General features: G+C 34.4%; 6 protein-coding genes across 6 annotated transcripts; all 6 read left to right on the top strand.

Annotated features, from left to right (window-relative positions):
- The first annotated feature begins 3,414 nt into the window (after positions 1-3,414).
- LOC136812733 (MMS19 nucleotide excision repair protein homolog) lies at positions 3,415-17,583 on the top strand. The gene is made up of 4 exons (XM_067069256.1): positions 3,415-3,692; positions 10,201-12,101; positions 13,576-13,979; positions 16,119-17,583. Exons 1-4 carry the CDS (start codon positions 3,469-3,471, stop codon positions 16,461-16,463), a joined length of 2,874 nt encoding a protein of 957 aa, XP_066925357.1. The 5' UTR covers positions 3,415-3,468; the 3' UTR covers positions 16,464-17,583.
- Positions 17,584-22,561: 4,978 nt separating this feature from the next.
- On the top strand, positions 22,562-32,999 carry LOC136812734 (ephrin-B1-like). Its single transcript, XM_067069257.1, has 7 exons — positions 22,562-22,625; positions 25,323-25,481; positions 27,445-27,773; positions 28,871-29,143; positions 31,305-31,425; positions 31,745-31,914; positions 32,480-32,999. Exons 2-7 carry the CDS (start codon positions 25,378-25,380, stop codon positions 32,518-32,520), a joined length of 1,038 nt encoding a protein of 345 aa, XP_066925358.1. The 5' UTR covers positions 22,562-22,625; positions 25,323-25,377; the 3' UTR covers positions 32,521-32,999.
- Positions 33,000-41,347: 8,348 nt separating this feature from the next.
- Positions 41,348-43,073, top strand: LOC136812736 (zinc finger imprinted 3-like). The gene has a single exon (XM_067069260.1). The coding sequence runs from the start codon at positions 42,155-42,157 to the stop codon at positions 42,710-42,712; it is 558 nt and encodes a 185-aa protein (XP_066925361.1). The 5' UTR covers positions 41,348-42,154; the 3' UTR covers positions 42,713-43,073.
- An 89-nt stretch (positions 43,074-43,162) lies between these two features.
- Positions 43,163-49,028, top strand: LOC136812701 (zinc finger protein 420-like). The gene is made up of 4 exons (XM_067069225.1): positions 43,163-44,202; positions 45,000-46,157; positions 47,246-47,605; positions 47,728-49,028. Exons 1-4 carry the CDS (start codon positions 43,174-43,176, stop codon positions 48,541-48,543), a joined length of 3,363 nt encoding a protein of 1,120 aa, XP_066925326.1. The 5' UTR covers positions 43,163-43,173; the 3' UTR covers positions 48,544-49,028.
- Positions 49,029-52,849: 3,821 nt separating this feature from the next.
- LOC136812735 (zinc finger protein 134-like) lies at positions 52,850-54,833 on the top strand. The gene has a single exon (XM_067069259.1). It carries the CDS (start codon positions 53,033-53,035, stop codon positions 54,290-54,292), a length of 1,260 nt encoding a protein of 419 aa, XP_066925360.1. The 5' UTR covers positions 52,850-53,032; the 3' UTR covers positions 54,293-54,833.
- Positions 54,834-62,140: 7,307 nt separating this feature from the next.
- LOC136812737 (uncharacterized) lies at positions 62,141-65,851 on the top strand. The gene is made up of 3 exons (XM_067069261.1): positions 62,141-62,939; positions 63,697-63,858; positions 64,458-65,851. The coding sequence occupies exons 1-3, from the start codon at positions 62,279-62,281 to the stop codon at positions 64,613-64,615; spliced, it is 981 nt and encodes a 326-aa protein (XP_066925362.1). The 5' UTR covers positions 62,141-62,278; the 3' UTR covers positions 64,616-65,851.
- Positions 65,852-71,840: the final 5,989 nt, after the last annotated feature.

Raw genomic sequence — 71,840 nt, forward strand, 5'->3', positions numbered from 1 at the left:
TATCCTATTATTATTCATCGGGGTTGTTATTACTTGAGAGGGATATAGGGTTGTTTGTTATTTTGGTGCCCTAGGCAGGCAGGTGTAAGAAAGGTCAAACAGCTTAAAACTTAAAAGATCTTCTAAAAAGGAGAAAGTTATTCATCATAAGACTACAAAAACCACAGTGAGCATCATCAAGTTTCGATCTTTTTGGTAATCTCTCATTTTGGGGGTGAGCACCCTCTTTTCTTTAACCCCTGGTGAATACACAACACTTCTCTTGTTTTGACTTTTTGCGATTCAATGTTGATAGTAAACTAGTCATAGCTTTCACTAAATGCCCACGCAGAAGATCATGTCATACACTTATAAAGCTTTTAATGCCTTAAAGATTAAAGCATTAAAAATAATCAGGAATAGTTGATTGATTTAATTATTGAATGATTGATTACTGCATATGCTTGAAAAAAAAATTATATTCCATTAACACAATACTTAAAGAATTCATGCAGCTTGATAATTTGATAAAATTTAAGGAAAAGCTTCTCAAAAATTTATTTCGAAAATTATGGTATCATTAGTTTACTGGTTTTCACATCTCCTGTTTGTTTTTTTCTCCCAGTTTCTTTCTTACAACAATATATGTCATGATTATTATTCACAATAGACCTTTTCTGATAATGCCGCAGACATCTTAGATTGTAGGCAAAATATATAGCGGTGAATAGACCTTTTTTTAACAAGAGGCAGCCATTTTGAATAATTATGTACTCCAGCATAAAAACAATGATACAGCCATGCATAATTTTTAAAATATTATATACAGTAATTATGCATGGCTGTGTCACTGTTTTTATGCTGGAATACATAATTATTCAACATGGCTGCCTCTTTAAAAAAAGGTCTATAAATCAACAAGGCAACCAATCAGAAATAGCTTGCTTTTTTCATTGGCTGCTATATTTCAACAATTCTCTATTGCTACTTTGCCTAATAAACAATAGTCAAGAAAATACTATATATAAAATTTAGCAAAAAGTTCTGCGCCATCTTAAATTGGGTGAAATAGAAACCAATCCTAGTTAAGGCCCGGGCTCCTCTTGTGTACGCTGTGATTGCACTTCTCAAGCAAAATCTTCTATGTTGTTGGTCAAAAGAAAAATAAAGGAATGCCATTGTGGTCTATTCAGACTTACAGTCGAGAAAAGTTGAAATGCGCTTTAATTTTTTTTCAAGTGCATAGTACTTTTTCATGATGTGATGCAATCTTTTCTCCAAGCTGAAAGGATCGAAGCCATTAAGATGATCGCAGCGCAGACAATGAAGAGACGTGTCTCCGGGAAGCTAGACTTTTTGAGTTTATAGCTATATACTTTCACTTTATTGTGTTTCCGTATGACTGTCTGTGTATCTAGTCTAACCACCGTTAAATGCCTTCGGGAAGGTCCCTCCTAACTTGGAAAGCCAGAATTGGAGCTATTTCACCAAACCACACTGGAGCATAGGCCAGTCTGGAAATTGCACGTGTGCGCCGGATATGTCCGGCGTAGATTTGAGATTTGAGATCTGTTGCCTTTGGCTTTTCCAAGTTAAGTTGGCGCAGCTCTGGCGTAACATTTCCCTCCTTTCCAGACTGGAGCATAGGTTATATATTTAGAAAAAGTTGAATATGCGCATGTAAAGTTGAACGAATGTTAAAACAGTGAATACACTCTAAGTGAGGTGAATCCAAAAGAAATTCAACATTCAACATTCATTCAACCACTTTTGGATTCAACCTTTTACATATGGCCATATGCATACATTCAACATTTTTGAACTTTGCCGGTATCTTTGATCTTGTTTTACTAAGTTAAGAAGGACTTTCTCGAGTTACGACCATATTATGGTATTTAAAGCTCAAGAAGCTCTATAAACAATAAAGCTAGTTATTAATATAATAACAGACAAAGATAAATTACAGTTTGAACAAAAAATATCAAATATCAAATGTACGTACATTAAAAAACTTGAGCAAATTTCTTTAAAGATTCCAGAAAAAGAATTGAAATCATTGCTGAAATGAACTTCTGACTAAATTACAGTATTTAGTATTCAATTTCAAAGACAAGAAACAAAACTTGACATACAAAACACTTTTTCCAGTCAATCAGCTCATCATCATAACCAGTCTGCCATTTTGTTTGTTTTGATTTGCACAAGTAATATTGTAATTCGTGTTATATCATACACTGTTATAAATAATTTGCATTTATAACACTCGCTTCAGCTTTTCAAAACTAATAAATTGTAATACGTAATAATGGTAATAGCATATAACGTAATATGAAAATACGCATACTACTAAAAACCGAACATTTACGGAAGAGACTAACTACGGGGATGCTTGCGCGACAAAACAAAAAAACAACAAAATTTCGAGATTCCAGTCCAATATCTATGCGTGAAACTATGAGTGCCTCCTCGTCGCTGCGCTCCTGCGGGGGCAAAAAAATTAACATTGCATTTATTGAAGGGGCGCTATAGTATAAACGTGTCGAATGGCGCCAAATCGCCCAATTAAACATCAAAAAAATTCTGGTGCCCCCTTGAAGATAGGCTGTGCGCATCCCCGAAATTGATTTTGATATAAGGGGTGCATTCGCGTATCAGAGAGGAGAGGGGATGCGTGGCAGTAGCTAACGATTCAGACTATACATCAACTACCTTCGTGTTTTGTATAAGATTCTCTTCCCACACTAAGATTCCCCTGACTTTTACGGGATTTTTCCTGGGAGATAGCTACCCTGAGTATCAGAGGTCAAGTTTTCAAGGAGAAAATATAAATATTATTCGCGCTGTGATAACTCACGGTAGGAGATAGCCGGTATGTGGTTGTAAAGGCTTTTCTTTTAAAGTTAGGTACGGAAAATCTTGTGCTTATCTACGAAACAAAGGCGTAACTTTCCGAAGCTCACTTTTCAACTACCTGAAGTTCTGTTCTTTTTTCCGGTGACAGTAGAATCTTAGTGCAAGAAAGGGAATCTTTAAGCTTCTGCTCATCCTCTACGCTCTAGCAAAAAAAGTTTCTTGTAGGAAGTATATCTATAGAGGTCTCCCTGCGATTCAGACTACACTAGGAAATCTTATGCAAACAAAACACGACGGTGCGGTACCGCACCGCAGCGGAACCTTCCGCCCCATAGCCGCCTCTTCGAAAAGCCTTCCTAGTGTACCGCCCTCATTTACTATCCACATGGCAGGAATTCTTTACGTGCAAGGTGGAGCTCCTAGTACGAAGTAGCATGTAGCATATCCGGGACTTATTTTATTGCTCTTTTTTCTACAGTTTCTTGGGAAAAGCTACGGTACTTCAATACATGGTGTAGATCTCCAGTACAAAACGTGACATGATGTTTTGATTTCATAACTCATTTACATTTATGAAATTTTTAGCAGCAGACGTACGTCAAGCATAAAAAAAGAGAAAGAGGGGCTTTAAAAGAAATGGCTAAGGAAGATTTAAAGCAATCAATAGATACTGCTTTCAAGGAAGATGAAGTGGATCTTGCTGATCTTGCCAAGAAAATTCACAACCAGTTCAGTAAACAAAAAAATGAGGACGATTTTTCCATGTTGGTTTTGGTTGAATCATTGTCAAGTTTTTTGACAAGCCAAGATGTTGAAACAAGATTGAAAGGAACAGTATTGCTTTGTCATTATCTCCATGAGTAAGTTTGAATTTTATCCCGCATCAGTAAGATTCTCGCGATTCCATTGGTCGAAAGACATCACGTGGAGGTGGGATATAAACCGTATCTGTCTTCCTCGCATTCGATTGAGAAAAAAAAGAAGACATTGCATATTGACGAATGCGCTTTCGAATGTTTTGGTCAAAATTCGAATGTTTTGTTTTGAAAAGACAGAAAAATAAAATAAGAGGAAAAACAGTGATTGAGAATGTTTGTGTCAATAGTATGCAGAAAATCTTTAAGTTATTCTGATTTTTACTTTTCTTCGGTTGATATGGATTGAGCAAGACTTTCAATTGCGATGCTATGAAATGTCACTTTCACATATCCCGCTTTTACAGTTTGCTCTTTATTGTAAGTATCTGCTTGGAGAGTTCTGAAAATTTTTCGTGCTTTTGGAACACATGCAAAAGGACTTCAACGGGATAAATCCGTTGCACGGTCGTCTCGAGGTGGGATACGGGATATACAGGGATCAGTAAAAACCGTATTGGGACTCGGCAAGCCTCACCACCAATACGGTTTTTACTGACCCTGTATATCCCGTATCCCACCTCGAGAAGACCGTGTAACTAATATTATTCTTTTGATGAAATATTTTCAGGCACATACAGCAGATCTGTCATTCGTTAGGTTTTTTTAAGCTTGCTTAAAAAAGGAGACAAAAAAACAGCATAGTGTCATCAGCCCCCTTGCCTTTTCACTGGGGGCTAGATCTAGAGATTTTTTGAAAATTTTGAAAAGAGGGGCTTAACAGTTTGGAATATTTTGGATGGCGGGCTGAGGGCAGGGAAAAGCAGAGGTGCCAAATCTCACGCATTGGGCATGGAGCATGAGACTCACAGCATTTGGTGGTCATCGAGAAATTGTTCTATTCGCGTCACCCGCATGCATCAAATTTTCCGCTGATTTTCCGGTGCGGAGATGCGGAAAAAAATCTGGGAAAAGCAATTTGTTCTTTTAAAGTATAGCTTTTTTCTCTGAGTTACTGGCGTGATTAAAAAAAACCTGGGAATGTTTTTGACCGCCCGTTCGCCCACATGCATTTTTAACACCCGTTGCGACGCGAACGAACAGAGCATTTTTTCGACGACCGCCTTTCCCAGATAGTCTCGCGCAATTTTTGAAAAGTTTCATTTCTCCCAATTACTGTACTGTAATCAAACAATTCGATAATCAAACTAATTGAACTTTGTCAAACGACAAAAGTTGGATTAAATTTGTTAATCCAACTTTTCAAAAGTTGCTAAAATAGACCTTTTTTCAAAGAGAACGTCCTGTTGAATAATTATGTAGTCCAGCCATAAAAACAATGATAGAGCCATGCATAATTACTGTATCATGCATATTGTAATAATTATGCATGGTTTTATCATTGTTTTTCTGCTGGACTACATAATTATTCAACAGGGTGGCCTCTTTGAAAAAAGGTCTATTGTAAGTACCATGAGTGACGTCCTAAATCTGACAGCCCTGCCTAAATCCGATGGGGTCTTTCAACGATACAAACTAAAATAAAAACAAACCTTTCGCTCTGTGACGCAATGAAGATATCAAAGTGTCAACTAAACTGGGGTTGGTGTAATTTAAGATGCACGATCTAACGATTTACGATTCACGATGCGCGATCCATGCATAAAGTATGCTGATTATTCATAATAATTGTCATATAACTTAAATTATATTGTATAATTCTAAAACAATGGCATAATCTTTTCTCGCTTTTGTTTACCACGGTAAATTCAAGTAAATTTATGCAACAAAAACGAAATAAGTAAGCAATGAAAGTACGAATAATTACGACCTTAAAATTATGAAAAAACTTACGTAATATTGATAATGAAAACATAATCTTACAATAGACAGAGAGTAAAAGTAAACAATGCACAAGAAATATTTTTGCTCTCAGTTTTAACAATCATAATCGAATATAGGAATTTCTTTCTTAAAGCAAATAAAAGAATATATTGGCGAACAATATGTTTTGCGGACCGTAATGTACGAAGCAAAAAACGGGTGCTCTATTATGAGAAAGAATTTTCTTTTGGTAATCAATTCCCCTATATTGATTCAAGTTATGAAAAAGAGAGAGAGGAGAGTACAGAAGGTGAATACACGTGGCTTTCACTTTCTTTTAATCTATGACTGAATTGAAATTGAAAAGAGAAAAGGATCATGGTATAATCAGGAAAACGCACTGAAAGCTTCTTTAAATATAATTTGTATAATTTTACATAAATGATGTTTTTAAAAATAATTGAGTTTCAGCGAATGAAAGTTTGTAAATGGCCTAAATATTTTATCATGATTAGCATAATTACGCATGAATTAACATATTTTATGCACGGATTGTGAATCGTGCATCGTAAATCGTTAGATTTGAGAGATTTGTAACACATTGATTTGAACCAAATTCCAATAATTGTGCTTCTTATACAAAACATAATTTTTGGACCTACCCCGGTGGAGGTCCTATAAATTAACCGATGTATGTTAGCCCTTCGTTCGTTAGTTACTAGCTTTTTTCGATATTGGCTCATTAGTTTTTGCTGATTTTTTGTTCAAAGATGCATAACTATCAACCCTCGAATGTGACAGAGCTTGATTTTTGAAGAAAAAAAAATTTGTTGTTTGCTGCAAACAAAAAATTCTCAAAATTTTTAGTCAATATAAAAAAGACTTTAATTCTAAGGGCAAAACATTAATTTTTGCACTTAGTGAAAAATGTGTCACAGAAATAATCATTTTTTAGCTTTTTTTGTAAAAAATCAGTCCGAAAATCAATAAAAAAATAGGAGGTCTCCATGACAAATTGTCCCAAAAACTTTTACTACCAGGGTAGTGAAATATACCTCCAAGAGTCTGTGTGGTGGTATGTAAAAATTCGTAAAAATCCTTTTACTAATTATACATGTTTGAGATTTTACTACCGACCCCCCCCCCCTCCCTGACGCAGCCCTATTTTCGAAAAAAAAGTTGGGGCAAATTTGGGCCAAAAAAAAGCCAAAAAGCGGGTTTTTTGGATTTGTGAAAAATTTGATCATTAATTTTTTCTAATTTTTTGCATGAAAGTAGGGTACCATAATAGGTAAAAGATGACTCAAGCAGAATTTTGCAAAGAAATTTTGTTGGCTAAAAAAACACATGTTTATCTATAAAAATCACTATTAATAAAAGCATACATCAGTGTTCTTAGTCAAACTATTCAATTTTTTATGAGATGGATGTTTTTTTTCTCATGAGGGCTTACTTTTAAAGAATATGTGTGTTTGGACATGAAATTTTGGTTGCTTGGCGTGTTTTTATAGAAAAACTGGCCAAATTCGATATTTTTTTATAAGCACATTATCAATTACTTAGGTATTAGCTTTTCTCGAGATTGGCTCTTTCATTCTTTATTATTTTTTGCACAAAGATGCATAGCTATGAACCCTCAAATGTGACAGAGCTCAATTTTTGGAGAAAAAAATCTTGGGGTAAATTTCAGGTAGAAAACAGCTAAAAAAGGGTTTTTTGGACTTTTGTGAAATATTGGATCTTTTTTTTTCTGACTTTTTGCATGAAAGTAGTTAAAAGATGGCTCAAGCAGATTTTTGTTTAAAAAAGAATTTTTCAGCTCAAAAAAAGCATCTTTATCTATAAGAATCACTATTAATAAACATACATCAATGTTCTTAAAATTACTGAATTTTTTGAAGACATATGTTTTTTTTGCTCACGAAGTCTTGAATATGAAAGAGTATTTCAAGAGCATGAGATTTTGGTTTCTAAACGTTTTTTTATAAGAAACAAACAACTAATTCTAATAGATCGTCACTATTTGTGTTCTGAATAATTGTTTAATGGTCACGCTCACGTAGATATCAATTATATATATATATATGTGTTAAATGCATAAGTTGACGTCAAATACAAAACTGGACGCTTGTCGTCTGAAAAATGCACAAAGATGGCGGAAAAAATTCAAGAATAATAAAAAATCACCATCAATAAACGACTTTTGCAGCCCGTCAAAGTGCATCATAAATGAAGAAAACGCACTAAAAGATACCCTACAATGCAGGAAGTGCCACTGTTTAGTCCATTATCTTTGTACAGAACTGCCACTTTACCAGATCCAGATATGCTTGTCATACAAATCAAGAAGTTTCCAGTGTCAAAACTGTACCAAAATCGCACCACAGGTAATGGAAAGGTATAATTCAAATGAAACATCAAAAATTGAAGGATTCAAAAACGAAATCAAAGCTTGTGAGAATATAATGAAAAGGCAGGACGAAGAAATAAACCATTTGAAAGCACAAGACAATGTCAATGTTATGGTCAACGAAATGAAATAAACTATCGACACCAGAATAACCACGCTTGAAAAGAAGATTGAAAGCATCATCGAAAAGAAAGAAGAGAAAAGACCACCAATGAGCTACGCTAAAATCACATCCAAACACATCGAGAAAAACATTGGAGATGCGATTCGAAAAGACAAAAAACAGGAGGAGCAGCTGATTCGATCTACAGCACGCAACCTAATTTTTCATGGGATTGATGAATCGACAGATGAAACTGAAGAAGAAACAAAAATCGAGGACGAAGAATTTATCCATGACAAAATTATTGGTCAGCGGCTCCATCTGAGGAATATAAAGATTACCGAGACGCAGCGGATCGGGAAATTTACGAAAGAAAGAGAAGATAAAGCGAGATACCGACCAATTAAAGTCACATTTACGAACGAAGAGGACAAGAACACAGTGTTGCAAGCAATAACAAAAGAAAAAGGCTTTCCTTACCGAGTGACAGAGGATTTGACCAAAAATGAAAGACAGATATAATTAAAGAATGGTGTAAGGAAGCCGAAAAAATGAATGCTAAAATCAAGGAAGACAACACAAAATGGAAAGTCTGGGGGAGCCCGCGAAAAATACTCTATTTAAAAAAGATCATTGTAAAAAGTACGAGCGGTTTATAGAGGCCCATGTGTCTTCACGGTGGCCTGCAAACCTGTAAAGCTTTATTATTATTATTATTATTATAACCAGGTAGGTCCATAAAAGTATCTCTTGTTTATTACATAAATTGTTAAGGTTTTAAACATGAGCAACAGATTCAGAATAATAGAGGTAATTATTTTCACAACTAACACTTTTTTTATCACATTAATTGACATCTTGACATTATAGCCATCTTGTAAGATGTTTTGTTTCGAGAGTTTTTGCAATAGTTTATTGTTCAACTTGGAGAGGAAACATAGAATTTTTTTCATAACATTTATTTGGGGTGTCGGAATTAGTCAGGGCTGTCGGATTTAGGACCACTCACGGTATTTGATTAAGTTCCACAAAACATTTTAAGTTCAACAAAGCTCGACAACAAGAAATTTTCAAAAAATTTGACAAGAAAATACGTTCGCAAAAGTTAGAAAATAAGAAAAGTTCGACAAATTCAGAAAATACCGTCAACTGCTCTAACTTGGGACTCTGACAAAACAGGGGACAGCAATTCGGCCACCATTTCACCAAACCTCCAAAGTCATTTGATATGAGTTAATGAGCGGAGTATTTAAAAATACACGATTTCTCGTTTGTCTGAAACGAAGAAGACCAAATTAGTGGCAAAACGATGGAGCGTTTGACGTCTTGGGTGGCAAGTTACAAACACGTTATTTGTTAATCCCATCGGGCGACAGGCGGTTAGGCGGCGGGCATTTAATTCTCCAATCGGCATCCAGTCATTTTGAATGAAAACAAAAAAGTTAAAAAGGGCGAGCTATCAGTGAAAGTTATTATGACATGTTATGACAGAAAGTATGACTGGTAAACTTGGTGGAGTTATCAAAACAAATTTGTTGTCAAAGAGATTTAACAGTAAGTGAAAATACAGGCCAGATATCAATCAGTCCCATCTTTCGACCAATCGTCCCAAGTTAAAGCAGTTGACGGCAATTCTTGATTTCTTTAATCAAACTTAATTGAACTTTATATTTTGAAGAATTTGTGAGTATTCAATTAGAGTTCAACAACTGAACTTAGTCGGACATCAATTTGACAACAAAGTTCATCTTTGCTGTATAGTAACTTGGTCTAATGGCAACATCCCTCTTCTAATCCTGACACCCTTCTTTAGAGATAGGAATTAATAGTAGAAAGGTTGGAATTGCTTATGGAAAGTATATTTCTTTTCTTAGCAACCAGAGAGGAAAAAATGTTGTTTCAGTCATTGATTCTGACCTTACTGTTTTTCCTATCTCTTAAGAAGGGTGTCGGGATTAGAATAGGGATGTCGACATTAGACCAACTTACTGTATTTATTCTGTTCTTTAAACTTTTATGTTTTCTTGGGGAAACTTTTTTGAGCTTACTTATCTAAATAATTATGCAATCAAATTTTCTTTTGCAGCCAGGTGACTCGCAAAAAAAGTTCACCTCGCTGATTTCTGGAAACAAGACATTTTTTTATTTTGGCTTATGACTTCTTTTATTTTTTTTAGATGCAGACCGAATGAATTACTGGAAAAGGAGATAGAAACCATGATGCTGTTCTTATGTGACAGACTGAAAGACCACCATAAAATACAACCCTTAGTTATCTATGGTTTCTTAGGGCTTGTTTCCCATCATCCTGTACCTGAGCCTCTCATCCTGCAGATGATCAGGGCAATTTTTGCTGAAGTTCATGTTCAGTCATTGGTACAGGCTGATCGTTACAATGTTTTTAACTTGTTTGGGAACCTTTTAAAATTGAAATTGAACATTTTGAAACAAATTTCATCCGATTTTGTTTTTGGATTTATACAAGCGATAGACGGTGAAAGAGATCCACGTAATCTGGTCTTGTGTTTCCAAAATTCATGCATTGTTTTGAAAGAGCTTGATATTTCATTGTTTGTTGAAGATTTCTTTGAAGTGTTATCTTGTTACTTTCCAGTAGAATTTAACCCACCTAAAGAGAATGACTACGGTGTTACCAGAGAACAATTAGTTGGGAACCTACACAAATGTTTATGTTCAACATCTGCGTTTGCCCCTTATAGTATACCCTTGTTCATTGAGAAACTGTCTTCAGACATGACCGAAGCTAAGAGAGACTCTCTGGCTATAATGACCGATATTCTGTCAGAAGCTGGACCCCATCTACAACTTTTTGTTAAAGATATATGGATGAGTATTCGAAAAGATTTCTTATTCAGTGAAGATGAAGACCTGAAAAGAGATTATGAAAAATTTATCCGGAAATTTGTTGCATCTTTAGCAGTCCTAGAAGATAAGACCGAATTGAATCATTTAATGGAGAACTTCATGAAAGATTGCTGTCAAAGCTTAAAGGATCCTGATATGTCGATTGCAGAACAGTGTGGAAGACTGATCTCCGTATTTGCAAATGCTTCTCCGATAGTTGATGAAACTATACTCAAAAGTTTGTTACAACCAACTGAAACAGCACTGCAGAAAAATCTATCACCTAACCAATGTGCTACTTGTTTAGAATTTGCACATTATTTACTTTCCATCGACATCTCTGGTGTTTCTCCTGATTTGCGTCAACAGTATTTGGAGTTTGCTGGAAGCATGTCATCAGTATTATTCGAGAGTTTAAAAGGAGACGAGAATACTAAGCTAACAAATGCTTCAGTTACATGTTTAGCTAAGATCATGGAAGTACAAAATTTGCTAACAGACGTTTCAACCATTGTTGATGCCGAACTGATATCCCAACATTTTTTCAACATGCTATTCAACAAAGTCAAGAAATGCCCAACAGAACCAGTCAATGATTTCATGAGAGTATTATGGATTCATTATCCATCACACATAAGAGAGAAGTTTTTGGCTCCTCTCCAGCAATTAGATTCTGAAAAAGCTGTTGTTTATATACCATTGTTATCGCATTGTTCCCAAGATGACGAAGCTGCCATTTTGAAATATCTGATCAAGATGATTTTACCTTTAATTGATTCTGAAAACGTGGAAATATTCGATAAATTTGTTTCTAGTTTTTGTGAATTACTTACCAAATCAAAGACAGCATACACCAGAACTGATTTTCTGGACCTCCTTATTGAGAGTGTTAGCTCGAGACAAGGTTTCCTCAAACATAGTCATTTATGGGGCTTTAGTAGAATTATGGTCTGTGTTTTTAACAATCTACCAGAAACCCTTCAAAGAGAGCTGATCAACGAAGTTAAAAACTCAATCCAAGAGTCAACGAATATATCATTCAAAGACATTTTTATAGTATTTTGTGCTTTATACAAATCGAACAAAAGTGATTTAGCAGAGGACTTTGAAATCCTTGAAAGTTTTCTCATAAAGACTGGTAATGAATCAAGAAATGATGTGTTGCAAACACTGATTGGTTTATCGCTGGCATTGCTGGTGAATCGATATGGTGGTAAGAATACTCTTTGTTTGTTTGATGTGTTTGTACAATGGAGTTTCCATAATTCGAACACAAGGGGAACACAAATTTGCTCGATTTCAGGAAACTTCGAGCAGGGGGGGGGGTCAGTTGGTACCAGACATCATGACGGTTAGTACCGTGGTGGGGCATATTTCATTTTTTGAATTTGCAGTTAGTACCTTGTGGGTACTAACTGCTGTATATGGTGGTGTAAAATGAATTTCAACTCAATCAAATGGTACTTTTAGGGTACTAACTGCTATGAGGGGTGGTGTGCCATAAATTTCAAGTCAATCAAATGGTACCTTTAGGGTACTAACTGCAAAAAAGACTGGTCTTATCTATGTCAATAGCCTTTTTCAATACAGGAGCTTTAATTGTTTCACTCTCAAGACTTACCAAAGCATGAATGTAAATCCCATAAGGTTTCTTGTTTTGAAATTGTGTGCCACTACTAACTTACGTCATTATGATTTACGTTTTTTTAACTGTGCTTGTCAGCCAGCTTTTTGCTTTTATTTATTTGCACAGCACTGAAATGTCTTCTTTAGCTTTGCTTCAAGTCGTTTGTCAAACAATGCAAAAGTGATGTTTTATTTCTGGGGATTTAGACCTAATATGTTGGGCAGACTTTACTTTACATGTTGAGCTTTATAGATTTGTACCATACTGTATATGTTGGGGTTTGTGTTTATTTATGATAAATCATATAGAGAAAATCACCAAGGTTAGTGTCAACCCCAGGGCTGCCTAGGGTACTGACAGGTTTCAAATAGTGATTACCCTAAGTGCCAGCCACTCAAAACCATTAAACCGGGCAGAATAGGGGGTGGTACCAACCTGTCAATAGTCAAATGCACTTAGTACTGTGGGATACTAGGTGCGAATAGGGGTGGGGTAGCGTCAACCTTCCAATAGTCAGATACGCTTTGTCCTTCATGGTACTAAATGCAAATAGGGGTGGTGTCCACCTGTCAATGGTCAAAAACACTTAGTACCTTTGGGTACTAACTGCTAAGGGGTGGTGGGTATACTCTCAAATTTTCAATTTTGCAGTTAGTCATCATGACGTCGGGTACCAACTGCATGACCCCCCCCCCTGCTTCGAGATAGGTTTATAGAACATTGTTAACTGATAGGACGAGAAAACTTGTTCGAGTTAAGGAGACATTTGAGTTAGAGGTTCGAGTTAAAGAGTTTCTGTATATCTAATTCACTTGAGCACCTTTGCATTGGTCTTCCTTGAGGCTTTCACCGGTTTCGCCGTTCGTTTTACTGTCCCATGGTATAAAGGAGTTAAGGTTTTAGGCACTTTATAATCAGCAGAACTCAGATGAAAACTTGAATCAAAGTTATCAGTTTAAAAAGAATTCTCTTTAGTAATAACAAACATTACTACTTGTTCAATTTAAGGGTTTTTTTTAAAATGCCAACTTGCATAGTTTCAAATCTTTCGTTATTTCAGCTTCTCCGAAAGTAGAATCTCTGTTAGAAGATTTCGACAACTCGAACGTCCTAGAGCACGCTATCGGTCGTTTATCATGGATCGTCAAAGGCTGTGTCTCAAGCTGGCAACCAAACTCTCCAAAATTCTTAAGCAAGCTTATCGAATGTTTAACCAACGATCAAACAGCCCCTAAAGCAACAGAAGGCTTTGAATTGTTTTGCTGTCCAAACGACCCATTTATTGAAGCAGCCAATTGGTCCAAAAAACTGATGAGTCGCCAACGCTTCTCTCAATTTGTTTTACCACAGCTGGTTCAATTATACCATGAAGGGACTGATTTGACCAGATCATGCATTTTGAAGAGTATCTCCTTCACGCTTCAAGCTACACCCAAGAAAATTTTGATGCCTTATTTGAACAAGGTATGTTGCTATTAAAGGGATTATCAGATTATTTTTGATATTAGGCTTACTTTTATGTTCCAGAGAGATACCTCTAAATCTTTTGACCCAATTTTTTTTCCAAAAATTATATATTTGACTTTGAAATCTCTAAAAATGAGTCTTTACACAGTCTTAACGTTGAATTTCTATTATTTTCAAGTAAAAGTTTGAAAATTCAAAGTCGAATATCTCAGCTTTGGAGAAAAATTGGGTCAAAAACTTTGGAGGTGTTTCTTGGGACCATAAAAGGTATCTCTAAGGCAAATATCAAAAATCTGATAATCCCTTTAACCGTTTAACAGTTATTTTAATTAATAATGAATAAATAAGTCTTTAAGGTCACTTGCATAAAAGTTATAGATGGTCTATATATATACAACATCCACTGTTCTTTGTCACGCTCTGAAGGTGAAATCTATGTACACAAAGCATTAGTTTAGTATATTTTAATTTCGAAATAATCCTTGAAATTCTTGATCTATCTACTATAACACTAAATAACACTTTACTCAGATACATAAGTAGCATTTTGAATGAAGAGTTTAGCGTTCATATGTTATTATCAAGCCCGGGGGGGGGTACTAGGGAAAGATGGGTTACGGGGATGCTCCGCTGGTCAGGGTACCTTTTTTAACCTCCATGAGTCCCAGGTAGGGTCGCAAAAACACCAAAATAGAAAAATCAGTCCCTCGTAGGGTTTCTATTTTTGGAAAATTTGGGGAAAAAGTAGAAAATTTGAGAAAATTTTGGAATTTTAGTCCCATTCAGGGTCACTTTTTTCGCAAATTTCGAGTCCCACGTAGGGTCCATTTTTCGAACCTCAGCGGAGCACCCCCGTCGGTCGATAAGGGTAGTACCCCCCCCCTCGGGTTATCAAGACCTGACCATGAAGTCTTTAGGGCCAATACTTTTCTATTGGTTCAGCTTCATTCATTGTTCCATTTATTTCTTCAATTATAATGTATCTCGTGCTAAAGACATGTTTGAAAATGTTAATATTTACTCGGTAGAAATAGAAAACCTATCAATGTTTGAAAGTTCATATCGTATATAGTTTTATGCTTGAAATAGTGGGTTGGATCACTGAATAAGAAAAATATTTTTTTATATTTTTAAACTGCTTTGAAGTTAATTCGCTGGAGTAACTATTCTTGATTTAGTTAGTAAATTTTCAATACACATAATCAACATTAAGTTAAATTTGTGAAAGATTCTGAAGGATGAATTGTTGGGTTCGGTGTAGTATCAGAAATCGAAATCAACAACAGTTTTATTCACTTAGTTAGTACCACCACTCATGCACTTTGATAAAGGGATTGGCCTTTAAACAGGGGGGGGGGAGGGTCGGTAGTAACATCTCAGACATAATGACGTTTACTACGGTGGTGGTGTGACGAAAAATCGAAAAAAGATTTACTACCCAGGGTAGTTAAATATAAAATGGGTGGTATCTATGTGTTAAATGTTTTTACTACCTGGGTAGTTAAAACTGGTAAAATTAGCAAATTTTAGCTATTTTTGTAATTCTCTTAATTTTTTGGATGACTTTTCTGAAAAAATCTGAAAATTTTTATAATTTGAAAAAATTATTTGTTGCAAAGTTGTTTGCTGCAAACAAAAAATTCTCGAAATCTTTTGTTAATATAAAAAGGATTTTAATTCTAAGGGCAAGACATTAGATTTTGCACTAAGTGAAAAATGTGTCACAGAAATAATCATTTTTTAGCTTTTTTGGAAAATAAGTCCGAAAAGCAACCAAAAAATAGGTGGTCTCCATGACAAATTGTCCCAAAAACTTTTACTACAAGGGTAGTAAAAAACCTCTTCCAAGAGTCTGGGTGGTGGTATGTAAAAATTCGTAAAAATCCTTTTACTATTCATACATGTTTGAGATTTTACTATCGACCCCTCCCCTGCTTTAAAACGAGGAGTTTTAGGGAGAGAACATTATGTTTTGTTAAGCCATTATGGAAGCAAATAATATTCGAATCTGTTGAGACAATTCCTTAATCGAACATACTTATGTAGCATTACAAAACATGGAAAACTTCTATGTAATTTTTGATCCACATTTCATACAAGGATTTGTTACAATTTATTGTGTTTTTCTTCATGTAGTTGGTACCACTGCTCTTACATTCCTTGGAGATCGAACGTGGTGAAAATGTTCTGGCATCCACAATCACTACCATTATATCTCTCACGAATGAAAACCAGCAAGTCATCCAAGATCATATCCAAACGTTGATTGGACGTCTTCTGAACGTTGTCACACACGACCGAATGAAAGTCCGTATAGTCGCTTTACAATGTTTAATGAAACTTTCCACTTACAAATATCATGATATTGTACCTCTCAAGAAAAATGTGGTCAAACGGATTGCACCCTTGTTGGATGACAAGAAAAGACTGGTTAGGAAAGAAGCAGTCTCGTGTTCAAAAGTGTGGCATTTAGTTGCATGAGAAAGTGTCCCTTTTTGGATTTATATTTTATATTTTTCTGTTGTTTTTCATTGCAGTTAGTTAGTTTTTTATGTCTTTTTAACGGATGACCTTTCCCTATCGTTGTCTGTCAGCTTTTGTGCAAAAAGCTGCATGAAGGGCAATTGGGCTTTAGTTTAGAAGGATCGGACAACGTCTGAGTTAATCATAAAGTTGCATTTATCTGACATTGAACCCTAGTCATATCAAACTTGTTTCCTAGTAACATGACAGTCGCTTTTGTGTATTTCTTAGAACCGAGAAAAGCCCAATGGGGGTTGGAAATCTTTATCAGGGTTTTGTCTAATTTGAGTGATTATGATTTGCATGATAAATTCTAAAAATGTCAATGGGACTAGGTTTTTAAAGATATTTTGACCAATCATTTTTATAAAAAGTACCTGACCCAAAGAAAGCCGTGTTTTTCAAGTACTTTTGCAAAGCGATTCTCTTTAGAAGGAGAGGGTCACACTACTATGGTCATTATATTAAAAAGTTTGAAACTTACTTAAATTATGACGTCACAACTCGAATTTTCCTCTACGTGTATCAAATGAATAGTATTCCCACAGAGTTTAAGCTAGTACATTCTGACGGTCCCGGAAATTTATCAGCCGGTAGATATAATTCCATAAGGAAATCAAATTACTCTCTTTATCATACCTTGAATGAGATTTCCGAGTTATAGTAACTCAAGATAAAAGAAAGGAGGCGTGACTCAGGCTTAATACAATGCAACTCGTATTTTAAATGCCTCTACGTTCATCACAAAATTATTCTCTTATATAATCAGAGAATGTTTAGCCCCCAGTTTTTAATAGCAATTTTATAGTAAAATATTTTTTCGATTCTATTTTTTGTGTGTTTGTGTCAGGACGATAGTGTCCCAGCCGGTAAAAAGTGTCTTATCAACGTCCATTGGACGTTCATGGCATCCATATAACGTTATATTAACATTCATATAGCGCCGCGTGCCGGTTAAAGGAATTGAGCATATTATTTTTAGAAAAATACCTACTCTTTATACTTTTGATAATATCATTACTACATTTTATTATAATATAGACTTACACCATTAAGATACCGTATACATTTTCTCATAGATTGATTTCTTTTTAATGAGCTCAAATCGGTATATGTGATACACTTTCTATCACAAAGTGACACGGTACATAGGCTAAAGGATACTGTTGGTTAATTAGCTTAGCCTAATCATATCATGTTGTGCGGTGGTATTGGTAATACAGGAATGCCTTATTTCGTTAAGTTTTTAATAGAATTTTCGAACCTACAGCTAATTTTCCAATACACTCCTCCTCCCCGGTTCCCTTCATAGAAAATCAGTTTCAATTTATTTTTCTCAATGACGCAAACAGGTTTGCATCCATGCATGCTTCTGGAACTGTTAAGTCTATAGAACAAGCAGGTACCCTCGTGATCTTTGTTAAAATATTAAGATTTGATTATTCTTCGATTTTTTGGACTTGGTCACCCATCTGATCATTACCCAAAGTTTCAAGGTCCAAAAAAATTTGATACTCTTAGTACCAATTAATTGAGTCAATCTTTATTGTTTTTCCTCCTTAAGAGTAACGTGTACACAATGACCCTTCAAATGGTATCCCCTAGCTTTCTGAAGAGGTAATTTTTGAATTGTTTTCGAATTGCTTAAAAATATACCCTTTCTTACAGTGTATAATATTAAGGGTATACACTTTTAAAACACTTTGTTCTCCATCCCACCTCTTCACTCTCTAGTGTCATATATATAGCATCAAAAACATAATTTTTTGAAATTCCTGTGGTACGAACTGAAAAATACTCCCATTATTATCAGTATCACTTTTATAAGAACACTCTATTTTATTTAGTCTAAGAGTGTTCTTGTTAGTTTAGTACCTTTCGAATAATTTCATGAATTTTCTCATGATTTTCTTACCCTATTTTTACTAGTTTGGGCCTTCCTTTCGTTTTCTTTAATTTAGATATTTTAAATTGAGGGATGCTCTATAATTGTTCTTAGTTCAAATTTTAAGCCTCATTGCTCATTTTAAAATTGTTCTTACAAAAAATATAATGCGAAGCCCGTGGAAACTTGAAAGACCTTGAATGCCTTGCAATATTTTCATTATACACTTTTGCTTTTCATAATTGTTTGGACAAAACAACAATGCCGCCTCAAAATTCTACACCCGCCCATTTTACCCGCCCTTCTATATCACTTAATCTTTTTTTTTCAGTTTTACAGGTTTTTAGATTAAAAAAATATAATGATGAGAAAAATGAAGTAATAAGTAAAGCATTTGTGTCATTTCATAATATCTAATGTCTGGTAATTAGTTGCGAAATGCTGATGGTATAACATTTAAATGACGTTTTAATGTGTTTTGCGTGTAACCTGTTATCGTAGGTATTTTCTCGTATCTTTTATCTATGTATAGATTTTTTCCTTAATTTTTAATAATTGTTGGGTTTTGAAGGTATTTTAAAAGCAGTCAAAATTACCCACAAAAATTTCAGTAATGATAGTCTAAGGTAATGGGGGTATATTGTTCTCTCCATCTTTCTGATTTTTTGTGATTGATGAAAATTGATTATGATTGATAACAATTTTAATTAATAACTTTTCGTGTGTATTATTTTTATTATAGATATATTGGTTGATCAAAAGTACGTACAAAGTCGTGAATACAGTGGCTTCTTTATCCAATTTACCAGGAACTGAACCGGTTATACGTTTTTTTATAAGAACATCCAAAAAATTTTAAGCCTTAAAATGTTCTTAACATGTTCTTAATTTTTACCATTTGAGTATTTTTGGTCCATTCTCCTAAGAAATTGGGTGTTTTGGAGTCCGCAAAGCTATTTTAAATGTTCTTAACTTGTTCTTAAGATTTTGGCCATTGAAGCCTTATGTTCTTATATAGTTTGTTATTATAAAAAAACGTGTATTTTGAAATACCGAGAGAGGAAATAAACTACCAGGTAAAAATACCAGTTTTTGTTTTTGTAACGTTTTTTCAAAAAGTGACTGAAAGTTGAGTGAAATAGGCATGCTTCAACTTTGTTGTATTAATAAATCTCTCGAAAATATTCAAGGTATTATAAGATCTGTAAGCAGGATGTATTAAAATTGTGACCATATTCTTTTTATAGAATTTTGAGAGCATTTGAGAACTATTTCACAGAATGATCAATTTTTAGCAAGACGAGGGAACCCCACACACTCATCATCAGTCACAAGGTATCTAAATACAACATTTTTTTTTACTTTGCACATTGTATATTTTTTATGGGATAAGGAAATTGGACCTAAAAACTATTTTCACAAGATGAGCAATTTTTAAACGCCAAAAAGGAACCCCCACACTCAATGATTCAGATGCACGTTTTTTAAAAGAACATTCAAATTTTTTGAAGCCTTCAGATGTAATTAACTTTTTGAGTTTTAAGCCTTAAAAACTTTTTAACATGTTCTTACTTTCACCTTTCTAGTCAATTTTCCCAAGAAAATGGTGTTTTAGGATCTTCAAAGCCTTAAAATGTTCTTAACTTGTTCTTAAAATTTTGGGTATTGAAGCCTTGTGTTCTTATATAAAACTGACATATAGTTTGTTCTTATAAAAAAACGTGTAGGCTCAAACGAGTTGATTGTCACTTGTATCTTACACAAGGTATCCAAATACATTATTCCATTCGTATATTTCATCTGATGGGAAAATGTACCCTTAAAACTAGTTTAAAGTTTCTAAGGAAATTACTTTGTTACTTCATCACGCTATCCAGTGATATGTGGGGACTAAAAAAACAACTCAATTGTCTGACAAAACCGTTTTTTTATTATGTCACTCCACCGTTGCATGTGTATATCAAACTTGACAGGAACAGTTTCTTTAACATTATAAGAATTAAAGCAGTTTTATACTTTGGGAGGTTAGTAAAATTTGATTTTTTTATGAGCTCTTGATAGGCATTTGTCGGCCCCAGTGATCAAAAGTCAAAATATTTCCTTGAAATTTGCCTTCATTCTTTGATAAAATTGGACCTTTCAAGACTCAAAGATGAGTGTTCTTAACTGTTTCTTATAAAAAATCGTAACCATGATTGAAAGGATTTTAGGGAGCTTTTCATAAACAGTATACTTCCCACTACGTTTATCGCAGTGAAGTGTTTGTAACCTTTCTTTTCAATACTGTATTCAAATATTTACTATGTATTACACGCCCCCGTGTTTTATAGAAAAATACTATATCACAGCTTAATTTAAGAACAACTTAACTAGTCGTGATTTAGAACAGACTTTTAAACAATCTTAGAACACTGCGTGCCTCAATGAATGGTCTTAAACTGCGAAGCTTATGTTACATGAGACTAAAATATTGCACACCGTCATAACTAGAATAGTAGAAATTGGAATAGGATAAGAACAATTCAAGCCTCAATTCCTAAAATCCCTAGGGGTTAAAACCATAAGAACAAATACAGACTGAACACAAGATAAGAATCATGTTCTTAAAAGTTTATTACTTTGTTTTTTGCTTTTTTTTTGTCAACATAATGAATAGAAACGACATGCAACCGGATTAATTAAATACATTTGTCAACTTTGACGGAACTTCTTTCTCTCTCCTTTACTATTTCAGTATATTATCACTGATCTCTTAAACTGATGACTGGAACGGCAATTTCTATCTCCTTGTTATTCATTTTGATTCATTCATACCTCTCACAATTTCCTTATCTCTGGAAATTTTGTATTTGAAACTGCGCGTTATTAGACGTTTTTTATAAGAATAAACTATATAAGAACAAAAGGTACCGATAGCCAAATCTTAAGAAAAAGTTAATTTCTTATAAAAATTGACAGAAACACTCACAAAATGGTGAAGATAAGAACATGTTAAGAACATTTTAAGGCTTAAATCTCAAAAAGTTAAGAAATTCCGAAGGTTTCAAAAATTTTAAAAGCTGTTTTAAAAATGCGTGGAAACGAGTTATCTTAGAGATGAACGCATAATAAACCATTTATTTGGACGCAAAAAAAATATTGGATTCGGCTTTACCAATAATTGTTTAATATTCTGTCCATTCCAGTCTATTATTTAAGAGGTCAGTGTATTTATGAATGATGGTTACTGTGTTTAATTAATTCAACATCCTCCCCTCTTCTTCTCATAGCTTAATCGTTTTAATCACCGTAGTGACTGAGGCCTATACTACTTATGTTGTTTTTACATAAGAAACATAAAATTACACTCCAAGTTATCTAAGCCGAATACAGGAAAATCTAAACATACCTTAAACCACTTTTATCGTTACAATTTTCTAATAAAAGCATTTTTACTTCTTTTATTATGTAATCAGAAATTAGTGACAGAATTACCCTACGAGGCCAAACTGAAAACATCTACAAAATATCATTCCAAAAGTATCATTAGGTTTTAGACTTTTTTTACTTTAACTTTTCTCAGTCAGTTTTTTTTCACTGTATGATATTTTTTAACCATATAGAAGCAATTCAAACAGGATACACACAAATTTTAGGGCATTTAACATTTTTGTATTGAAAAATTTTCCTAAGAGCCTTATGTTATGGTTGTCAATGTGGCTTATACTTGTCTAGGGCTTATGTTATGGTTGTGGCTTATACTTTATTTTGTGCCTTAAAAACTTTGTGTTCTTTCAAACATTGTGGGTGTGAGTCTTTCTAAAGTGTAAATGAAGCAATTATTACTGGTCAGAAATGACATAAAATCTAAAGATAAGCTAATCAGAGAGTATAACACTCGATATTCATTCCCTTCTACTTAAATATTAGATTAATCAAGTTCAGCTTATCGTTAGGGCTGCTTAGCTGAACAGGGCTCAACGTCTTCGTAAGTTTTCATCCTATTGTTTAATAAAGCTTACTTAGATCTTCTCATCTAACAGTAATCGTGATTAAGTAATTACTGATAATTTGAATTAAGCCTATTCTGTCCTTGCTTGAGTTTTCGAATCTAATCACTCTTTACTAGTGAGATTCATGTTTATTTTTGTTTAAACCCATTTACGTAGGATAACTTCATTTTATTTTTTAGGCTAGACGACCTGTTTTTAAGAACAATATACAGCCTGAATTATTTTGGACCAAACTAAGTATAAGTAAGTAGACCTAAAGTATTTAATTTTCAACCACTGTTTTATTTTGAATAATCACCTTCTTTCTACTTTATTTTCCTTGACTTAACTCCTACGCTGATAACTGAGGTTCATGGGCTTTTTTAATAGTTGAGTCAATATTTTTACCTGGGTAGCCCAGTTATTTCATTGTTTCGAAGGGAGCTTGATTACTAGATGAACGGGACGAGGAGAGGATTAAAAACTGGAAACCCTATGTACATTGAGGAAAAAATTAGTGATTGACTTCAGAAATTGATCTTTAAAAAGAAGATCTTGATACCCTATGTGACTAATTGAGGTGAGGTAGTTTGAAGTAGGAAAATCTTTAGTTTCTTAGGTGTAGTCAGTTTTCCTGTTTTCGTAGCTTTAGTTCTGTACATAGCTTCCCTTCAGTTTTTTTCCCTTGAGTATACTAAACAGATGTTTAAATATCCCCTCATCAACCTAATACAGAAGCACTCCAATGTATCTCTCATAAAGAGGAACCTAGAAAAGCTGACTGGTGTACACCATTAAATATTATGAACTGTGTCCTACTATCTGAAACACTCACTGGAAGACTGATTTATAAGTTTTGGAGATTTTCTTTAATGAAGATTTTTTTAAGCTGATGGTTTGGTAGCTGAGGGAAACAGAAATAAGTTGTGTTCAACTCTGCTGGCACACAACGTTATTTTAACGTTCATACAACGTTATATGGACGTTATGGACGTTGATTTGACGTTGTTTTGACGTTGTGTGCCGGCTGGGAAGTTAAAGAAAAGACTCGGTCGAGTAATAAAGGCAGCTTATCTTATTTAAGAAAATATGTGACAGTAAGAAGTTTCTTATAAAAAGAACTAACCAAGATAGCAAGAATAGAGAGAATACACTGTAAATGATCTACCCGCAAAGAAAACGAATCATCTCTGTGGTGGAGTGTTTTCTCATAGCATAACGTTGTCAACTGTTATTAGTAAAAACAATTTGCCATTACGTAAAATGATACGATGATGTCTTTTCTTCTCTATGATCTGACGCGGCTGATCGTCCGTCCGACTTTTCTCATATATATTTCTTTATGAATGAGATTGAGTATAAAGCTTACGTCGTCAATAGGAGAGATTGAATTGTAAATCTAGTTACAGCTTTAAAAAATCGAAAATGATAAGTAGTATTGCAGTAGTAGTAACTGAAATTATGTTTGTTGATTATCTATAGTATAGTATTTTTGGTTCAGATCAATTGGTGGTAGAAAAAAAAGAGGAAAACTGACTAAATTTCATCGCGTCAACGATACTAAACTAATCTTGTAATAATACTATTGATGATGATTTTGTGATCTAAAATTGGTGTTTGTTCGTTTATACATATGATTTACTTATAATAATTTGTAAGCAAAGAAATTTTAACATGGAAATCTTATTGAGAGGTTGAATCGTAAATTTTTTCGTTTTCGTTTACCTCTTGTTGTATCATAGTATCATAGTTATAAGAGAATTCTCTTATAACTATGGTTGTATCCCAGCTGGCACACAACGTTGTTTAAACGTTGAAACAACGTTGTGTGTCAGCTGGGATACGATAATAATGGAATTTGACTTTCTTGATACAGTACCTTCACGATGAGACGGTAGATTTTATACTGGTTTTTTGATTGAAACTGACCCGAGAGAACTTTATCTGGGTAATTCACTCGCACACCCGTTGTTTGGTGTTTTGTATTTAGAAGTTCAAATTTTGACGAGGATGGGAAACAAGAATTTAATCTGCATCGCTGCAGATATCAGATTTATCCCATGCAGATAATGAGATTTATCTTCATGCATCAAGCTTATTTTTCTTAAATCCTCACAATTTTTGATCACGTAGTATAGTATTATCTGAGATTTTCCTTTGTTGAGAGATACGGACTTAAAAACATTTTAAAATTAAAGTATATTGAAAATAAGTAAAAAAATGATCTTGGGAGATTTGGTCTATGAAAGTTGATAGATAACTATAGAAAGAGATAGTTGACCAGACCCTACCCAGGACAAAATACACTACCCTAGGATAGGGAAACTAAAGCGTTTACCAACGTCTGCCAACTCACAGAGCTGACATCGATATTCTGAGAATCGCATGCATTTTTATATCGAAGGTTATTTTTATCGACAATTATTCAGAAGCTTGTATAACGAAACTTTCAGTTTTTGATAATTTCTCCGAACTTGAAATCGAAAGCGATAGAACGAATCATTACACTTCGTACAAGAGAAGATGGGTCTAAACAAGTCTTTTTTCTAACTCTACAAAAGTTAGTCAATGTTTATTGTGTTGAGCTAGAACTTGATGTACCTTGTTTCGCTTAAACGTCTCATAAAAAGAGATGGTTTTAGAAGGACCCTCGTGAAAGCCTTTCAAATTATGTTCCCTGATAAATGGATAGCAAGCGTTTCTCTTGTTATCTTAAAAGGAAGTTTAAAGGAAGTCGTGGTGATTTTAATAATGGAAAATTGTATCATTATAGAAAATATGAAAATATCAAAAAGTATATTCGACAGTTAATCATACGTAATGAGAACCAATTTCAGAGCATTTCTACTATCCTCAGATGGATTCTTTCGATGACATGAAATTGCATTTATATTTACCACATAGTCATGGTTATATAAATTATACATAATTTAGACTGATTTTTTATGTTCTTTATTTTAGTAAACAAAAACTAACAAAAAAATCTAACCGACCTTGGTTGGGCACCATTCTGGTTATGAGAGAGGTTGTATTGGCATTATGGTTTTTGGCCTTACTACCTCTGGTTAAAGGAGAGGCTATGATCTTGCCCTCTTTTAGTTGGGATCCAAGAAACCCGATGTAAGTATTTACCTTTGGTTATCTTTTTGACTGGATTGGACATTCCTTATGAAAGAGTTAAACATTTTTTGGTATTAACGGTTAACTTACACCAAAGACAGTTTACACATATAGCAAGCTTATAAAAAGTCATATAAAACGGCTTATAAAAGTCCCTTGCTTTATCTCATTTGATTCTTCAACTTCGAACATTCTTGAAAGCACGAAATGGAATTTCTCTAGCAACTATCATACCACAATAAACGAAATTGACTAAGAATAAGTAACATTTTTATCTCAGTGAAGTCAAGGCAAAGTGACTGTTGGAAAGATAATAAGGGCGGAAAAAAAATACTAGACTGGCGAATACAACTGATCAATCACAGTTTTGCTAACATAGTTGACTTTCGTATCCTACTTATAAGTGGTTTTGGATGACTCTAAAAGTTTCCTATTTTCCTCATCATTTACAACTTTTGATTAGCACTCTAATGAGAAGAATTGTCATAGAAAAGCGATAGATCCCTTTTTATGTCATCAAAACTGATTGTATTTTTATAAGGAAAAAGTTAGCGCCCTCTAGCAACTGTAGAAGAATTGCCATAGAAAAGCGATAGATCCCTTTTTATGTCATCAAAACTGATTGTATTTTTATAAGGAAAAAGTTAGCGCCCTCTAGCAACTGTAGAAGAATTGCCATAGAAAAGCGATAGATCCCTTTTTATGTCATCAAAACTGATTGTATTTTTATAAGGAAAAAGTTAGCGCCCTCTAGCAACTGTAGAAGAATTGCCATAGAAAAGCGATAGATCCCTTTTTATGTCATCAAAACTGATTGTATTTTTATAAGGAAAAAGTTAGCGCCCTCTAGCAACTGTAGAAGAATTGCCATAGAAAAGCGATAGATCCCTTTTTATGTCATCAAAACTGATTGTATTTTTATAAGGAAAAAGTTAGCGCCCTCTAGCAACTGTAGAAGAATTGCCATAGAAAAGCAATAGATCTTTTTTATGGCATCAAAACTGATTGTATTTTTGTAAGGAAAAAGTTACCGCCCTCTAGCAACTGTAGTGGAATTTTTGCAGTGAAAAAAAATTACTACTGTTCCTATGTTTCTTTTTTATGTTTTCGACATTTATCTCGGAAAGTGATCCCTTTTTTATTTTGTCTTATGATTTATCAGAATTTCCAGTTTATGATTTACTAGGTCTATCTACTACTTATCAAAGATATTTTTGCGGTAATTCGAAGTGTTGCTCACTATCGTTGTTTTTAGCATTTTAAAGTGTGATATCGTAGCATAATTTTTGATGTTGGTTTTGATACTTCTCATTTCCCATGAATAATAATTAATGATGTTTTTTCTTAATGATAATCGCTAAAAAGAGTTAACACCTTGGAAATACCGTCGTTCCGTCTTTTCCGAACACTGATTCTCTTCCGCTGATTTGTATAAATATTTGCAGGGCGATTTCAAATTTTTGATAAATTTTTTCTATTTCCTTAAACTCGACCGTCTGATTTCCTCCTTTGCTGGTTGTATGTCCCATAATATAAAATTTGAAATTTCTCGGTTAAAGTCACTGAATAGAGAAACATACTACTACTGTTTGACACAGAACTATCAGTAACCTAAGATTAGATTTTAGGTTTACAGTAGCGTAGACAGGAGGGCGCAAAATTTGGGTAGGAGAGCAGATTTTTATGACACGGTAATTATTTTTTTATATTATGAATAGATAACTACTGTGTCATAAAAATCTGCTCTCCTACCCAAATTTTCCGCCCTCCTGTCTACCTTACTGGTTTATATCCATTCTCTAGCATGTTTTCCAGGTGAATTATATTGAAAACCTATCATTTCCTCCACAGAAAGCCTATTAGCGGAATCATGTATTTGCTACACATTTACAATGCGTAGAATCGTGTTTTTGCCACCGTGCGGTCCACTTTATTAACTGAATTTCCTTTTATATTTCCACAGGTTCAAAGGCAATGTATGCGGTGGTAATGATGGTTACGCACATATCAACGTCCAAGAACATTCAGTCATTCACTTCCTCTGTCCTTCCTCCTCCATCATTATTTCAATCCAAAACAAATTTTCCAACCAGTTAAATATGTACGAAAATATGTTCTTAGTTTCCAAGAAAGAATTCGATGAATGCCGAGTTGAATCACCAACAGAGAAGAGCGTATTGGATTGCGATTCTCCGAAACAAAGCAATTCTTTGCTTTACAGACGTTTCTATTTCTCCAGTTTCACGAGTAGCTCCATTCAGTTCTTCCCGAATCAAACTTATTATTTTATCGGTAAGATTTTACCTTAGATGTATAGACTTTTTCATAAATTACGTCGCGAGCAACACTTACATCGTTTTCAAAATATTGCTATGGTAATTGATACCCAGATGAGTTTGTAAGAGGTTTACTCTATTCATAAAAGAAACACTCGAAGACTCGATCAGATTCAAGAGATATATAATCACCTTGGTAATGGTTTCAAAACGAGGCAGTCGTTGCACTCAAAATAGATTATGAAAAGGTTTATTGATCCCTTGATTTCCAAAGAACTAAATTTCCATAGGAAAGCACTGACCTAAACCTGGGGGACTTGATTTTTTTACCTTTACTAGAATTGACGTTTAAGGACCTGATTCTGACTAAACCTAAGCTTCTAAAAGTGTTGTGCATATAATGAAAAAAACAGTTAGGGCTGATTTCAGTCAAATGACTTTTAATGGAATTAGGTTGAACTATTTTCCCGCTATGATTGTTTTCGATAAGGTCTCGGCGATGTCAGTCCTTTAACTGGAATGGGGGTGATTTAACAAAGACCATTATGAGGGTCATCAAAATTTTGTTTACATTTGAACATAACGTTTTATCCATCGCAAATTTTGCTCTTCAGGTCTTAAAAGTAACTGTTCATTCTGTCTATGCGTCATCGGTTTTAAAACTGACCGTCTGGGGGATCTGTAAACTCGAAATTAAAAACAGTTATAATTAAAACAACGGATAGATTGTGTTTGAAACTCAGTTATTGACATGTCAATCGTCTTAACCTTGAAACTTAACTTCTTTACTTTGATCCCTTTAGCCTAGATTATCTCGACCTTGTTTTTCGTTTATATTTTTTTTTTTGAAAATTGAATTATTTGGCTTGAATTATAAAACTGAAACTTGGGGGAATGTAAATTTCTTAATGATAACAAGCCATGTACTTACTCTCTTACAAACTCTCAGGTGCCTATAGGTTGCCCCTTTATCAAAATTGGAAAATTTTCCCACACCCTTCCGTTTATTATAGTCAATTTTTATTGGGTTTTGATTGGTTTTGCGATCCGACCGTTATTTCAAGCCCTGCTAGATATTTTACATATCAACCTATCAATATTATTCCCTTACAGCCACTTCCAATGGTAGTATTGCAAGTCTAAACAACCGTTCGGGCGGTCGTTGTACATCTGATAATATGCGACTTGCAGTCACTGTATGTGCATCTAAAGAAAATTGTATCAACGACGACAAACATTTGTGCCGCACACCGAAAACGACACCAACTCCGGCGACAACGACAACAACAACGACGACAACTCCGACAACAACGACAACGACGACTCAAAGCACGACAACTGAGAATGAAGTGACGCCGAATGCAGCGTCAAAACAAATTTTGAAAGGTATTTTTTTTCATTTTTTTTTTCACGTACGTTTTGTCAAGAGCATGTCTAAGAGAATATTAATTTCGATTGCGGTGGCCAATTATGACTTTTTGCCAATTTTACGTATTAAGAGTTTATCCTTGGTTCAAACAACTTTGTCATCGAGTGAGTCTTTAGAACTTAAGCTTTCAACATTGCCAAAACCATAGTATAAGTAGTAGGCATTATGAATGCGTATGTTTATTTAGTGATGTGTTTTGGTTTGCTGAAGGCCCTCTTTGGAGTTGTTCCGAGGAAGTTACTCAGCACTTCCGAGTAGAACGTTAACTAACCCTTTGAATAATGTAACCGCAAAATGGATATTGTTTATTTTGATTCTTTTGTTTTCACACATTAACAAATCTGAAATCCCCTCCTAAGGGTGAGAGGTGTTGTTGGAGAAACATAGGGAAAAATAAAGTCATTACCAAGTGTCAAAATCAGGGGAAGTTTCTATCATAACCTGGTCTTTAGTAGATCCCTCGAAAAAAAATCGTCTAAATTCTTGCTTATGAAAGGCTCTCTTTTTAAAGTTTGCTATGGATTTTTTTAACTTAAGATGATCAATTTACTGATGAGTTTTAAGTTTTCCTTTACGTATTTAATTCTCATTCCATCCTTCTCCGCCATTATTATTTTCAAACAAATATAGTGTAAAAAAAATATTTTCATACCAAATTTAGAAATTTGACAAAACAGTGTTATTGTAACTGATTTTATGAGAAAGGTCAACTAAACCCACACATGATTTTCGCAAGGACATGCCAAGAGTGTACACTTTATTCATTCATTTCTTTGAGAAATTGAGAAGATTGTTCGATTATTTTTGATTTCATAACATCAAGTGCAGGTTACATAAACACTTTTTTTTACCATGACGTATTTTACACGAAGTCTCAAAAAATTCCGTATTTGCTCTACAGTATGTCCGGAAAATAACGGATCAAAATTTATATAAATAAAAAACTTTATTACTTTTTCCAGGGGGGGGGGTGAAGCAGTTAGTACAAGACATCATGCCTACTAACTGCTTTCTCGGAAGAAGTTAGTAACACCACCACCTTGGTACACTTAGTACAGTTAGTACTAACTGAATTTAGCCTTGAAAAAGGCTTTTGACCTTCATAAATTCAATAAAATCAAAGAAAATAAAATTTAATATTCTTAAAAATGACTCAATTTTCCGATAGCTTTCAATAGGAAAAAACAACATTTTAGAAAATCAAATTTCTATTGCAACCAGCAAATTGTTTTTAAGATTTAAAAAAAAAAATTCGAAAATTTGAAAAAAAAATCTACTTCCCAAAAAATTTTTTGGTAAAATACGGTCTTTTTTTTTAATTTTCTCACAAAATCCTATTTTTTACACACTTAGTACCAAAATTTGGCAAATTTTTAGCAGGGGACCACCCTTTTTTGCAGTTAGTACATCTGAGTACTAAGTGATTTTATCCAATTCATCTGGCACACCACCACGGTACTAACCCGCATGATGTCTTGTACTAACTGCTTCACCCCCCCTGCTTTTTCTGAAATTCAGGTCTTATTATTCGACTTATTTTTCAAAAATTTGGTCGGACTATCGGACTATGATCTCGGGAATATAATCTCTAATAATTAGACGACTAAATTCCATCTTATTTCGATTATTGTGGACTCAAGCGAGGTTACCAGTTTTACTCATATTAGTTGGGGCCAACCCTTAGGATCCGTAGCATCTTTTATGGGACGCAACCGCATATGATATTAGATCGAATGTAGATATGACTTTGAGATTATTGCCGGCTTATGCTAACGTTTATATAATGTTTATATAAAAATATGTACACAATTCCGGTTATTCTCAGTGCCAAAAGCGCTCGATGATAACTTAGAACTGTTTAAATTATGAAGAAAGATTTTTTTGACTGATGTCATCCACACGGGCAGCATCAAACTTTGAGTACCAAAATCTACAAGTTTCATTCCTAATAGTAGTAGTAAGTTTGCGACCACAGTCGAGCACCACCCAAAAGCTCCCTTTTCTCTAGCTGTCTACCCGAAGGTAGGGGAGGGCGCTACTTCTTTCCCTGGATTTTTCATTCTTAATAACCTATAAAAGTATGTATGAAAACGTGTGTCATTTTTTCTCATCTTTTAGACGAGTCGTGTTCAAAAGAAGGTTTCGGAGTAACTGCTGTTGCTTGTTTGATCGGAGGGCTTTTCGCTGGTCTTGTGCTCGGCTTCTCTGTTGTTCTTGTCACACAAAAGTATGCTAAAAGGTATAAAACTTTATTCATTGTTTCCCCTTTTCTATGTCACAAGGAATCATACATAAGAATAGAATCCAAATTATTTGATATATCGCTCGTAAATCAAAGTCGGCAGACTTTTATTATTCATTCTAAACTTCTTTTGCTTCTTAACTTTTTGCTCTCCGAACTCTGTAAATCACAGTCTTAAAAAATCTTCTTTCGAATCTCTCTATCTCTCCGAACAACATAGAAACATTCGAATTAGCACGAGACTAACGGAATTTTTTCTAAAAATAATTTTCGATTTCTATTTCGCAATTGAAAATGAAAATCTTTCCACTCTCAGGTACAAGAAGAAGAAGAAAGTGAAAGCGGCCAAGTTAGCCATCATAAACAAAGATCCTGCTATATTTGAAGATAACAAGGCTTATCGATATTCCATGGAAGGGAAACGGTTGCTAAGCACCAGTTCTAATGGATCAAGTGAACGATATTCTGTTGTCCCACCTGTCCCTGGTAAGCCTAATTCAATTGTAACTTTTCTTTTCTTTTTGTAATGTACTCACCGGCTTTTTGTTTACTCTGACCTTTTGAAAACTATTTCCAGATACTATCGTTGTTTCCCCTTTTCTATGTCACAACATGGATTGTCACAAGGAATCATACATAAGCTAACCTTCTTAATCTTGCGGCTAACCGAAATCTTTGATTAAGGCACTATGGGTCTGGTTCGATTAAAGAAGGCTTATAGTATTTTGTCCAGGATTTAAAATCCAAGTCACTGCTTTTACCGATACATATTTCTCCAAGAAGGTTACACTTACCATCAAAAGAGTTAATGTTTTCTTTTATGAGTTTGTAAGACCTTATTTTGTATGTCCAATGTTGTTTTAATTTTAGACCTAAGACCTTTTCATTATTGTTGTTTTTCTACTTACGGATGAATGAAAGAGTCAAACATTTCCAATATGAACCTTGCTGAAACCTATTGAAAAGGATGCCTTGCTCCAAATGAATTAAACCGAAGAACGATCTATTTTAGTGCATTAATTTGTAAAATTTGATCTTCTTTTTATTTCAGTTCAAAGGGTATCACCACCACCAGGCACTGTTGCTGTTTAAACGAATAATTTATTTGATCAGAACACTTTTTAGTCTTTCACAAACACAGTTCTGTTGATATCAATGATACGTTGTACGTTATACGACATGATTCTGTTCGGTTGGAAGTGTAGTGGGAAAGACGTGGTTAGATTGTCAGACTCATCCCGAAGACGTTGGTGACAATTTCTACCCAGACAAGAAAGTCGTGCGGCACCTTCTTTTGCTATTTTGCCAAACAATGTATTGTCTACCCACATAAAGGAACGAACGATTTTTGAATACGCTCTATTTGGATTTTCTGCAATTATCAAAATTAGACGGGAGTCTAAATCGGGCAGATTTGAGGTTTGATAAAAAAATCTCTTGAATATACTATAAACTCTTGCAGTTTTACGATTGGTAATTATTTAAATACAGACAATAGTTGTTTATTGATTTCCTTGTTAGAAGTTCCCAATTTGTGTATATTGAAACTAGAAAAAGGGAAACTGAACGAAGCTGAACGATTCAAACATTCTAAAGTAGTGGAAGGTATAAAGTCTTGGATAAATTCACTTCGTAATATCTACCAGGCCTCACAAACATATCGACGTCAACTTTATGCCATGGGTGTATTACACAGTGGAGTCTCCATAACTTGAACACGCACGGGGAGAACACAAATTTGCGTTCGAAAGTGAAGGAAACTTCATTGTATATCAATTTTGACGTTAACTTTTATATTCTCATGCCTTGGATAGTTATTCTCGTCTTACGTGAAGTATCTTAACCCTATTAGCCCCAGGGGGGGGGTAGAATCTACCACGCCGGAGTTCTTTTGTGAATATCTCTGAGAAAAAATTTTTAAACGAATTGAAACTTTCTGACTTTTAACAAAATCTTATTAAGAGTACTTGTGCAAAGTTTTAGGCTTATAGGTTGCTCAGATCAGGTTTTATGACTTTATTGTGAAACATGACATAAAACCCAGCTAAAACCGCTTAAAACTCAAAGTTTTAAAGTGCTGATAACTTTTGAACTATTTATTCAATCATTTTCAAATTTTGACACGTGATAGGCATTGACAATATAAATTTGAAAAATTGAAAAAAAAAATTTGAAAATGATGACGTCATCATTTATGACGTCATCAAATTTTGAAAATTTTACTCATCTTCAGCATAGATTTTAAGAAAAAGTCTTCGTGGAAATCTCAAAACCGGCAAATATGTTAAAGAACAACCTTTTATCTTTCTGAATCTTTAAACAGAATCTAAATATCTTTATTGGTTCGATTGTAATAGACAGTTTAGTAAACCATATATTTGGGCTTTTTTCCGACAAGTGGAAATTTTGTGATGACGTCATCGGTTTTTGAATGACGTCATCAATTTTTTTTTTCTTCCTGGAAATTTGTTTCATGATGGAGAACATCTGTACCAAATTTCATGACCATAGCTCTTCTAGATAAAAAATAATCGAGGGTGGTAGATTCTACCCCCCCCCCCTGGGGATACCAAAGTCAAAAAAGCTTGGGGCTAATAGGGTTAAGCTGTTAAGCCAGTAAAACTCATCTGAATTTCCAATTTTTGAAATATTGAGATTCTTGTCTGAGTTACCACTGCACCAAGTTCTATCCTACACATCGAACTGTGTATATCATGGGAGATAAAATATTCAATAACCGAAAACTTATCTCGAAATTTAGAAACGGATGTAAATTTTTGTAAAAAACGAAATTTTGTATTTTCAAAATTTTAGATTTTTAGGAAGTTAAAGTTTAAATTTATTTTTGTTTAAAATTTTTATATTATATTTTTATTATAAGCCTAGCTGAGAAATTGATGAACCGTATGACATGGCTGAAAAGCATGTATGAAAGAAGGAAGCTTATCACAAAAAGTTTTTGTTGTTTTGATTTACAAGAATCTTCTATTTACCTTATCAGCAAAAACGTTAATGTAATAATTTCGCCACTTTTTACCGAAGAATCGTTATTTTTGATGAAGTAAAATTGGATTTTTAGAGGAATAAAGGCTAAAAAGCACCAAAAAGCATTTTTTTCGATCGTACACGTCCAAAGCTCTGCTTAATGAGATATTACCGGTGTTATATTATGATTTCTCTCCATAAAAGAATAACGGCGGCCTCTCTGCTCTGGGTAGGGTACCAGCTAGGGTACCAGCAGCAGACGGCAAGTCTTCAGAGAATATATTATAGTCGGTATAAATTATTTGAGTGCAACGACTCCCTAATTTTCAAACCATTACCAAGGTGAATATATCTCTTGAGTCTTCAGTGTTACCTTTATAATTATAGAAGGTTTTTCGTGTTTTTTTTTTCATGTTTCGCCATTATGCATGGAAGTAAACGTTCGAATTGTGTAAAGGCATGTCGAATACAGTAAATTGGAAATAAATTACGACTATGGCAACATTTAATAACGAGGTAAGCGTTGCTCGTGACATAATTCATGAAAGTTCTACTTTAGCAGCTGATGGTGTGATACTCGCACGGTAGATCATTGACTTCCAAGCCCAAAGGCCTAGACCCGCCGAGACTCCTGGATCGGAAATGAAGCCACTTAAAGAATTTTTGTTCATTCAATAAGTGTATAAAAACGACCACTTGAAAAATATTTTAGGCTGACATATGAATAAGTTCACCCTCAAACTCCACTGGCATATTTTGAAGTCAATCGAATTAGGTTGATATATGCTCATGTTATGCTTAGAGGAATTCTGCAAATCTGAGCCTTCATATGCTTTTAAGCGTTATGCTTATAAAAAAACATGTATAGAAAATTCAGTCCGCAAAAACAAAAAGGAACCTATATGCAATTCGTCGTCATGATGATTGCGGCGCGCTCTGGCGGCTCTGGCGCGCTCTGGCTCTGGATGGGAATTTTGCCGCCCGAATTTTATTCCGATTTTATCCAGCGCGCATTTTTCGGACTCATCGGATTTTTTCAAAGAGAAAGCAAACAAAAGAAGATGGCGGAGATTTTTCTGGATTTTTTCATGTTTTACTTTTGCAGTTCTGAAGGATTCTGAAGGCAGCTGGAAATGGCAATGTATTCTAAATGAAAATAAAGATTGATCTGTTCTTCAGAAATATGTTTTTTTTTTCAGCAGCAGTGTCCGATAGACAGATAGAGACCAAAAAGGGCATTTTTTGTGCTGTTTCTTTTCATAGAGAGAACACTCTACTACCGTCGTGAGATTCGGTGGTAACTTGCATCAGTGGAGGCTAACATGCATAGCCCTAAAATGAATGACCTGGCTGGTCATTAAAATACAAAGTTAAATCAAAACAAAAAGTAGAGCTGTGTGAGCGGAGCTGAATATAGTTTATTTCAATGACCAGCCAGGTCATTCAACGACCCTGGGCATCGCCGTACATTGTACGCTGTTGTACGGTGGGGCTTGATTTAAATGTCCGGTGGGAATTAAAGGTTAACTTTGAAAACACCGTACATTAAATTTCCCACCGTACAATACCGTGAGTGGTCCTAAATCCGACAGCCCTGCCTAATTCCGACCCCTCATCCTCAAATAAAGCCAAAGGTTATGAAAAAAAATTCTATGTTTACAAACACTCCTTCTCCAAGTTGAACGAAAAACTATTGCAAGAATTCTCAAAACAAATTCAAAACATCTAACAAGATATGGCTATAATGTCAAAATGTCAATAATGTAATTAAAAAGTGTGAGTTGTAAAAGTCTGAATGTCATTACCTTTTAATAAAAGTTTTATTGTCATTTATGATGTTTGACATATATACCCAGACGGTGTCAATCGAACGAATCGAATGCCGAATCAATTGAACGCAATCAAACACAATCGAATAATTGCGATTCGATTGTCGAACGCAATCGAATCGCAATCGAATATTACCCAGAATTTGCCGTTCGATTGCTTCGATTACGTTCGATTGTATTCGATTATGTTCGATTGCGTTCGATTGATTCAATTGTATTCTATTTTATTCATTCTAGTACGGTTACTTACGCACTCAGCTGTCCACGCTAAAAAGAGCTTTAAAGGAGTGATCAAATTTAATTTAATCGCAATCAAACTTATCGAAAATAATCATAATCGAAGATCAATCGAAGGTAATTTACAATCAATCGAACCAATTAAAGATAGGTTGACTATCAATCGAACCAATCGAACGTTACTTGAACGCAATCGAACACAATCGAATATTACCCAAGAATCGGCCGTTCGATTGAGATTCGATTGCGTTCGGCAATCGAATCGCAATCATTCGATCGCGTTCGATTGCGTTCGATTGGTTCGATTGCGATTTCCGTTCGAAGTTGTTCGATTGACACCGTCTGGATATACATATTGCAAAAAAAATTATGTTTCATATAAGAAGCAATTATTGTTTTATTATTTGGTTCAACTGGTTTACTGTATCAAATTTCCCAGTTTAGTTGACACTTTGGTATTTTCGTTGCGTCAAAGCAAAAGTTTTTTTATTTTAGTTTGTATCTTTGAAAGACCACGTCGGATTTAGGACCACTCACGGTAGTACGGTGGGAATGCGATCGCGAAAGACAAGTTCCATGGTCGAACTTAATGTATCAAAGAAAGTTTTTCTGACTTAGACGTTTTCCGGTAAGTCCAACCACGGTTGAATATCTAAAAATTTGCATGCTTTCTGAAACTGAAATCAAGTTAAAATGTTGTTTTGGTATCGTGACGAGTGTGATGTCTGACAGTCTGAATTGATACAAATTGATATGGATGAAGAGAACCAGGTATATTTAAAAAATCCAAATTCTTCAGAATTTTTCAAAAGATTTTTGGTGGAAAGCACCACCGTACTATGTCTGGTGGGACCACTGAATTTGGTACGGTGGTGAAATACGTTAACTCTAAATCCACCGTACACCCCACCGTACACCCACCGGACATCACCGTACACCCACCGGACATCACCGTACACCCACCGGACATCACCGTACAATGTACGGTGGTGTCCAGGGTCGTGTCATTCATTTGAGGGCTAGACGGCAAGCTAAAATATGTTCCATTCGCGTCATGAAACATCTTCAAATCCGGTCGGTCGGTCGGTCGGTCGGTAGTAAATTTTGTCGGGTTTTTAAAATCTAGTAAATCCCAACAAAATCTCTTGCCGCCATCTTAGATTTGCCAAATTAAATGTGCGCGCGCATTTTGCCGAATGTGTGAACCTTAAAAGCGGACCTTATTTTCGGCTCGCGGGGGTATTGGCCCTACCGCGTCGCCGAATTTCGACTTGAAAATTTCAATAAGGGTACATGAAAAAACTCAAACACGACTCAATGTGGGTTATAAGTAAACAAAAACTCGATTCAAAGAAGTGCTTAGCTATCAAAAACTTTTTCTGATTTGAAGGTGAGTCGGTCAAGGGACGCGAACGGAATATATTTTAGCTTGCCGCCCTATGCATGTTAGCCTCCACTGATGCAAGTTACCCACTCTCACGGTAAGTGGTCTAAACTTAAGTCGAGTGGATAAACTCTCATCCTTGTTGCTGCAAATACATCCTGTCAGTCAGGCACATCCTGGCAAATGAACGGGGTATTTTCACTTGCGACCATTGGCAAATAAACGGGATCGAAAACGAAAGTGACGTAATAGCGCCGAATACCCAGTTTAATTGAACCGGGTTGGAAATATTTTGCTTCATTTCAAAGAACTGCATCGATGAAATTTTTTTTCCATGGGTCAATTTTTTCTTCGAAGATTGAAGAAACTGTTAACGAAAAATAAAGTTCCAGTTTTCTTCCTTTTTTCCCTTTTTCAGCTTGAAGTTCATTTTTATTCATTTTCACGCTTTTAGCCTGAGACGTCCTATCTCATTTACACTGGGTGACGAATACCCCATGCAAATGCTCACCCCGTTCATTTGCCAGGATGTGCCTGACTGCCTGTGTAGATGACTGATTCCGATGTTGTTTTTTCTAAAAGGCTTGATTTCCTACTTAGTATGACTATAACTGTCTAACAACAGCACTCAGAGCCAGTTTGCCAAGGACCCTGCCGACGCACCCGACTGTCCAGTCCAGACGCCGGACATTTATGAAACAAAAAATTAAGAAACACTAGAGGACGTGTTTTGATTGTCCGATGGGAAAAAATATCCTTCTTCGACACCGGACATTCGACTTTCTTAAGTCTGGTGTAGAAATTGTCTGGTTGGTTGATATCTATGCAAGTTTCCCTCCACTGCACATGCAAGTTACCTGACTTCACGGTAGGACAGCAAGCGAGTGAAATGCACATTGTAGAGGGTACTTTTCAAGTTATTCCAGACATTTCGCTATCATCCACGAGGTCTATTTGAAGATCTGAGATGCTTGGAATCATTGTAAAGAAAGTCATTCTAAATACCAAAATGGAATGGGCCTTTGTTCTGAAAATCCAAGAAAACTAATCTTTGAATATGTTTAGGGAGTCAATTTACAGTGGTTTAGCAGTGCGTCACAAACAGCCATATTTTTCACGAGCATAAACTTTCGCAATTATCAAGATGTAAAATTGAGAATTTTCACATGAAAAAATGGCTTAGAGGGACAAATACTTCTTGGATTGGCTTGAAACATTTGTCCTAAGGCTTAGGTTTTTTCTCATCTTCAATTTCTGAAAAAAGCGGGAATTTGATGCAAGAGTTAGATTGTCAACAAAGTGCCATAAAAAATCATTGAATAAAAGAAGAACTTTAAATCTTAAAAAAAAATTTTCATTTTGAAGAATTGGTGCAAAAAAGTGAAACATGGAAAAGTCTTATTTTTTATTGGTTCAATCGAAAAAGGGGATTTTGAAAATGTTTTGTTTTTTGCACAAACCCCTGAAACTATGGGCAAGCACCTCGTTGCTAAGATGTTGGCTTGAAATCGAAAGTGAAACAACTGAAAACGAAAGTAAAATTGGTCCACACTCCAAATCCCGTATACCGTCAATAACTTGGGACGATTGGTCGAAACATGGGACTGTTGACAATCTGGCCTGTATTTTCACTTACTGTTAAATCTCTTTGACAACAAATTTGTTTTGATGACTCCACCAAGTTTATCAGATCAAACTTTTGCCATAACATAACTTGGTCTAATGTCGACACCCCTCCTCTAATTCCGACACCCTTTTTATCAGCTGAAATTTATAGAAAGGTTGAAACTGTTCATTTATTCAGAGCTTATGTTGTAACTATCTTTTATTATCGTTTAGATACAAAACAACATTCTTAAAAATATTACAAACTAATTAAGAATCAACATAACTTGTTCAATAACAAGTGTGTAACTTGCCGCACGAGTGACGTCGAATGCTCCATCGTTTTGCCACTAATTTGGTCTTCTTCGTTCCATCACTACGGTTTTTTTCATATTTCGATTTAAAAGCCTACTTGGTGTGAAAGAGAAATCTTAAGTATTTTTTAGTATATATTAACTATTATTTTCATTAACTCAAATCAAGTGACTTTGGAGGTTCAGTGAAATGGTGGCCGAATTGCCGTCCCATGTTTTGTCAGATAGTCCCAAGTTAGAGCAGTTGACGGTATACTTTAGGCGTAGAAACTTTCGCGAGCAGAAACTTTCGCGATTTTCGCAAATTTTGGCCCTTTTCGCGAAAGTAAATGTCTTTAAAAATTCTAGGAAGGGCCATTCGCGAAAGTTTATGCTCGCAAAATATTCTTGACAAAATAGAATATCTGTAAAATTTCAAACTTTGAATAAAATGTAACTTTTATGACACTTTTCAGCCTGCTAAAAGACTAATAAGACCAGGTGTTTAATTTTGCATAGATTAATTCAGATTGTGGGGAAATTCCCTGTTTTCCATCAGTTTTTTACCACAAATAGGCCAATAAATTTTGATCTAGAGAAGTTGGGACTTTGGTGTAATACACTTTTTTGCTCAGTTTGAAGAGCTCTATCATGTGATATAGGTCTTTTTTTAATTTGAAGACCCTCCAAAAATCATAAATTTCCAGGCCTTGCAATTTTACCTGGAAACGCAAAAAATCGCCAATTACTCGTTACTTGCACGATAATATCGTGGAAACTTTTTGGTTTTGTAATCTACACATACTAATTTGCGAGTTTCCGTTGTTTTTTTTGGAATCTAAAAGATGTATCACGAAATGAAACGTTTTTCAACCTCAGCCGCGCGACTATTTGTTATTTCACTTTTAAACAGCAGTGAACCAATCATCAACCAACAAAATTTTGTCATTCAATTCCGAGAGACAGCGCTTCAATTTGTTAGGTTTTGATTTTTACGCTAAATAAAGTAAAAATAATTCCGCAAATGTAATTGGGTCATTGAAATAGCCTATCAGGCAGGCGAGGCGCAGATCTAGGGGGTGTCTTCTCCCCCGCAGATATCTTTTTCTTGGGAAGTTGTTTTTTAAAGTTGGCACGGTTCAAATTTGTTCAAAATTTAGGTACTTTGTCAAGGTTTTTGAAAATGTTAATTTTATTAAAAAGTGCCGGTTCATTTTTTCATAATTACCTTTAGAAGTTTTGCAGTCCATTCTCTTGCTTGTGAGTGAAGTAAACGATAAAGCACTTAATGGCAGCATTATTCTTCGATAGAAATTTCAATGGGACTCTAGTGTGACTAACTGTTAGATGTTTCCAGTTGGAAATCAGTTACTATCTGGCATGTAAGACTAGACAGTGTCAATCGTACGAATCAAACACCAAATCAATAACAATAGTCATTTTGGATAAACAAGACAACTTTTAGGGGCCAAGCAATCTGTTGCTAACATGTTGGCTTGAAATCGAAAGTTTGAAACCACTGAAAACGAAAGTAAAAATCGGACTCCGAATCCTGTAGTCTTGATATAGAAGTTTTAGTCTATATAATACTGATTGGCGATCAAATATGTTTGATTAGTTTGATTACTATTCCTTTAGAGGTTTAGCTTGGTCGGCTGCCAATATAACATTTCCCTCTCAAATATCTTAAAGCTAAAAGTAAATTATTTGCAAAAAGGACCAGCACGATAATTAGAGGTAATTCTTAATAAAAAAGATATCCATATGAATTAACTTCTACAAAGTTTTTATCGCCGAGAAAATCATCACGCTCTTAACACATAACAACATCAATAGACCTTTTTTGCTTGGCGCAATATCATGTTGGATAATTAAAAAACTGTGTAAATCGTGATGACTCTATGTTTCAATGGATGCGAGGACAACAATGACATTGGAAATTGGGGATATATTCCAAAAATATAAAAATCCACCCAGTTTACAAAAGCGATTTTTGTGAATCTTTTGTCGATGGCTGCTTCTGTGTTTGTCTGCTTGAATTTTTTACCTGTCAGGATAAAGAAGAGTTTGTTTGTGATGCTAAAATTTCAAGATAAGCCATTTGTATTTCGATTTTATAGAGCTAGTAAGAGACATTATATAAAACCTGTTGTGGGTTGTGTGATTTTTTAGCAAAAGTTTCTGGGCCTGACTATATGGATGCTATGGCTATAACTTAGGAATTTTCAAATTTAAAATTATAATTTTCATTAAAGGGTTTTTAAGGATGTGTTATTCATGAAACTGCTTTGAATAAATTAATTTTTATGTTTTTTATTTTTAATGATGTAGCAAAATGATATGTAGAAATTTCACCCTTAACAATTTATGTATCAAAACATTTCAATGGTCAGATGGATCAAGAGGTTTCTCTTTCAGATGAAATAATTCTTAATGACCAATCAGAAAATGAGGAAAACACAATTTTAATTATTATTGATAAGTCCTTAGAACAGTTAGATTCTCGACATCAGGAATCAGCCAACCCTACAGACGAATCTGAAAATAAACTGATTGATAAAAGTTCTGAGAGACGATGTGACAAAAGTAATCAACAAAAAGCTTCCAGTTTGAAAAATAAAAAGGACAAACACTTTAAGTGTACCGAATGTGGTACATTATTTACACGAAGAAATGATATGAAAAAACACATGAACAATCTACATCTAGGTATTAAACCCCATAAGTGTGAAACATGTCCAAAGTCATTTGCACATAAAGGGGATTTGAACAGGCATACAAATGAAGTACATGGGAAGATAAGAAGTATTGAATGTGAGTTATGTGGGAAAAAATTTGCAAGGAAAAATCAATTGACAAAACACCAGAAAGAACATGATAACGAATCAGAAAGATTTGGTCTTCGAAACCTTCGATCACGGGTGGCTCAACAATCAATCAACACAGGGTAGCCTTACCACAATGAGTCTGGTTATATGAAAAAACTCTATACATGGGATGTGCCAATCGGAGCCCATAATAATGCCCATGCGCAATTTGTGGTCTTTTAACCATTTTGTAGTTAATCTTTGTAATAAATATACAAAGAGGAATGAAAAAGATGGAGTTGTTTTATACTTGTATGACCAGGGGTCAGAATGGTTAACTCTTCAAGCATCATGGTGGGGGGAGGGGGCAAAGAGGCTGCCACCAAGACGATTTCTTTTTATAACTTTTGAAATATATATTTATCCAATTGATATTGTGCTATTAAAAATTTATAATCGTGTTCTGTTCATATTTTAATGTAATATCAATACTTAATGTATAAAAGTTGAAAGTTTAATAGTTAATTAAGAATTAAGGGTATTATTAATGGGTTAAAATATTGATCTTTGCTCTCTTTTTCTTTATCTAGATGATCAAATAAAACATGGATTTTGTTCTTGAAAATTTAAATATAAAAGAAGCTGGCTCAGCAATCAGGTTTTCTTTTGAAATCAAAATTGATGATAAAATTGTTGGCTGCTGCAATATCTCTATAGGAAATTCATCGAAACAAATCTCCTTAACAAATGGCGAAAAGAGTAATTTTTTATTTGAACCGTATAAAGAGCAAGCAAATTATAATTCAGAAGTTATAAACCACAAGGATGTTTCATGCATATTGGAGCAGTTGGTATTACCTGAACCTAAAGGAAACATTGAACAAGAAGATGGTTCATCTCATATATCCCAACCAGATGAAGATGAAGACTGTTTTAATGATCTAATTCAAGACTCGGAAACCGATAAAAAGTCCATGAAGACCAAGCAAGTTAAAAAGTTTGCAAAATCTAAGAAAGCTGAAAATTTTTTGAAAGCCAAAAAGACTAAAAAATCTATGAAAGTTAAAAAAATGGAGTCTCCTAAAGAATTTACTGATGATAGCTCTGATGAGACCCCTATGAAAACAAAGCCACAGCGTGCCCTGCTCTTAAATAGAAAAGATAAAAGGTTTATGTGTATAGAATGTGGAACAATGTTTACAAGACGAAATGATCAAATCAAACATATGAATAATCGGCATATGGGTATCAAATCTCACAAGTGTGAAACATGTAATAAATCATTTGCCCATAAAGGAGATCTAACCAGACACAAAAGTCAAGTTCATGGGAAAATCAGAGCTTTTGTATGCAACATTTGTGGAAAAAGTTTTCAACGAAGAGGTCAACAAGTAACGCATCTAAAAGAACATGAAGAACAACAAGGAAAGGCAAGTTTAAAAAAAAATGATAGATCTACCACAGATCAAATGTCAAATCCTATTGATACAATAAATCAAGAACCAAATATTCACTCAATACAACAGCAACCACAGAATCCTTACACGGTCACAGATGAACAGTCTGTTACTATTTCAAATCACCAAACTAACAATTCCTCTATTACACAGATCAACAGTCAAACATTCACTTTACTTTGATTCAACCATCAAGCACTGGTACTGTGGTAAATGAACAGTCAGGCCACTTTCGGTCTGTTATGGATCAACGAACCAATTTTTTTTCCAGTTCTGTCGATTGATTAGCTTTTAAGCTTCCCTCTAAATCAACAATCACCTATTTTTTTCCACTAAGCAGTCACTCAATTGTTGATAAACGATCAAATAGTCCTCTAGTGGTTTCTTAGTTTACCCTACCAAAATCGAACAGCCAATTGAGTGACAGTGTACTTACTAGGAGACGTTCTTTTTGCCATTTTACTTTTTTTGATATTTATAGTGATTTTATTGAATTTTATTTTGACACATTAAGGGAACTAATTTTCACGGAACTAATTTTTGTGGTGCACTTTGCAGAACTAATTTTGTTGACACCCACTTTTTGCTGAAATTCTTTCATATTCCTAGGGGTTTTTTAAGATAATTTATGCGGAACTTATTTTCACGGTAGACACCAAAAAACACGAAAATTAGTTCCTGCCAAAATTAGTTCCCTTATCATTATCATCGGAATCAGTTTTTATAGATTTTCAGATCTTTATATATGAGTTGTATTTCTTTTTTACTTATTTTTCAAATATTTATTTTATTAAGTAACCTTTTTTTAAACATCACCATTTTTCTAATGTCTACTATTTTCAAATTCATTGTACTGCATTTGATAATGAGGCCCGTCGGGGAATTTAAAGGGATGATTTTTGATTTTACCATCTTTTTTAAAGAAAAGTTTGTGAAAATTAATCCTATCATCATCTTCTATTTTTTTTAGATAATATATTAATGAAAAGAACATAATGAATTTTGCACTTGAAAATTTGAGCATCAAAGAAGTCAGTCAAACAATCAGGTTTTCGTTTGAAATCAAAGTTGATGAAAAGACTATTGGTCGCTGCGATATCTCACTTAAAAATTCATCAAAGAAAGTAAATTTTATAGATGGTGAGCAGAATAATTTTCTTTTTCAACCAAATGAAGAAGGACAGCATCAAGTGCACCATGATGTTGTACAACATACAGATGTTTCAGCTATTTTAGAGCAATTGGCGCTACCAAAATCTAAAGTAAACACAGAAGAGAAAATTGCTGCTTTCAATATTTCCCAAACAAATGATGACGATATTGCTGATAGAACACCAGAATTGAGTGATGAGGAAACAGATCCTCCTGCAGAAACTGTTACGAGCTCCTTTTATGTTTCCGTCGTTGATGAGTCAGAAGTAAATTCTGAACAGCAGTCTCCAGTAATAAGTACTCAACCAAAAGGACATGATAAGAATTCTTCAAAAAAGCCTCCACAAAAACGATCATATGAATTAATGTCAACAGAGTGTGATACTGGTAATGGTTCCTATCCGTATCAAAATATTCAGCTTGAAAGTCCAAAGAAGCGTTTTCAATGCGAAGAATGTGGTAAACTATTTAAAATGAAATTTGATATGAAGAAACATGTTAGTACTGTACATTTAAAGATAAAACCTTATCCGTGTGTAGACTGTGATAAAGCATTTGCTCATAAAGGCGACTTGACTAGACATGTCAATGATGTGCATAATAAAATGAAAAGTTTTCACTGTGGAGAATGTGGTAAGAGTTTTGCCAGAAAAAGCCACCTTGCAAGACATCTTAACGATCATTTAGGAATTAGGCATTTCCAATGTAACGATTGTGGTAAACTTGCAGCAACTAAAGCTGAATTAAAAAATCATCAGATCATTCATAGTGGAGTCAAAGAATTTAAATGTGAGAAATGTGATAAATCATTTGCATTAGCAAGTTATCTCAAACAACATGTGAAAATTTCTCACTCTGAAACAAAGGATTTCAAATGTTCACAATGTGATAAAAGCTATACTTCCAAACCAAGCCTTACTAAACATCAAAAGCGCGTCCACAAGCCAAACTCCACCAATAGTTCTGAGAAAACAGTAATGTAACTCCTTATTTATTGTCATTATTTTCTTTTCTCTATCTGGAAAATACTTTTGGTGTTTCAATTTCTCTTTTATTTACAATGTTGTTATCCTCAAACCCTATTTATTTCATTACCCTTAAAACCCTTCAAGCATCTTGCATCTTGCTCTAGTAAAAAATAGGAAGATGTTGATAGGGTTAACAGTTGTTATGAGGACTGAACTGAGTTCTATAGATTGGTCTCTTCTATTTCTTTTCCTCATTTCTAACGACATAACAATCTCCTCCAATAATCTAGTAATTTAAAAACATTAATTAGAGTTTTTCGATTTTAATTCCTTATGGGACTGTGTGGAAACCGATCTCAAAATAATAAGCCTAATGACACTGACAAAGTTTCCACGTAATAGCCTAAAAAAATAGTGCTCACTCGAAGTGAATAGACTTGGGACTGGGATTGAAAATTTTGGTTTGTAGCACCAGTCAGTTTGCTGACACATTTCAAGTCCATACAGACAGAAGTCGTCCACATGACTAAAGGTTCAATCTCAAACCAAGTGTCTTGGAAAATTGGAAATCTTGCAATTCTGTTCTGCCTTTGAGATTGGCCTTTTTGTCATATGAAAACGTAGACTATTCCTCTACATGAAAAAAGGGCAACCTCGATCTCAAAGATGACGTCACCACAGTCAAACTTTAAATCTTGTAAGGTACTAATTTTGAGATTTAACCTTTAGTCATGTGAACGACGATAAGATAAAATTTAATAATCATGTCCATAATTGACAATCAGACATTGAAGATTGATTCTAAGAGGGTAATCATTTGAGGGAAGCCATTATTTGAGGGAGACGATTATTTGAGGGGCTGATTATTTGAAGGGGGCGTTTATTGAAAATCTTTCCTCAAATGAGGAAAGGAGTTTATTCGACGGGATGTTTATTCGAATTAATAGGGCAATAAAATTAACACCATTGACAAACAGTTTTTCTATTATTCAATCATTTTTTTTAAGAAAAGTTTTTCAAAATTAATCTCATCATCATCTTCTATTTTTTATTTTAGAGGATTTGTATTAGAAATAAAAATGAATAACCATGAATTGAAGATTGAGAAAACCTCAATACTATTGGAAACAACTGATGTTTCAGCTCCAATCAAGATGACATTTGAAATCAAGAGTGGTCAAAAAGTCATTGGTAATTGCCAAGTGTTGATGGAAAATTTTGCTACTACTTTAGAATTAACTGATGTTCGTGGAAATGGTTTCCTGTTTAAACCAAAAACAAAGAACCGTAGAATTAATCCTCCTTCAAGCAGAAATTTGAGTAAACCACTACAGTTGATTAATAGGAATTCTGAACAGCAAAAAGAAGCTGGAAATCTCTTGCTAGGCCTGATTGATGCAGTTAACCACAATCATAATCAAAGAACTTTCAAAGCACCAGTTTTGAACTATCAAAATCAAGTAAGTACAGAAAGCATTGACAATTTCCCTGTTATCAAGGACTCTTATAGTATTGCTAACACTGTAAATAAAGATCTTAACAAAGATGATAGAGATAACCCACTTCACAAGAATGATATGGATATACCTATAACGATCTTCGTTTTGATGTTGTTGTAGAAAAGAATCTCACCCAGAGTAGTTCAAAATCAAACTCAAAGGAGGAAAATCTAAAGCGAAGCTCAGAATGTACTGAAAATGCACAATCTGTCGTAGATGAGAACTTATTAAAAAACACTACAAACATACCAGACACAAATAAACAAAATAGTGGAGGGATGTCAGAACCTGTTGAAATTCTACTGGAGGTTATGGATAATGAAGAAGTTTGTACCATCAAAAACCAGAAGAAAAGATTAAAGAAACATCAGTGTGATGATTGTGGGCTTTTATTTTATAAAAAAAGTAGACTCGAGAGCCATCGCAATTCAGTTCATAAAAGTTTAAAACTATTCGAGTGTCATGAGTGTGGTAAATCATTTAGCAGAAAAGACTATCTTAAAATCCATCAAAATAAGCATGAAGGAAATACGCCTCACAAGTGCAAATTATGTGAAAACTCATATTTGTATCGAAACCAACTTATTCAGCATGTAAACAGTGCCCATAAGGGGATTAAATCATATCAATGCGAGGAATGTGGTAAAAGTTATTACTATAGGAATGATCTTAAAAGACATCATGATAAAATCCACAAAGGGCTCTCACCACATACCTGTGATTTGTGTGACAAATCTTTTTTAAGAAAAGATCATCTTGAGAATCATAAAAATGCTGTACATTTAAAGATTAAAAGCCATAATTGTGAAGTTTGTGGAAAAGGTTATACAAGGAGAGGAGACCTTAATAAACATCAAAAGATCCATCATTATTTCAATTGCAATGAATGTGGTAAATAGTTAGCGCGAGAAAATGTTCTGGCAATACATCTTGTCACTCACAAAGGGAGACCAATGACACCACCTCCCTTAGATGAAGCAATACAATGACTTTTCTTCATTCATCATGAAATCAAAAGATCCATCATTATTTCAATTGCAATGAATGTGGTAAATAGTTAGCGCGAGAAAATGTTCTGGCAATACATCTTGTCACTCACAAAGGGAGACCAATGACACCACCTCCCTTAGATGAAGCAATACAATGACTTTTCTTCATTCATCATGAATGAATGTAAAGAGTGTGGTAAATTGTTTGCACATAAGCTTTTAGCAAGGAAATTTTTTACCTTGATTGGATGATTCAACGTTGCAACTTTTTACAAGAAAATTAATTTCGTATATAATTTTTGATTTTGTGGAAAACCTCTTTCAACATTTCCAACCTTATTATAAAGTTAATAGTGTAGTTCAATTTTCAAACAAATCAATAAATGTAATACACCCTTTGTTAATAATTTTTAATAAAAAGAAGGAACTTTGAAAAAGTATTTTCTCAAAAACTAATATGTGGGAAGTCCCTTTTTTTAAAAACATCAATTTGTGCGGAATCTTGACTAGGTACCAAACCGAGCAGCTGGTATTAAACAGTTTCTGGGAACTAAGGTCTTGGTAGGAATTTATTACCTTTGCAGGTACTAAACTAATTTTTTGCAGGACTAGTCTTCTCTTGGCAGTGCAAAGTTTATGAAATATAGATATTTTGTTGATATAAAATTCATGGCTTGCACTCCAATTTTTGTTATTTTACAATTTTTTAGGCATTTTTACAGATTTTTGGTAAAGATTGTTTTTCCCAGAATTATTACATTGTTTGTTTACCATCTAAGTTATTTTAAACATTCTCTTTTCTTTTCTTTTTTCAGTGAAAAAAAAGAAAAAAATAAGCTTAAACAAAGTCTTTATAGTTAAGGATTGAAATTTGGAAAATCATCTACTGAACTGGTGAAAGTTGGGAATCACATTTTTACAATCAAGCTTTACATGATGGGAAAACAGTTTGTACCTTGCAGAAACAAGATAATGATGTATGCTTGAAAGACAGTCAGAACATGAAAAGGCCATTGGTTGAACTAATGCTTCCAAGCAATTGTATGGACTTTGAAACTCAACAATATACTTTTCAAAAAAGCTACAGCTTCTATGTATCAAACCAATCATATTTAAGGATGATGTTTTTGTAATGCATATTTCTGATTCATATTTAGGTAACTGTGGTATATTCTTAGAGACCATAACTTCTAAAATCTTTTTGAATTTCAATTGTTTTTTTAGGTTTTGCTAAACTGAAAAAAAAAGAAAAAAAAGTAAAAATGGTATGTATTGAAAGATTGCAACTGATCAAGCTTTGAAGAATTGAATCAATATTTCTTCTAAACAACATAAAGTACACTAAAATGAATTTTGAAATTGGAAATGTGTCGATTAAACTTCTGGTGAAAGTTGGATCTGAGGAATCAACCGATCCTTTCAAATTATCTTTTAATATCAAATTTAATAACAAAGAAATTGGCTCATTTCAAATCACCTTGGAAAATTTTGATACCAGTTTGGAACTCAGAGATTTGGGTAAAAATAGTATATTATTTAAACCAAGCAATGAAACTTGTGAGAAAAAGGTTAATATTGAGTCGACCGAAAAAAAATTACAACAAACTTGTGACAATGAACAAGAGGAAGATAGTCCTTTGGTTGAAGATTGTCAAAAGAAAAGTGAACGAGAGCTTCGGAAAGGATCTCCTAAGAATTATAGAGGAGATGCTGAAAATTATTTAGAAGGAAAACAAGATTACAAAAATAAGACCCCACAAACAATGAAAACTGAAAAGAAAGCAGGGAAAATAAAAAAATTCGAATGTGATGATTGTGGGGTGCGGTTTGCATCAAACTCAAAGCTCAAAATTCATCATGATTCAGTTCATAAGAAATTGAAACCATTTGAATGCACTGAATGTGGTAAAAAATTTGGCAGGAAAGACTATCTTGTTTCTCATCTTAAGATTCACACAAAAGATAAACCAATTCAGAGTCAAGTTTGTGGTGAAAGATTTTCACAGAAATCTAATTTGGTTTTCAATGACAAGAGCACTTACGAAGATTCTGTAACATCAAATGAAGATGACACTTCCCTTCCTACATTCACTGGTTTTAATGAAAACCAAAACGATGGACAATCTATGATTGTTAATGAATAACAGCTTTTGAAAGAAAGTTTGTTTTGATATTCAGGGGATTTAAAACAATATTGAAGTAGACACTTTGGTATTATGAGAAACAGCTGTGAAGAATAAACTAAATACCTTCTATACAAATTATGTCAATCATAATACTTGTATAATTAAAAGATAACTTACTGTGCATGATTTTCATTTTATTGCTCTTTCATTATTTAATTGGATTATAAATACTTTGGGGGATTAGTTTTGCTTATTTTTACGAATTTGGGTGTATCCGAGAATTCAGTCTTTCTGTCTTTCTGTCTTTAAAATGTTTCTTTACTCATTCACATCTAATCTGTTCTTCTTTTAGAAATATGCTAAAAATTAAACAAATTAAATAACATTGAACAATTCCAGGAAAGGAACCACAAATTGTGAAAGAATTATTTACTAGCATCGATCAAGTAATTTGTGATCAAAATTTGTCATCAAGATTGCATAGCCATTTCTATACATTAAGAAAATGAATTTCGAATTCGGAAATGTATCGATTAAGCTTCCAGTAAAAGTTGGATCCAAAGAACCACTCAATCCCTTTGAATTGGCTTTTGATCTTGAATTTAACGAAAAAAAGATCGGTTCTTTTCAACTCACCCTTGAAAGTTTTGATGCTGGTTTTGAACTAAGAGATTTTAGCAAAAATAGTTTATCGTTTAAACCAAGCCATGATGAAATTGAATCGCAGTCATCAATTGATGAAGATCTCGAACAAGAAAGTGACAATGAACCTGAGGAAATAATTCCTTGATTGGGAGAGAGCTTCGAAAACGATCTCCAAAGAATTATAATGAAGAAACTGAAGATTACCAACAGCAGAACCGGCAAACAAAACGAAGAGTAAAAGAGATGAGAAAGTTTCAATGTAATGATTGTGGTGCCGAATATCGCAAAAGTACAAAACTCAGAATCCATCATGATACCGTTCATAAAGGGCTTCGACCATTTGAGTGTCAAGAATGTGGTAAAAAATTTGGCAGAAAAGACACTTTGGGAAAACATCTGAAACTTCACGAAAAAGATAAACAATTGAATTTACAATTATGTTCACCTGCGATTCCAGCAAACCAAATAGTTTGCGTGGTAGATAATATGCCTCAGAAGCAGATGAAAGAAAATGTACAGGAGCCAGATTCCAAACAAAATGAAGAAAGTTTAAAGAAAGAAAAAGTCAAATATATTGAATGCGAGGATTGTGGACTTCGTTTTGCACAGAATTATAAGTATAAAATACATCATGATACAGTCCATAAAGGGCTTCGACCATTTGAATGTCAAGAATGTGGTAAAACTTTTGGAAGAAAAGATGTCATTGGAAGGCATATAAAAAAACTACACACGAAAGATAAAACATATAAATGTCAAGTATGCGATGAATTTTTTTCATTGGAAAGCGATTTAATTTTACACAGCACAACCATTCATGCGAATTCGGAAATAGCTTATGAAGCCGAAGTTAATGCGAATTCTGAAATATCTCATGAAGCCGAAGTTAATGTTACCCTACCTACTTTTACTGCCTTTCTTAATGAAGACCTATCATTATCGGACAAAAATTGTTGATAGATAGAGTCAAGTTTGTGGTAAGTGATTTTCATGGAAGAGTGATTTGGAGACAGATTCATGCAGAAGCATTTTAAGTTTTAGATGAATGCTACTTATTTCCACCTTCAGCCTTAATGGAGACCAAATATTGAACGATTGCTGATTGTTTGAGGCTTTTTAAAATTTTAATATATTGCTTGACATTCTAATTAAAATTTACATTACTTTACGCCATCGTGGTATTTTTTTTGAATGGTAAGGCTGCAATAAATCAGTTTATAATCCATTGTCAAAAGTATATTATATTTGAAATTATATCGCCGTATTAATATTTAGACTTTCTTCATTGCTTCTGAAGTCATAGTTATGATAAAGCCCCTTGTTGTTTTGGAAAATTTTGACCCTTGAATAAGACTGTTTTACCTAATTTTCCTTTTTTACCTCTACATTTAAATAACTTCTTTTTCTTAGTTTATCAAGCTTAGCCTGTTATTTTCTCCTCATTTACTACATAGTTTTGCTTTTTTTTAGGTTCTATCATGAAGTTAAATAAAAGAAACGACTTAAAATAAATTAAAATCAAACAAAAAAGGCAGAAGAATCGCTACATTTGCAAAGGAATTGGTTGATTGTAATATATTTGTCAAAAAGTATCGCGATTAAAGTATTTGTATCCATTTCTTTAAAAGATGAATTTTGAATTTGGAGATATTTCAATTAAATTCCCGGTAAAGGTTGGATGTGAGGAATCAATTTCTCCCATTGAATTATGTTTTAATATCAAATGCAATGGCAACAATATTGGTTTATTTAGACTCACCTTGGAAAGTTTTGATACAAGTTTGGAGCTGAAAGATTTGGGTCAAAATAGTTTAGTTTTTAAACCAAGCATTTGGGCTTGCCAGAGGGAAAATGATGGAGAAACTAGAAAACTGCTCGTTGGAAATGCTAACGAAGTTCTTCAAGGTAACACTGGACATGAGCATTCAATTAAGAAAAATTGCCCACAAACATGTCACAATGAGCAAGAGAATAATAGCTCCCTATTTGAACCACTCGAAGAAGGTAATCGAGATGAAATCGAAGTATATGAAGGATCTTCTACAGCCTACAATGAGATAATTCATGGTGATGATATTGTTTATGTGGAGCCGATGCAGTTGGTTGATGAAGAAGACCTTGACCAACAGAACTACCGAGAGCAGACAGAGCAAGTAAAAATAAAAGAGAGGAAGTTTGAATGTAATGATTGTGGGCTTCGATTTTACAAAAGAGATAAACTCAAACTACATCATGATACTGTTCATAAAGGATTGAAACCTTTTGACTGCACTGAATGTGGTAAAAAATTTGGCCGGAAAGACCATCTCGCGAGACATGTAAAGGTTCACACTAAAGTTATACCTGTTATATGTTTGCCAGAGAATCATTGCCAGAATGATAAGATACCAGGGAATGGAATTGATGAAAATTTCCAGAAAGCAGGTGACAAACAACGAGACGAAAAAATTAACAAGAATAAAGTCAAAGTTGAAATTGACCAACAAAATTACCAAGAACTTGTAGAGCAAGTAGAAATAAAAGGGAGAAAGTTTCAATGTGATGATTGTGGGCTTCGATTTCACAAAAGAGATAAACTTAAACTACATCATGATACTGTTCATAAAAAATTGAGACCATTTGAATGCACTGAGTGTGGTAAGAAATTTGGCAGGAAAGACCATCTTGCAAGGCATATAAAGGTTCACACAAAAGAAGGGGACTTCTCACAAATGAGTGATTTTATTGAACATAACAAAACTATTGGTGGGGACTCTAAAATATCTTCTCAAGACGAAACTAACTTCGAAGAAGAAGATTCTGTACATAGCAACAGCTGTGAAGATAACATGCTACCTACTTTTATTGCTCTTAACGACAACAAAATATCAGACAAAGGAACTAACTGAGGAGGTCCTATAAATAGACCCTGTTTGCTCGTTAGTTGGTTAGTTATTAGATTTTTTGCTCTGTAGCCTTAAGCCATTAACGCTCGAATGAGACGGAACCCGATTTTCAAAAAGAAAACAAAATACGCTTGCCAGATCTTACCCACACACATCTATTTCATGATTTTTTAAGTTATAGACATTTTACGAAATAAACGTCCTTTTGAACTTTCCAAAATCCTTTGCCTTTTAACATGTTTTTGAGAATCCCCAAAAGCCCTGACACCAAAATATTTTATTGAATCCATTGAATCTACTGGCTGTTAACTCAATTTGGCAAAAAAAAACTTGTTTGCGAATTTTCTTCGGCTTTGGGCTTAATTCTTAGATAATGATTGGTCTTAGACTATAGCATAGTCTAGTGTAAATAGAAAAGGAGACTCGCTCGCTCCAGGCTCTACCGACAGCCATCAGATGAATCTATTTTCTTATGATTTTAAATTTTTTAATTAATGTGTATTAACTAACTAAAATGCGTGTAATTAATTTGACGGTTTAACGATTTTTTTCAGGCCCATGTCATCTTCCAAACATGCCTTCTCAACAGATATCTACAACAGAGAATAGTCTATTTAGTTTGCATTTTGAAAAAAAAAATTTGTTTTACTTTCTTCGTTTTCATAAAATTTAAATTACTTAAATTTCTTTATTTTCAGCTAACAATAATACAAAAAATGATATTAAAAGGATATTAAAATGATTGTCAATAATTATCAAATTGGTAATCTATCAATGGTATTCTTAATGAAGACAGACCAATTAAGAACAACAGAAAAGAGAGACCCATGTGACACCCCCTCCCTTAGATGAAGGAGTACTCTCGGGTACCTAATAGCCGCCCCCCCCGCTAATTAATTGTCCTAATTCTGCTGTACTAGCCTCCTTTTTAAAAATTTTCCACCCAGGACAGTTTTATTCCACCCCCCCCCCCCTCCGCTTATTAAGTTTTGAGATTTTTTTCCAACCCCCCCCCCCCCGCTTATTCCAAACCTCCCGGCTATTAGGAACCCGAGAGTAATTAGTAATTAGACTTTATTATTTGTCATGAATGAATGTTATCGCGTGCTAGCGTCCGCATGTGAAGTTTTCATTTTCCATGAACATGAATACAAATAAATTTCTGGTATATTTAGTTAATTTGACCAGTTTTAATTCTATTTTATTTTAAGCGGTTGTTAAATTCTTGATGTCAAAAGATTACTATGTCTAAAATATCGTTGATTTACAATGAGTGATCTTTATTACTGCATTGTCATGGGGACCTAATCCTAATCTTGTCTCCTGAATAGACGAGGGGGGGGGTCCGAATAAGCAGGGGGTAGGAAAATTTTTTAAATTTTGATAAGCGGGGGGATAATTTGAAGACAGAATTTTTTTTAACTGGTATCAATTTCAACAACAAAAAAGAAACTTTAACAAATGAACAACAACAAGAGCCACAAAGATGTGGTTAAATATTTCCTCCAATAGCTCAGAGCATAGATTGTAGTCGCAGTCGAACCCCACAGATTATCCTAAAGCCCCAACTTAGTAACTTAGATTTATTTAAAAGCCTTTATATTAAGCAATATCCGATGCAAAACAAAATTTAACCATATTCCTGCTAAAAATTGTCTTTATTTCATAGACATGTTCAGAGATGATATAAGTCTAAAAACTTGTTAAAAAAAAGCAGGTGACAAACAACGAGACGAAAAAATTAACAAGAATAAAGTCAAAGTTGAAATTGACCAACAAAATTACCAAGAACTTGTAGAGCAAGTAGAAATAAAAGGGAGAAAGTTTCAATGTGATGATTGTGGGCTTCGATTTCACAAAAGAGATAAACTTAAACTACATCATGATACTGTTCATAAAAAATTGAGACCATTTGAATGCACTGAGTGTGGTAAGAAATTTGGCAGGAAAGACCATCTTGCAAGGCATATAAAGGTTCACACAAAAGAAGGGGACTTCTCACAAATGAGTGATTTTAGTGAACATAACAAAACCATTGGTGGGAACTCTGAAATATCTTCTCAAGATGAAACTAACTTCGAAGAAGAAAATTCTATACATAGCAACATCTGTGAAGATAACATGCTACCTACTTTTATTGCTCTTAACGACAACAAAATATCAGACAAAGGAACTAACTGAGGAGGTCCTATAAATAGACCCTGTTTGCTCGTTAGTTGGTTAGTTATTAGATTTTTTGCTCTGTAGCCTTAAGCCTTAACGCTCGAATGAGACGGAACCCGATTTTCAAAAGAAACAAAATACGCTTGCCAGATCTTACCCACACGCATCTTTTTCATGATTTTTTAAGTTATAGACATTTTACGAAATAAACGTCCTTTTGAACTTCCAAAATCCTTTGCCTTTTAAACATGTTTTTGAGAATCCCCAAAAGCCCTGACACCAAAATATTTTATTGAATCCATTGAATCTACTGGCTGTTAACTCAATTTGGCAAAAAAAAACTTGTTTGCGAATTTTTCTTCGGCTTTGGGCTTAATTCTTAGATAATGATTGGTCTAGACTATAGCATAGTCTAGTGTAAATAGAAAAGGAGACTCGCTCGCTCCAGGCTCTACCAACAGCCATCAGATGAATCTATTTTCTTATGAATTTTTTAAATTTTTTAAAAGGGGGTTAATGTGTATTAACTTTTTTTAACTAAAAATTGCGTGTCTAATTAAGTTGACGCTTTAACGATTTTTTTTCAGGCCCATGTCATCTTTCCAAACATGCCTTCTCAACGATATCTACAACAGAGAATAGTCTATTTTAGTTTGCATTTTGAAAAAAAAAATTTGTTTTACTTTCTTCGTTTTCATAAAATTTAAATTACTTAAATTTCTTTATTTTCAGCTAACAATAATACAAAAATGATATTAAAAAGGATATTAAAATGATTGTCAATAATTATCAAATTGGTAATCTATCAATGGTATTCTTAATGAAGACAGACCAATTAAGAACACAGAAAAGAGAGACCATGTGACACCCCCTCCCTTAGATGAAGGAGTACTCTCGGGTACCTAATAGCCGCCCCCCCCGCTAATTAATTGTCCTAATTCTGCTGTACTAGCCTCCTTTTTAAAAATTTTCCACCCAGGACAGTTTTATTCCACCCCCCCCCCCTCCGCTTTAAAGTTTTGAGATTTTTCCAAACCCCCCCCCCCCGCTTATTCCAAACCTCCCGGCTATTAGGAACCCGAGAGTAATTAGTACTTTATTATTTGTCATGAATGAATGTTATCGCGTGCTAGCGTCCGCATGTGAAGTTTTCATTTTCCATGAACATGAATACAAATAAATTTCTGGTATATTTAGTTAATTTGACCAGTTTTAATTCTATTTTATTTTAAGCGGTTGTTAAATTCTTGATGTCAAAAGATTACTATGTCTAAAATATCGTTGATTTACAATGAGTGATCTTTATTACTGCATTGTCATGGGGACCTAATCCTAATCTTGTCTCCTGAATAGACGAGGGGGGGGGGTCCGAATAAGCAGGGGGTAGGAAAATTTTTTTGATAAGCGGGGGGATAATTTGAAGACAGAATTTTTTTTAAACTGGTATCAATTTCAACAACAAAAAAGAAACTTTAACAAATGAACAACAATTAGCGGGAGGACGTCTATTCGGGAGACAAGAGTAGGTCATCTTATATATTGGGTATCAGCAATTGATTCAACATGGGAGATTGAGATCATATATATGTAATAACAATTAAAATCTATCATCACCCTTTAGTAACCCGCTAACGGCCCTAACAAACGGAAGGCATTAGCTGGTCCACCAAACGAGCAGTTTATATAACTCGTGCCAAATTTATACAGAACACCCAATATCATGGTCCGCGCAGTCCCTATAAAAGGTCGAGCCAGCTAATCACATTTGAATATACAATTTATAGATAGATATGATTCGTATTTGTACGCTCTATTGGTTGAGCCAAACAATAAAGGCTTTAGCTAGTATTTCTTACTTGTCTAGTATTTCTTTCTTATGCTTTATAAACAAATAGTCACTTTAATAATTAACATTAAATATAACCTTTTAACAGAATTCGATAGAATTCACTTAGTCACTTTCTTGAGCTCTACCGCTGGATTATCAAAATAAGTTCATTTAAGACTTCATCCATTTTGACCAAAAGCAAAGTAAAGTCCAGATGACAATATTCCATCAAGGAGGCCCCAAGTAGTTTTCGCGATGTCGTGACAGAGACTTTTTTCTAGCGTGATTAGGGCCGTCCACATAGTACGTACGCACTAAGGGGGAGGAGGGGGTGTTCTCAAAAGCGTATGCTTGCGTACAGGCGGAGGGGAGGGGTCAAAGGAAAATGTACGTACGCAGAGAAAATTTTTCATGGCCCTTTTTTGCTTTGTTTTTCTTGCGACTTTTACGCTTCTTATACGCATCGAGGAAAAGAAAAAGTTTCTTAATAAACATTGAGTTTTATATATGAAATAAAGGTCCGAACCAAACGATTTGAATTCGAAATTTTCTTCAACCGAGGGGGGGGGGGTGAATGAAAAGGTACGTACTTACCAGGGGGTATAGCCATTTGCGTACGCTTGCGTACAGGGGGGGAGGGGTACTCGATTTTCGACATTTTAGTGCGTACGTACTATGTGGGCGGCCCCTTACGCGATTTGGAAACTTTTATCCGTGATTGCGTGATCAGAAGTCAAAACGTGATCGTGATTTGAAAGGTTTTTGAGCCGTGATGTGTGATTTAGATTTGATTCTTTCCTGTTTTACGTGATCGTGATTGAAGACAAATAATTGCGTGATATCGTGATCAGAATTCTTAGAGTTAACCGCTAGGGCGGGGAGCCTCATTAAGAGACGCTGCAATGGGGGTATTATGTTTCTGCGTCGTCGGGAAATAGAGAAATACGTTTTTTAAAAGTTTTTTTGCTATTTAGGGTTTAATATTGCTCTAAAACAAAAAAATTCACAAATCGCAAAGAGCCCGCGAAATCGACTACTAACAAAAAAAAACATTTAATAAGTTTGAGAGTTTCTCTGGGAACAGTGACGTAAAGCTGTCAAGTTATTACGTGTATCTGTCTTCGAAGAAAATATCAAACGATTTGTTTCCAGGTGTGTCGAATCTCTCCGGGAGAGAGTGAAAACAAATCACCGTGACGGAGAACCCATAATGGCTACCCCGAAGCTAAAATCAAAACAAAGCTTGACCTTCGCGTGTTTTGGATTTTGCAGCTTGCTTTCAGCTTCAATACTTTTGTGTATGCTTTTATACAGTACAAACTGACATGACATGACTGCACGGTTTTGGTAAGATACTTTTTGTTTGGGACAGTTCAAAATGTTTGTGCGCTCTGAGGAGGGGGAGGGGCTAGTTCGAAAAGTATTCATACAGTCGTATATTTGCTGCTTTGCAAATTGGGCGCTTTGTTTACACGTTGTTTTTTTTTAGAAACTAGTTTTACCAAGCAGCCTCAATTTTTCTTAAGAAATCAGCCTTTTGAGCCTTAAATGTTTTTTTTATGTTTCTAAACTTTCTAAACATAATCAGCAAAGAAAAAAACAACATTTGTTTTGATGATTGGAAGGTTCTTAAAAGGACCCCCTCCCAGCAGCGCTACGGAAACTTCCGGAGTTTTCCGGAGCAGCTACAAAAAACACTATTTTTTTCTCCGGAAAATTCCGGACCCCTTTTGGTGCTTCCGGAGCAGGTGATTTTCATGTTTTAAAGTAAAATCCTATTTAGACATGGTCACAAAAGAAAATATTCATCCCCCACGTACGCCACCGGGAACACCGGAAGTGTACCGGAATGTTACCGAAAAACAAAAGTAACAGCACTTTTTGCTCCGGACATTTCCGGAGCGCTGCCAGGAGGGTTCTTTCTTCCTCGGGTAGGCTGTTTCCCGGAAATTTTGCCGGACTTCAAACAATGACCCATTTACATGTGCGGAATTATTTTTACTTTAGCGTATAAACAAGGCCTTAAAAATTGAAGCGCTGTCTCGGGAATTGAATGACAAAATTTGGTTGGTGGATATTTGGCTGCTGTACGTTCGATCTGTCATTTTGTCTCATTTTAAGTTTTCAAGTTTAATTGATTGTCTTGGGATCTTGAACTTGATTCAGGTAACTCTCATCCTTGTTGTTAAAATACATCCTGTAGATGACTGATGTTGTTTTTTCTGAAAGCTTAATTTCCTAGTATGACTAACTGTCATGGCCAACCATGTTTTCTTGAAAAATGAACTTGCCTCTGTTTTCTTCTTTTTCATGTTTTCATGTAACAGAAAGCTCTGTCTTCACTAGCAAGTGGAGGACTATCCTATTTTTGCTTCAGAATTGCTCCGCGTCGTGTAGATTGTTCCTTACGGCTTTAGCGAAGTGAGCGCAAGCAAGCGGACTGCATTTTCATATGAGAATGCAAAACGCTCTACAGGGAGACCAGGCTGTAAACCAGAACATAAAATATCAGAAACTAGAATGCGAAATAGTTTACAGCCTGGATATCCAGGCTAAGTTTTTAGGCATTCTGAGCCTCGTGTTTCTTAAAAGTGTGTTTGGCAGCCTTTTCACACCGAACTTCCAAAGTCATTAATTTGAATGCGAACAGGAAATTTTGAAATACACAAATTTGATTTTGCACCGAGTACCGTCAACTGCTCTAACTTGGGACAAATTTGGTCTTCTTCGTTCCAGACACTTGCGTGTGTTCCACTATATACAGATTTTTTTCATATTTCGATTGAAAAGCCTATCGTCAACTGCTTTAACTTGGGACTATCTGACAAAACATGGGACAGCACTTCGGCCACCATTTCACCGAACCTCCAAAATCATTTGATTTGAGTTAATGAACAGCGTATTAAAAAATACACTATTTCTCTTTCGCACCAAGTAGGCTTTTAAATCGAAGTATGAAAAAAATCCATAGTGGAACACGCGTGAATGTCTGGAAGGAAGAAGACCAAATTAGTGGCAAAACAATGTAGCGTTTGACGTCACTCGCGCGGCAAGTTACACTCGTTATTTGTTAATCCAATTGGGCGATAGGCGGTTAGGTGACAGTCGTTCTCTAATTCTCCAATCAATGTCCGGTCATTTTGAACAAAAACAATTATAGTGGAACACACGCTAAGGTCTGAAATGAAGAATTGACCAAATTAGTGGCAAAACGATGGAGCGTTTGGCATCACTCACGCTGCAAGTTACACACTCGTTATTTGTTAATCCCATCAGGCGGTTAGGCGTTCTCTAATTCTCCAATTGGCGTCCGGTCATTTCGAATGAAAACAAAAAAGTTAAAAAAGGTGCGCTATCATCATCAATGAAAGTTATCGTGACATGTTATGACAGAAAGTATGATTGATAAACTTGGTGGAGTTATCAAAACAAATTTGTTGTCAATGAGATTTAACAGTAATTGAAAATACAGGCCAGATATCAACAATCCCATGTTTCGACCAATCGTCCCAAATGTTAAAATGTATATTGGTAGATTATATCAGAAAATTTTTATATTTCGCATTTAAACGAACACTTACAAAAAGATATTACTTACCATTTTTACCCCCCACTTTTAGATTGCGTCTGTAAACAGAACCAGAACTGTAACATAGAGAGTGAAATCGTCACATACAGGACAAAAATCCTTTACCATGCACATAATACAAGATAGTGAAATATATAATTTCCTTATTTTCATGATTTCATGTTTCGCCCTGAAGGCTCATGCTATCAGCCTCTTCAAAATGGGGACTGTCTAAATGAAACTTAGCCTGTTTTTGAATGTCAAATTTCATTTAGCATTTTAATAACAAATTCTTCCTTTCTTTCTTTATAGAAAATAATACAAAATTAAGGTGTTCCTTTTATCTTATATGCAATGTGAAATCTGGTGACTTTTCTATTTCTATTTTTTGTTTGATTTCTATTTTGTTTGGTTGTTCGATTGTCGAGCCATGTGTTTGAGTGGAGAAATCCCTGACAACTGGCCTCCTTTGATTGAGTTGATTATATTCCTTGCTTTTGGTGGACTTGATGTGTTTGCACACTACAATATCTGGGTGATATCCAAGACAAAGATTATTGATATTACTGGGAATATGATTTTTAATGTTTCTCTGCCTAATGATACATCCAGTAATTTTTATCCACCCATCACAACAGCTCCATCGACAAATTTGACCGACAACTCAACAATCAGTGGCAGTACTAGTATATCTTTATTTATGAATGTGACAAAGACTCCTGATGAACTATGGGCAGATTTAATAGAATTCCGGCAGTTTTATTTCTATGTTTGGTTAATTGGTCTTGTGTTATTTGCCGTGCAGACTGCATGGTTAATACCAAATGTCATAAAACATATTATTTCTGCTGACCCAGCAGTTTTAAAAGACCCATCAGCGCACTGTTACTTTCGTAGTGTTTTTTCTGTACACGTTTTGTTCCTTTTGCTTGGAACGTTTATTTTTGACATCCCAATCTCTTGCCTGGCGATGGAAATGTTATCTTTGATTTGGAAAGGAGAGGCTCTTACCACAGATGAGAAGTTGGTTGCCAGTAAAGATATGGTCATGTATTCTTTACTAGGCTTATCACTAATTGCCCTTTACAAAGGTGAGAGTCAATGACAGTTTTCTTGAAGGCCTCACTCATGCAGTGTGTCCGAAAAAAGCGGAGAAATTTTTGTATAAGTAAAATCCTCATGATTCATAACATTTTATGACTTGTATACTTAATATTTCAATCTCCAAAACCTATATTTAATCTTACTTTGAATGTCTTTTGATTGAGCAGAGAATTTTAATCTTATTTCAGTTAATCTAAACGTAGATAAGATAATGGGTTTTGAGCATTACTAAAAAGTTATATAAAAGTTTTTCTGCTTTTTTTTATACACAATGTACTTCTTGTTTACAGTGATAGATGTGCAAATGACCGTCACTGTGGTTAGGTGGCAAACAAAATTTTAGGTTTACAAGTTTATGTACATTTTTCACACCGAAGAAGCTTTGATGAAGTACGAAGATAAATAATACAAGGGCTATGGGGCCGTCCACATAGTACGTACACACTAAAATGTTTGAAATGTTGAAAATCTAGTACCCCCTGCGCGCAAGCGTACGCAAATGGCTATACCCCCTGGTGTAAGAAGCGTAAAAGTAACAAAAAAACAGCAAAAAAGGCCTATTAAAAACATATTCCTTTGACCCCTCTCCTCCCCCTATACGCAAGCATACGCTTTTGAGAGACTCATACGTACTATGTGGACGGCCCCTATGCAATATTTTCAAGTAAAATCTTTGAAACCTCTCCAATTTCTGCAAAAATTTGGTAAAATTTGCCCTCACAGTTTTTGCCTTTTCTTTTTCAGGAATGATGCCCTTATTCTTATGGATTGGTAATCCGTTTTGTTTTCCTTGTATACCGTTACGTTTGTTGATCGTCATGCCAGGTGGTCTGGTTGTCATGGTGATGACATTCACTCCACCCATGGGTGTGGCCAAGAATGGGTTGCTGACTTTTGCCCCACCTGGTAAGAATAATATTTAGAGCAGTCCTTAGGAATTGTATTCGAGAATTTATGAAATCTGTTATTCATATGATCTTTTCTGGAACTGATGACGATTGAAACATTTTTAATACTTTTTGTCATTTTTTGGTTTGAGGTGAGAGAGGAAAGGATAAAAATATCAGACTACAGGTTAACCCCGTAAATCAGAAAGTGTAGAAGAGAAAATTCTCAAACCTTATTGAAGTAAATAAAAGTAGGCAATTGCAACATAGCAAAGTTCAGGGGGGGGTCGGTAGTAAAATCTCAGACATAATGACGTTTACTATGGTGGTGGTGTGACGAAAAATCGAGAGAAAAAAATTTACTACCCAGGGTAGTTAAATACTTAAATGGGTGGTATCTATGTGTTGAATGTTGAAAAAAATTTACTACCTGGGTAGTTAAAACTGGTAAAATTAGCAAATTTTAGCTATTTTTGTAAAATCTGAAAATTTTTATAATTTGAAAAAACTTTCTGTTGGAAAGTTGTTTGCTGCAAATAAAAATTTCTCGAAATTTTTTGTCAATATAAGAAAAGAAATTACTTTATTATATTTTACATTTTTCTTCTCCCTTTATAGAAATGCAAGCACAACTTGGTGAACTAGCTGGTACATTCTTCCAAATCGGGTTGATCATATGGGGTTTGTTTTTTATTGTTGTTTTCTTGATCACGTGTTGTTATTGTAAGTTTTGTCGAGAAGAATCGAAAGATGGAAACACCTGTCTGTGTTGTTAAAGGATATAATAATTTCGAGAAGAGTCAAAAGATGGAAACACTTTTGCGGTGTTAAAAAGAAATGATATCGAGAAAAAATTGAAATATGGAAACACTGTTGTCAGGGAGATAAAAAATGAGATCAAATCAGGAAACATATTTTGGGAGATAATGATGTTCGACAAGAATCGAATACGGGGACAATTTGTTGATGCTGTTACGGTTGTAATTATGTTTTCCCCTGGCCATGTCATCAACAAAGCTATTTGACTTCTTGATATTTCTGGAGAAACAACTGACATTTCTTTACACACCTGAATTTCATGTAATTTTTAGCTTTTGCATTGGAAGTTGTCGTTGAAAGAAATCGTACTCATTTTCCGGGGGTAGGACGGTGTGGACGATAAGGGCCGATGTTTTTCCAAAGTCTCTCTAAGGGTTACAAAAATCAGAAAATTTATAAGTAGTCCCTCTAAAGGTCGGAAAATTCACGATTTCTTGGAACTTTTCTTGATTTCGAAAGAAAATATTGAAAAAAGTCTCTCAAAATCTAAGTACCCTCCATCGGGGACTCATTTACAATTTAGACACCTGCTCCGCATATAGCAATACACCTATCCAGAGTTTACAGGAAGAATGACGTCAACATGTCTAAAGTCGTTACATTGATTTTTCTGTAACAGACACAGAATCTTTCTTTTATGGTAAGCTCTAACCCAGTTCACTTACGCTTTAAGGGTTTACTCTTAGGTGACCTTAATAAACGTGAGGAGAATTTTCAAATGTTAATAAAAGGGGCTAACTCGTTTTAATCATCATTAACCTTGCTTTAAGACTGTTTTTTTCTACGGTTTTTTTCGCCTAATGTGTCACAGCCTTCCCTCTTCTCTTGTTAAGTGTAGATATATTAATTTTCAAAATAGTGCAGAAATTGTAAGGTTTTGTCAACGTAGTCATCTTTTACTACGAATATTTGTGTACAATCCAATTTTTGAGAATTTTGTAAATTTTTTAAGAATTTCTCGCTCGCATACGCACTTTTCCTTTCTATTATATTACGATTATTTACTGGTTTCTTTACTACTTGTATTTTTTGGTCAATTTTTTAATCTGACTATTTTGTGTTTTATTTTAGGGGATAACATTTTAGGGAGTATTGAAACGACATTTTGTAAATTTTGATACATACTTTATTATTTGACATTGTATTACTGTTAATATAAAACCATGCTACTTTTTTAACCAGGAAAATTTGATTCGCTGTTAACTTTTTCGAAATTTTGAAAAAATGTTTATCATATCAAAATGTTTAGTTTATCATGGTGACACTTTTTAATTATTCAACACAGTCAATTGATGATAAAGTTTTCTGGTCTGCAATTTAAGCTACAATTAAGTCATTCACGTCTGATTTTTGCTGAATTAATTTACAGAAAAGGCTGTCATTGATAGATATGATATGATTTTTTTTCGCAGTTATCCCAATACAAAATCAACGTCATTTTTCTTCGTGGTTGAGATTCTGATAATTTAGTGGCAACTGGTGTTTTCCTCCCAATAACCCTAAAATTGTTCTTTCAAATAAAATTTAAAATGGAGATTTTTCGTCGTATCAAATGTTTTTATTTTTAGTTAAAATATTAGCAACGATTTAACAATAAATGACGAGAATACTCATACACATCAGAAATGCTATTAACAGCCACACTAGCAATGGCAGCTCCAACAGTTTTGAAGGTAAGATAATTATCAGGCACCGAGTACACGTTTTTTTATAAGAACATCCAAAAGTTTTAAAGCCTTCGGATAGTCTTAAATTTTTGAGTTTTAAACCTAAAAATGTTCTTAACATGTTCTTATTTTCACCATAATGCGAGTAGTTTTGTTCACTTTCCTAAGAAATCAGATGTTTTAGCGTCCACAAAGCCTTAACATTTTCTTAACTTGTTCTTAAGATTTTAGCCACCGAAACTTCTTATATATAGTTTGTTCTTATTTAAAGACACGTGTACGTTCAATATTTCTACTACGGTCTGTTATTTAGTACAAAGACCTATATACTTCAATTACCAATCTATTCTTGAAGGAATGTTTTTAAAATAGATATTCTTAGAATAGTTAGGGATGAGTGATAAATAAATTATAGAAATTGTTTCTAACCACTGTTGGCTTGTGGTTAGAGATGTTACCTTATTCATGATTTGCACCATTTACAATGTCTTCTGTCATTACATCACGGACCCAATAGCTGATTGGTTATAAGTGATGTAAAATCAGTCAATACGTCACTTTCAACCAATAAGCTGTTGGGTCTGTGAAGGACATTGCATATCATGAATAACGATATTTGATCTTAAACTTGGACTTGCCATGGAAACTGGCTAAAAATTGTTGACAGAAAATAATAGAAAATAATAACTAATGTTTTTATTTTTGACTCAATTATACCAGGTTCAGTTACCAAATTGCTTGGAGATCGATTTGAGCAGTTTCACAGTTGAATTCTGAGGTAAATTTATTATAGTTTTTATCTTTTTGTTCGGGTAATACATGATATGCAACACTGCGATGTCTTCTGACATTACATCACGGACCCAATAGCTGATTGGTAAAATCAGTCAACAAGTCACTTTCAACCAATCAGCTGTTGGATCTTTGGAAAACTTTGCAAATGCACCATCCCGAATAGCGAGTTTATTTACTACACTTTTGAGAGCGCTAAAGTGACTGAAACCTGCAAAATTGACCCGCAAATTCTATGACGGTCACCCTCAGTCTATCTGGATCTAGGCAAACCAAAACTTTACCGTCTCCTCGCAAAAAATCAAAGATACACGTTTTTTAGACCTACCCCGATGGGGTGGAGGTCCTATAAATTAACCTGTGTTCGTTCGTCCGTTTGTTCGTTCGTTCGTCTGTTACCAACTTTTCTCAGGATTGAATCATAGTAATCTTTTGATTTTTGGTACAAAGGTGCAAAATGGTGGTGGCCAAAATGTGACGGAGCCCGATTTTCGAAAAAAAAAAATTTGGGGGCAAATTTGGGCCAAAAAACTTCTAAAAAACGGGTTTTTTGAAAAATTGGATCATTAATTATTTCTGATTTTTTGCATGAAAGTAGGATACCATCATAGGTAAAAGATGGCTCAAGCAGATTTTTTCAAAAAAAAATTGTTGGCTCAAAAAACACATGTTTATCTATAAGAATCACTATTAATAAGCATACATCAATGTTCTTAGCCATATCATTATTTTTTTATATTAGTTTTTTTAAAGATGAAAATGTCACGATGGAGGGCAATGGTTTGAGTTTTCTAGAAACACTTATTATATTTTTGGCTGAAAAACGAATCTTTATCTATAAATCACTATTTATAAGCATAGATCAATGTTCTTAGCCAAACTATTATTTTATTATTATTTTTTCTAAACAAACAAAATGTCACCTAAGAGCGGGATGGTTTGAGCTTTCTAGAAATACTTATTATTTTTTTGGATGAAAAACGAATCTTTATCTATAAGAATCACTATTTATAAGCATAGATAAATGCTCTTAGCCAAACTATTATTTTTGGACCTACCTGGAGGTCCTATAAATTAACCATTGTCCGTCCGTCCGTTCGTCCGTCTGTTACCTGCTTTTCTCGAGATTGGCTCATTAGTTTTTTTCTCATTTTTGGCACAATGATGCAAAATGGTAATGCACAAAATGTGACGGAGCCCGATTTTCGAAAAAAATTCATTTCCGGCCGAAAATGCCGGAAATATGTCGGAAAAACCGGTTTTTTGGTATTTTCTCAAGATTTCATCATTAGTTTTTTCTTATAATTGGTTGTTTTTTCATTCAAAAACATTATTAATAGCAATACCCAACATCAAGCATGTTTCAATTTTCAATAAAATTGATTTTTGAAGCCGGAACTATTTAGAAATCGCCGGAACAACTTATTTTTGCCGGAAAGACAGTATTTCTTGAATTTCTCGAGCTGTACTTTATATTTTTTTATGAAATTTTGCACACTGATGCAAAATGACAGTACCTAAAATGTTACGGAGGCCGATTTTCAAACAAAAGTTTTTCCGTCCGAAAATGCCGGAAATATGCCGGAAAAACCGGTTTTTTGACATTTTCTCAATTTTCATCTTTATTTTTTTCTGATTATTTGCAGAAAGATGAGTATTCACAATGCTCAAAACATGGCCGAGTTCGATTTTTGAGAATTTTTTTTTCCGGTTGAAAATGCCGGAGATCCCCGTTTTTGCAGATTTTTATTGGATTTTTTCCTTATATTTCTATGTTTTTCACACAAAAACATTATTGATAACAATGCTCACCATCAAGCATGATTCAATTGTCAATAAAACTGATTTTTGCGACCAGAACTTTCTATTTATTTTTTCCCTACAACCCTTCCCTCTCTCCCCATCAACAATCAATGATGAATTTATTGTGTTATGCATTTTCGCTAAACGCTATATTTTTTGACTGATTTTTTTCATTTTTCTCCTCGCATTGCTATCTAACTTTCATTATCAGGTAGGTCCATTCAGCATCTAGCTTGTTGCTGTTTTGTCTTTGTCCAGTTCCTTTCTTTTTCCTCCCTTCAGAATAAGTTTAGTCACATATTTCTTATGGGGTTGATACCCCACTCACGAAAACAGCCCCCCACCCTTTACCACCAACCCCGCCATAATCCAAGAAATCCCTGTAAACCCACCCTTTTGGACTTTTTTGGAAAACCGTTTACCCCACCATCTAGCTAGGGGGCGGTTGAAACTATGTTAGAAAATTTATTTAAGTTTTCTCAAATAAGGTTTGGTTATGCTTCCTTTATTCCTTTATACCGTTTATGTATGTATGCACTTGGATCAAAATTTGGTGAGTTTGATTTACTTTTTTTCAGGTGGGATTAGTAAGCTTATTGAATGCAGTGAAGTTATATGACTCTTCTTATCATTCGCTAGCTGTTCATCTTAGGTCCATCTGTCAGGTAAGATTTATTGCCATTTGATGCACGCTTTTACAATGTGTTCACAAATGCTGGTCAGTTTCGAGAAAAAAGCTACTAGCTAAATAATGAAAATCTGAAACAAGGAAATAGACAAGAATTGATCTTTAACTGACATTTACCGATGGACATTAAGATGTTACTTACCTTCGAAAGAACTCTAAGAACCCTTAAAGCATTCGGACCTTTAAAATTTTTCATTTCAAAAACTTTGCTTGATAATGTTGTTAAAATAGCCCGGCCTTGTTTTTATTTTATTTTATTATTATGATGTATACAAGTTCAAGGCACACGAGGGCCTCTGAGAACCGGATCTTGATTACAATTGTTTTGTCTCAAATCTTTTCGGATGTTTTTTCCAAGCTTCGTTGAGTCTTTGTTATCGCGTTCCCTTTGAGAATTTCATTTTATAGAAATTTGTTTACTAGCAAACGACTATATTACCTAGAGAATTTATAGAACATATTACTACGTCATTTTATTACTAATTACTATTTGCGTATTGCCTAGGAAAATTATGAGAGTGTATAAAAACCCACAACATTTGTAGATAGGCGAATTCATTTTTATTATAACGATGAGAACATCAGTGCAAATTATGATAAAGGACTAGAGTTTGTTAAAGATAAATATGGCTGGAAATAAAGTTGTATAATTGTCCTTACAATTTACTGAGGTATCCTTCGAATGAATTCCTTTGCCTTTGCAAAGTTCAACAGTCTTTCTTTGAAGATTTTGACAGTTTTTTCCTCTACAACAAGTTTTCTTATGCTTCTTTCAAACGTGTATGTGAACGTAAAGTTATGTCATACCTTCACAGGCTTGATACATTTTATCTCCTATTTCCCATAGGCTGGAGACTGCTCGAGATTAGCATTAGAATATAAACAAAGTCTTGCTTCAGTTTTTGATCCACACCACAGAGGCTTTAATGGAGGTTAATTTTTAAAGCCGTTTTGTTGTAACTTCTGAAACAGTAGAACCATTGTTTTAAGACCAGATTAAGACCATAGGTGTGCTTTTAGGTATCATGTCTTCTTAAGCAAGCATAGAGTAGATTCCAATTAGTAGAAGGTGTTTGTATAGAATCTGAAAAATAAAACTAGTGCCCAGGCCCCAAAAATCAAAGTTTTTGAAAAATGAAAAACCCCCGAATATTCACCCAAGAAGCAAGTGTGCGAAGTTTCAGCCCAAACTGACCATTTTAAGTTTTCAGGCTCAGATTAGCTCAACTGAAGATTAGATTTCACATGATGGTTCAATATTGCAATCTTTTATTTCAGGATGGAATCTGAGATCGTTATTTGGAGGTGTGATTACCTCAAGATGTCTTTTGGCAAGAAACAGTAAGGTCATCATTTATACAGACAAGGTATTACAATTTTGTATTCTTCGGCTTAATAAGACTGGACTCACCCGACCCAAGATTTCGGAGGTGGGTGGGTCGGTCGGAAATTTTTTTTATTTTGGTCAATCATGGCTGGCTCCGAAAAATCCTTGAGCTTTTAGACGGCTCAAGAATTGTTTCCACGAAGGGCCACTATGAACAACAAGAGTAACAAAAAGGAACAGGAAAATTGGATAACCAACATTTCAGCCTAATTATTTTTTGTTGGAACCACAAATTCTCTTTCACTGATAAATTAATATCAAATCATTTCTTCATATTTTTGAACTTCTTTTAAAATATCCATTTCATCTAATAATTATATATTTGAGACTTACATCAAAGAAGGATTTATCTATAAATTGTCAATTGTCAATAAATGTCATATCAAATAAATCTATAAATTGTCGAGGGTTTTTTTTCTCTATTTCAAGAAGAAATAACGTGTGTCTTTATGCAGTTGATTTAGTTATAGCTTCTCTCCGCTTCCCTTGCGTTCATCGAATATATGTTAAAGACCAAACAAGTCGAGATATGGTAAACTTGCCGTATGCAGCAGGATTCAAAATCAAAACAAATGTCACAAATGTCAAAATAAAAGATCAAAACAAATATGGCTGATTTTGATTGTTTCAATTGTTTTACAAGTGTGTTTTGGACACGTGATTTTTATTGTTCTCTTTAATGACACGTGGTTCGCGTAATGTTTACATTTTACTACGTTTATGTCCCTTTAAAGACCAAACAAGTCGAGATATGGTAAACTTGCCAGTAATGAACGACGACGCATCAACATATTTCTCTCAATGCTCAATTTCGCATCTGGTTTAGCCTGAAAATTCTTCATTGT

The sequence above is a fragment of the Clytia hemisphaerica genome, unplaced genomic scaffold (assembly GCF_902728285.1).
Source record: "Clytia hemisphaerica strain Z4C2 unplaced genomic scaffold, Clytia hemisphaerica genome assembly, whole genome shotgun sequence".
Taxonomy (NCBI): domain Eukaryota; kingdom Metazoa; phylum Cnidaria; class Hydrozoa; order Leptothecata; family Clytiidae; genus Clytia; species Clytia hemisphaerica.

Excerpts from the sequence above, each read along its gene's own strand:
- LOC136812733 (XM_067069256.1), top strand. The coding sequence starts at position 3,469 with ATGGCTAAGGAAGATTTAAAGCAATCAATAGATACTGCTTTCAAGGAA. Across the intron at positions 3,693-10,200 it reads CTTTGTCATTATCTCCATGA|ATGCAGACCGAATGAATTAC; the intron begins GTAAGTTTGAAT and ends TATTTTTTTTAG. Across the intron at positions 13,980-16,118 it reads TGATGCCTTATTTGAACAAG|TTGGTACCACTGCTCTTACA; the intron begins GTATGTTGCTAT and ends TTCTTCATGTAG.
- LOC136812736 (XM_067069260.1), top strand. The coding sequence starts at position 42,155 with ATGGATCAAGAGGTTTCTCTTTCAGATGAAATAATTCTTAATGACCAA.
- LOC136812701 (XM_067069225.1), top strand. The coding sequence starts at position 43,174 with ATGGATTTTGTTCTTGAAAATTTAAATATAAAAGAAGCTGGCTCAGCA. Across the intron at positions 44,203-44,999 it reads ACAGTCAAACATTCACTTTA|TATATTAATGAAAAGAACAT; the intron begins CTTTGATTCAAC and ends TTTTTTAGATAA. Across the intron at positions 47,606-47,727 it reads TTTTGAACTATCAAAATCAA|TATACCTATAACGATCTTCG; the intron begins GTAAGTACAGAA and ends GAATGATATGGA.
- LOC136812735 (XM_067069259.1), top strand. The coding sequence starts at position 53,033 with ATGAATTTTGAATTTGGAGATATTTCAATTAAATTCCCGGTAAAGGTT.
- LOC136812737 (XM_067069261.1), top strand. The coding sequence starts at position 62,279 with ATGTGTTTGAGTGGAGAAATCCCTGACAACTGGCCTCCTTTGATTGAG. Across the intron at positions 62,940-63,696 it reads ACTAATTGCCCTTTACAAAG|GAATGATGCCCTTATTCTTA; the intron begins GTGAGAGTCAAT and ends TTTCTTTTTCAG. Across the intron at positions 63,859-64,457 it reads GCTGACTTTTGCCCCACCTG|AAATGCAAGCACAACTTGGT; the intron begins GTAAGAATAATA and ends CTCCCTTTATAG.
- LOC136812734 (XM_067069257.1), top strand. The coding sequence starts at position 25,378 with ATGAGAGAGGTTGTATTGGCATTATGGTTTTTGGCCTTACTACCTCTG. Across the intron at positions 27,774-28,870 it reads TCAAACTTATTATTTTATCG|CCACTTCCAATGGTAGTATT; the intron begins GTAAGATTTTAC and ends ATTCCCTTACAG. Across the intron at positions 31,915-32,479 it reads TGTTGTCCCACCTGTCCCTG|TTCAAAGGGTATCACCACCA; the intron begins GTAAGCCTAATT and ends TTTTTATTTCAG.